The sequence below is a fragment of the Benincasa hispida genome, chromosome 5 (assembly GCF_009727055.1).
Source record: "Benincasa hispida cultivar B227 chromosome 5, ASM972705v1, whole genome shotgun sequence".
In the NCBI taxonomy this organism is placed as follows: Eukaryota; Viridiplantae; Streptophyta; class Magnoliopsida; order Cucurbitales; family Cucurbitaceae; genus Benincasa; species Benincasa hispida.
This window is the reverse complement of record NC_052353.1, coordinates 62,698,287-62,770,375: the sequence shown is the minus strand read 5'-3', so window position 1 is coordinate 62,770,375 and position 72,089 is coordinate 62,698,287. Positions and strand designations below refer to the sequence as shown.

The 72,089-nt window shown below is 33.7% G+C and overlaps 2 protein-coding genes across 4 annotated transcripts; one reads left to right on the top strand and one right to left on the bottom strand.

Annotated features, from left to right (window-relative positions):
* Positions 1-48,150: 48,150 nt before the first annotated feature.
* On the top strand, positions 48,151-48,903 carry LOC120077934 (transcription factor PAR1-like). Its single transcript, XM_039032054.1, has one exon. The coding sequence runs from the start codon at positions 48,223-48,225 to the stop codon at positions 48,598-48,600; it is 378 nt and encodes a 125-aa protein (XP_038887982.1). The 5' UTR covers positions 48,151-48,222; the 3' UTR covers positions 48,601-48,903.
* A 777-nt stretch (positions 48,904-49,680) lies between these two features.
* LOC120077933 (mitogen-activated protein kinase 20) lies at positions 49,681-54,087 on the bottom strand. Of its 3 annotated transcripts, XM_039032052.1 has the most exons (11): positions 53,458-54,086; positions 52,594-53,002; positions 52,184-52,311; positions 52,023-52,082; positions 51,674-51,823; positions 51,411-51,566; positions 51,007-51,218; positions 50,804-50,905; positions 50,563-50,702; positions 50,222-50,476; positions 49,681-50,141 (listed from the first exon to the last, which is right to left on the bottom strand). In XM_039032052.1, the coding sequence occupies exons 1-11, from the start codon at positions 53,479-53,481 to the stop codon at positions 50,125-50,127; spliced, it is 1,653 nt and encodes a 550-aa protein (XP_038887980.1). In that variant the 5' UTR covers positions 53,482-54,086; the 3' UTR covers positions 49,681-50,124. The 3 variants fall into 3 exon arrangements, with proteins under 3 accessions (XP_038887980.1, XP_038887979.1, XP_038887981.1); XM_039032051.1 differs by having other exon boundaries at positions 49,681-50,476; XM_039032053.1 differs by lacking the exon at positions 49,681-50,141 and having other exon boundaries at positions 50,302-50,471; positions 53,458-54,087.
* Between the last annotated feature and the right edge of the window lie 18,002 nt (positions 54,088-72,089).

The following is a 72,089-nucleotide window of genomic DNA, read 5'->3' as shown; positions in this document are numbered from 1 at the left end:
AGGCCATAGACACATAAAAAGTAGGCCCAAATCTAGGAGCAAAGAGACATATTGAAGTGAAACAGCAGTTGGCTTTCATTAAGACATTTACACAAATAGTTGAGAGGCGTAATATAAGAACAAAAATTACTGTGAGTTTAAGAGAGGAAAGAGAAGAAAAGCATATTGATCTGAACGAACGACGAATGGCGAACTTCTAATCGAACAACGAACAGTGGCACACGGATCAGCGTGTCTACTCATCGTCTAGCACTCATGCCCATCGCGTAGCACCATTGTGTAGTCTATCGCTTAGCACCGCGCATCTACTAAACGATCGTCCAGCACTCACCTACACAATCGTTCAGCGCCCACGCATTTGCTATATGATCGTTCAGTGCCCGTGCATCTGCTATACGATCGCCCAGCACCCGTCTACACGATCGATGATCATTCAGCGCCTGCCTACACGATCGATGATCATTCAGCGCCCGCCTACACGATCGCCCAGTGCAAGCGCATATCTACACAATCGTCTAGCACTGAGAGGGAAGTTGAGAGGCGTAACATAAGAACAAAAATTTCTGTGAGTTTAAGAGAGGAAAAAGAAGAAGAGCATACTGATCTGGACGAATGACGAACGACGAACGGCGGCATATGGATCCAGGCGACTTCAGATCTGGGCGACTGAGTGCAGCAGCGCGGGTTGCACGACAAACAGACCTGCACGGGTTGTATGGCGACGCAGGTTACGCTACCCATTGGCAAGGGTTTGGAAGAGAAAAGTGTGAAAATGAGAGGAAAAAGAAAATAGGGGGAGAGTGAAGAGGGAAAAATTAAATGGGTCTTTAATGTCGGTTTAAAATCGACACTAAAAATCCCCTTTTAAAAAAAAATAATAATAATAAAACCGACATTATACATCAGATTTCATTTTTTTTTCAACCAACATAAAGGCCAAAATTCTTGTAGTGTTTTAAAAAGTTTGAAGGCAAAGACATTTTCTGCTTTAAAACATCAGAAAAACAGATTGCATCCTCTTCAAATTTCTGAAAGATGAAGTATTTAACAAGTTTAAACATGCAAGCATTCAAACACTTAGCTAATTGACACTTCAATCAGCACTAAGTGAGTGGCTAAGGTGTTGAAATGTGGAAAAATCCATTAAAACGTCAAAATGTTGGATTTTTTCGCTCAAAATTCCAATTTCTCCAATTTTTATTATATTTAATTTAAAATTAAATTAAACATAATTTAAATTCAATTTTCCAAAAGTTGAATTTCTTAAAAATTGAAATTAATTTTAATTTAATTAATTAAACAAATTTAATTAATTAAATAAAAAAATTTAATATCAAATATTAAATTAATAAAACACTCAATTCAAATATGAATCCCTATTCATGTAATCAATTTAAAATCAATATTTTAATATTTTAAACTCTCCAGTTACGTTTAGTTTTGATAAATGTGAACGTTCAATTATATTGAATATAATTATTCAAACCCTAAATTGAATTTAACATTTCAAATTCAAATCCTAAGTCCAAATTTGAACACTTCAAATTTGCTCAATTTTTTAATCCAAGGTGTAATGTTTTATGAGCTAGTATATGGACCTTATGCATCTACAGATCATGATCTCCAACAATTTGAGATTTAATTGGCTTCTCTTTAAACCAAATTAATCAATATTCGTTAACCATCGAGACATACCACTATAGCTCGATGGTTGCACTCTCCTCACTATAGATATATTTATGTTCACTTGATTTAACCATAATAAGTAAGTCAATCCTTCACAGGTCACTCGTATTTACAGTGAGGTCAAAATTATTGTTTTACCCCTGTAAATACATCTTCTCCTTAAGCTCCTACTGATCCTCTACTGAACAATTAGTTTATAGTCCAACTAATAAACCATGTCCCTCTCGACCATGAGAGGGCGGGTCCCTTTTGTTCAAGACCAGAAATCAGTACTTAAGGGAACAACCTATCTGTCAACCCTGAAACGAGTAGGAGTGAGTTTCATCTTGCAGAAATATGTCCCTACCTATCTATCCAGTCTTATCACTAAAATGGGTGGCTTGTTAAGCAGTGCTGTTAAACTACCCTTACTTATGCGGATTAAAGGATAATCCTAAATCAACTGGAGTTCATAGTTATCTCAGATTTAAGATCGAGTTACCCTTGGTCATCGAATTGAAATAGTCAGTTTTAACAGTAAACGGTCGTTATAAAGAAAAAGTGACTATTTCGTGGTCCCATCTTATGTAAAATTATTTTGCATAGGATGCCCCTACTCACATGTCTCCACATGAACGATTTCGGGATCACGTCGTTTGTATCAGTATACAAAGTAGGTCGCATCCATAATGTCCCCAGGATGAGGTACCTAATCTCATCCACATACTTATATATCTTTTTGGCTATATACTATAACTTGATCCTTTTTTATGTCTTAACGTAAAGTTACAGTATTCATACTATAGCCATGGGTTCGTTTATTGGATTTTTATTACATAATATAATTTTAATAACACTTTTATTGAATAAATGCTTCAATAATACTTTTATTGAATAAATGCTTCAATAATACTTCAATAATACTTTTATTGGTTTGTTTCCATGATTATGAACTACAAGTTTTAGGATATTCCCAACAATCTCCCACTTGGAGTAAAACTCTAGTTGGTTACTAATATATACAACTATATATAATGTTAAGACAAGAGAAAATACAATAAACTAGGCCATCTATATACCCTTGAAATTCTCCCACTTGCCCTAGATTTATGAAGCTCGTAGTTCTAATCAGACCAGGTGACCCTCGAACACTTTAGTCGTGAGACCCTTCGTAAATGGATCAGGAAGATTATCTTCAGAGGCTATTTTCGTGACTATCACGTCTCCTCTATATACTATCTCCATTATTAGATGGTACTTTCTCTTGATGTGTTCCCCGCATTTGTGGCTCCTTGGTTCCTTTGAGTTAGCAACTACTCTACTATTATCATAATACAGAGTGATTGGCATATGCATATTTGAAACCACTTCCAAATCCATCAGAAACTTTCTAAGTCATACTGCTTCTTTAGTTGCTTCACATGTAGCTACAGATCCTACCTCCATCGTGGAATCAGTAATACAACTCTATTTGATGCTTCTTCACACTATTGCTCCTCCGTTAAGAGTAAATATTGATCCTGAAGTAGATTTCCTAGAATCTACATCAATCTGAAAATCAGAATCAATGTATCCTGCAAGGATCAAATCCTTAGGACCATCCACGAGCATATAGTCCATCTCTTCAAAGATACTTAAGGATGTTCTTAACAGTAGTCCAAAGGTTATGTCCAGGGTTGGACTGAAATTGCTGACAATTCCAACTGCAAAGCATATGTCGGGACGTGTACATAACATAGCGTACATCAAGCTCCCACTGCTGATGCATAAGGAATTCTTTTCATTTCCTCAACTTCTTGAGGTGTCTTAGGACACTGTTTCTTATGTTAGGGTTAATGCCTTAAACTCTCGTTGGGTCCTGTAATTTGTAAACACTTGTAAGAACAAACGCTTGTGATGTAATAATATGAGATATTTTCTTCTCTGTTGTCTATGAAACATGAGATGTTTTATTTGTATTTACCACAAACCAATAAACTAAAATCTCTGGTTATCGTTGTCACTTAAGCATGTATGTGGAGACATACAAGTGGATCATGCCTTAAGTGATAATCTAAATGGACTGTAGTATGTGAATATTGTTGGTTCGAAAAAGAGGAGAGGAAAATATGCTTGTCTTATGTTATACGTTGATCTCTATACATCGACGATTATGCATTGCACTAGAAAATATGAAATATGCGTTAAGCTCGTATGCAATGATCATGCATTCCTATCACAAGTTTTCTTGCTTTCTCGCCAAACGAGAACGCAAGTTTCTCAAGATGATCCGAGGTCGAACACAGAGACTTGTAACTAAATATTGTTTGTGAAGTAATGCGTTTGAGGCGATAAATAAAAATAAAAGGATAGAAGTTAAAGAATTATGCACTACTCCTACTCCTAACTAAACAGATTGAGCAATGGAAGTTTAACTAAGAGAATTTGTAGAGATGCAGCAACTCTTAACGCATAATAAGATGACTTCATTATTTTTGATCGCTCGAGTAATCCCAGCTCACCACATTAACGCATCGACACCATTCGGTGGGCAGTCGCATGCTTATATCACTATAATGCATGGTTGCGTTTAGCATAAGGTTGCTTCTATCTCTAGGAACAAAGCTTACTTTGCTTTAATGTGTTCCCCTACTTACCCTCTCAAATACTTATTTGTAGCTAATCAACTCATAGACAAGCATTGCGACAGCCTTACACCAAGCATAGAGGATTAACTCACAATACTCGTGCAATGCACACCTCTCAGTGGATTGCTACATGCGTCCGTTCTTTAGGCTACACGATTGAGTATGCGACTGTCTTCGATACTTAACTAAATGATGAATGTAGACGCTGATAAAGACAATGAAGATGATGAAGATGGTACTGAAAGAACTAAGATATGCATTGATTACAAAATGTATTAATGTCTTAAGCCAAAATGTAATACAATACAGAGATAAAAGGAGAAGTAAGAGGCTAGATGCAAGCAATCTCTTGCTTTTTCATCCGAAATGCGTCAAGGCTGCTGGTGGCACCATGGATGGATGGTGGAGAAGTCTCTCTTGAGCTCTATCTCCGACGAAACTCTGGTCGTCACTCGGAAGGGGTTGTGGAGGTGAAGAACCCTCGAACACTTTAGTCTTGCTCATGCTCTCATCTGTGATCACAAAGATCTGCCTTAAGGCAGAAACTCAGATGATTTGAAGTGAAGATCCAAGGCTCTATTTATAGAGCTCAAACGCCGACAGCATTGATGATTGCGTTCTGACTCACTACACAAACCGTTGAGGATAGTTCTAGATGTGGGCCAAGACGAATGTAGAGGATTTATGGAAACCATTGAATTCGGAATATCTTGTCACGGTATGAGAAATGTCAGCATAACCTTATCTTATTGATACTCCCAAGGTATGTATTCATGTTGCTTTCTCCTAAAGTGTCAACGCATTCCACCCACTTGGCAATCAATCTTTCAGCACGATTATCACTCTGCGGACACAACATTCCATACGGTGAACTAGTCTTTATGATACTCAATGCATGCGATTACTCTTACAGCAGTCTGGGATTGACGCATGCGGTTAATTCCTGCAATAGCTGCAAAAATGGATGCTTTGACGCATAATAACGCATGGTATAAAGTTAGTGAGGATTTCTAGTGCTAGTCGATGTAAGCTCATTTTTCCATATGAATTCTTGGTATTATTAACACATATTCTGCTTATTAACCCTCATAATTCTAAATAAAAGGCTACAATAGCTTGTATTTCTACAAGCTATCAGATATTGGAGGGAACCTTATCCTGGTGACACGACGGATGTGGCTCGCTTTGTAGATAGTTACAAGTGTTGTGACGTCCTACAGATGGTCTGATCCTAATCATTCATGTGGAGATGTGCGAGCGGGGGGTGTCCTATATAAAGAAGTTTGTATAAGATCGGACCACGAAGTTTTTAGTCTCATTATATAACGTCGTTCATGACAGAGACTTCATTTCACTAGAATGACCATAGGTAACATAACCTTAATCCTGAGTAAGTTGGGAACTCCTGCCCTTGAGGGCAGTCCTTTGATTTGCATGGGTGCGAGTGGCCAAATTGTTGACTCACACCTACCACTTTGAAGATTTATCTGATTGGGGAGTTGGGAACTCAGGTACACAAGATGAAATTCACTCCTTCCCAAAACAGGGGTAAGTAGATAGATTGCTCACTTAAGGACTGATTCCGAGACTTGAACGATGTGGCGCCACACACCTTCTCAAGGCCCGAGAGGTGTCCATTCATATTAGGACTATGATGTATTGTTCGTTAGAGGGATCAGTGGTACTTAAGAAGTTAGATGTAACTACAGGGGAAAACGGTAAATTGGCCCAGCTGTACTTACAAGGATCTATGAAGGGTTATCGTACTGTTGACTTGTTATATTCGATGGACACAGAAATATATCTGTAGAGAGAATAGTGCAGCTATCGATCTTTAGTGGAGTGTCTGGTAGTTAACGAATGGTGGATCTCGTGACTAAAGAGTTTAGTCAGTTATTCACGTACCGTTAGAGCTACAAGTTACAAGTCCATAAGGTCCCATGGTAGCTCAATGGATTCAAATTGAGAATCAATTTTTGGGTCAGTTTGAAGTGTTCAAATTGACAAGAGGGAGTTTGAGTATATATGATATGATTAAACTGGTTCAATTATATATGATATAGTTGACATAATGTATGAGATACATTAATTGGAGTTTGATATAAATATGGTTTATATCAAGTAAAGGAAAAAAGAACTATAGTTTAAATGTTACATATCATGTGATATTAAAACTATAGGTTATAAATATAATATGATAAGTTAGTTATTATATGTATTTATAATTAAAACAATTATGAGATAATTGTAGGTGGTTTTCTCTTTAACCATACGTGAAAATGGGAGGTTGTATTCAGTTTTCATAACTGAAGGATAAAATGAAAAATGTTTTCCTTTTGGGGAAGAATCACTGAATCGCTTCATTTGAGTACACAGTCTATCGTTTAGCTCACGAGAGACTACACGATAGCTTCAAGTGTTTGTCTAAACGATCGTGTACACGTGTCATTCTTTAAATGATCGGGTAGCTTTTTACTAAACGATCGCGTGTCAAGCGAGCTTCACTAAACGATTGTGTAAATGATCACACTTGATTTCTTAAACGATCGTGTACCTGCTGACTTTTACTAAACGATCAAGCGCCATTGTCTATCAAGTCTATAAGATAGATAGTATCCCTCTACCACTTACTTGGTCGTTGAGTGCAATGATTGTTTCCTCCAAACCTCTACCAAATCCAATAGAGCCCACACCTCTTAGATTCTCACTCCGAGAATACAAGGTTACTGAGTGGTGGTGTCCGAGAGGTTACTTGTTCATGGAGAAGGTTATTCGTTATTGACCACATGATCCACTAGACGATTGGGTTGGTGTTCTAATCGATAGCGAGAGGTTGTTGTTCCAGACTCCACGAGAGCAAAAGAAAGTTAGAAGAAATGTTCTTCAAAGGTATGTCTCTCGTTCCCTTTATTTTTATTTATGAATTCATGTCGTAATTTGTTAAAAGATGCATAATTGGCTTGTGTGTTTGTGAATGCTTGTAATTCACTCATAATGAATTTGGAACGATCTTGCTTCTGCTTATAGAGGTTCTCTTTGATAAGAGTTCCTTCAGTTGGTATCAGAGCCAGGTTCCGATCTTGGAACTTGTGGGTTATGGGCCTATCACGCTTCTGTTGTGCTGAGACCATAGATTGTCCAAACATTCCATACAGGGACTCCATGATCTCACGCGTTGAGACCATAAGCCCATACTTCTTGGCCAAAACATCGTTAAGACTGGCCAAGATGTAAGCTCGGGTCTTATCGTTCGCCCGTGTCCATCTCTTACAAGCTTCCCGAACATTTCGAGTGGCATTATGAGGTGGAATAGGAGGACACTCCTCCGTCAGGACGAACCTCAGGTCATCGATGAATAATATTGTAGTAATCGTGTGTTTTCGACTAGCGTAATTCTCGCCAGTTAAGTTATCGGCGCTTAATAGAGCTAATGTGGTTATAGCCATTTCTACATTGTTGAAAACATAACAAATTTAATGAATCTATGCATTACCACTTTTTAACACCAATTTTAGTTTTAGACAAATAGTTTCCATGACCCTAAGTGAAAAGACAACTACTTCGGAATGTTGCCCCTGCGAGGCAAGAAAAACATCACCGATGGGATGATTAAATGCCCCTTCACTGGGATGAGACACTCTTAACCATTAGGCAAAAACAACTCTTGTAACTAACACTAACAGTGACCATTTTTTGATCCAGAATTGTTACCTTTAACAATTCCACATAAGTGTAACCTCTCATTTTCGATTCTAGAGTCTCGCTCTAATGCGCCCACCGTTGGGAAAAAGAAGATTAAGACAAGAGACTAAAGTGACCTTATCCTATACAAGAGATCTGATAAAGAGTCAGCAAAACTACCATATTATAGGGGGACACTTCCAGGGTACCTCAAGGCGATGCACAGAAACGTTATCCAACCTAATGAGAGAGACCGTGGAATATGTTGTCACACATTCCGCTCCCACTTACTATAGACATTCTCTCCATTCACCTTGGTATTGACCAACCCAAACATCATCCTTTAAGGGACACTCCCAGGGTGCCACGATGCCGAGGATAGATCTCACGATGTGAACATAAAGGGAGAAACGTGAAAAGGTTTAAATGAAGTATCATATATCCCAAGTACCTCCCACTGAATGTTCTACCTAGGGGTTCATTAACTTAGTCCATCCAGCTACTGATTTTATCTAAGTCAATTTAATTTGTTAAAAAACAATTCATCTTTGAAATTAAACAAGTTCAAGTCAAGTCCTATTAAATTCTTTAACAGACTATCCTCAAATTTGCATGCATGCATCAAATCTATCTAATTCACTTTTCCAAGTAGGTTCCTAGGTAGGGGTGTTCCGTTTCCGTTAGCTTAAGTACCCCAGCTTAGACAGAACTCGCCTTAGACAAAAGGTCCCTTATAGATAGATTTGCTACATATTTAATCTTTTATTAGTCAATTTAATCCCATGAAACAGATTAAAAGATTAAACCTTAGGTTGCTAATCTCATTAGAACCGTGATCTTAGGTCTATCTTCACCAAGTGTAAAAACTCTTTTAAAAACATTATTTAAGCCTAATTTCGCATGCATGTCTTTCTTATTGATTTTAGTTCTAATTCCCTTATAACACTTATAAAAGAAAAAAACCAAAACCATTCTCATTGTTATGCATAACTAGGTATTTATGACTATTATAAATTTTAATCTATGTGTCATGCTTTATGCAATGTCCATTCATTACTATATATAACTCTTATATACTTGGTAATGAATTAAGAATATATGCTTTCATACACCCTTATACTATAATATAAAGATGATGCATGAATATGCTTAATGCATGCATAAATACCCCCAAAATGACCAAAGTAATTGTGCATAACTCATCATTGAACGAACCATGTCTAACAAGGTTTGATTTCTCCTTTCTGCTACACCATTTTATTGTGGTGTACTTGGTCCTGTGAGTTGGGATTGAATTTCATGTTCTAATAAATAGTTCTGGAATTTTAAATCTATATACTCACCACCCCAATCTGATCGAAGTATTTTTATCCTTTTACCTAATAGGTTTTCAACCTCAGTCTTATATTTGTTGAACTTTTCACGTGTCTTATACTTTTGATGCATTAGGTAAATATAGTCATATCTGGAACAATCATCAATGAAACTAACATAATATTCAGATCCTCTCCGAGCTTTGACATTCATCAGACCACAAAGGTCTGAATGTATAACTTCTGGAGGTTCTTTGGCTCTAAGACCTTTTTCTAAAAAAGACCTTTTAGTCATTTTTCCCTCAAGACATGATTCACATGGATGTAAAGATCTATCTTCTAACTGATTTGGATGACCATGTTTAACTAATCTTTCAATCCTGTTGAGATTTTTGTGATCAAGTTTTAAGTGCTAAAGATAGGTGTTAGGAGAAATCTTTCTTTTCTTATTTTGAGTTTCTATTGTTTTAAACATCTCTATATTTAAAATGGCTTTTGCCTCTGTTGGTTTTAACACATACAAGTTATTTTCAAGTTTAGTTATACACATTTGAACACCTTTTGAATTAATGAAAACTTCATTTATATCAAAAGTGACTTTATACATATGTCCCAGCAAATAAGATACAGAGATTAAGTTCCTTTTCATTTTAGGTACATAATATACATTTTCAAGTAAAATGTAAGAATCTCCAAAAAAAATAACTTGATATCTCCCAATACTTCTGCTGAAATGACTTCACTTGTTCTCACCTTGAAAGTCATTTCATTTTCTGATGGCTGCTTCCAAGAACTAGTTTCCTGTAAGAAAGTGCAAATATGATTAGCGACGTCTGAATCCAATATCCAGGTTAAGTGAGAACTTTCCACTAAACATGTTTCTATGACAAGTAAATCACATTTACCTTGATCTGCCTTCTCATCTTTCTTCTCCGCAAGATACTTAGGGTACAGCATTTCCAATGTCCGTCAATGTTGCAATGGAAACATTTTCCTTTTGCAACTTTCGTCTTGTTTTTAGTACCAGGAGACTGTTCCTTCCCTTTTTCCTTTTTTCTTCATCTGGATACTCTTATCCTTCGAAGATTCAGACTTCTTTTTAGAGGGTTTTGTACTAGATTAAGCACCCTTGTAAAATTTTCTTTGGGAAACAACATTTGCTTCCACTTCTTTATTTTTCATTAAAGATTGGTAAGTCTGGGTTCATTGAGAAGAGTCGTCAAGTTGTAATCAATCTTATTCATTACAGCATTCATACGAAAAGTTAGAAAACTCTTTGGAAGAGATTCCATTATCATATTAACTTGGCTCTTCTCATCTATGACAGCCCTATTTGCCTCTGTTATATTGAAATGGGCCATCATATCCAGAACATGTTCTCTAACAGAAGTTCTTTCCTTCATACGCGAATTATAAATGTATTTAATAGCATCATGTCATGTCGATAAGGACAGTTATCCAAACATCCCTTGCAACGACTCTATGATCTCTCTTGTAGTGACCATAATTTCATGCTTTTTGGTAAGCATGTCAGATATGCTTGCCAAAATATAAGCTATGGCTTTTTCATTTGCCCAGGCCCATCTGTCATAAATATCCCAAACATTTCGGGTTATGTTAGGATTGGGAAGAGGAGGACTTCCTCCATTAAAACAAATCTCAAATCATCAACTACTTGTATTGTGTTTATGTTTGACTTCCAATTTGAATAACCCACTCCATTGAATTTATCAGAGGCTAAGAATCGTATAATCGAGTTTGATATGTTGAAACATAAACAAATTCTAGAAGTAAATTGCATCTAAATCAAATTTTAGTAAAAGTAATAAAATACTTGTAATTCTTTATTTATTTGAAAAAATATTTTAGTGAGTTAGAATAGATGCTACCGAGGGGCAGCCAAATACTCCTTCACTAGAGCAAGACAATCTTGACAAAATACTATTGGGTTATATGTCCTAAAACTCATGGTTTGTAAACAATAAACTTATTCTAAAAATTTAATAAGTTTTTATTGAATATTTGAATTGCTTATTTCATTTTAGAAATAAATCCAATAAACTAAAAGATCCATGACTATTATATGAGTACTTGAACTTTATGTGGAGACATAAAAGTAGATCAGGTTCGAGTAAATAGTCAAAATGATCTATAGTATATGAATAAGATTGGGTGCCTTGTTCTAGTAATATTATCAGATGCGGCCCACTCTGTAATTGTTACAAGAAGTTGTAAAGTGCTACAAATGAAGTGATCAGAATTCGTACATGTGATGAGATAAGGAGTAGGGGAATCCTGTGCAATGAGTTTGCACAAGATTGGACCATGAAATAAGTCACTCTTACTTTATAACGTTGTTTACTATTTGAGACTAACTATTTCAAAACGATGACCTAGGTAACTTGACCTTAATCCTGAGCTAACTATGAACTCTTGTTTATTCGAGATTATCCTTAGATTTACATAGGTGAGGGTTGGCTCAACAGCACCGACTTAATAAGCCTCTCATTTCAGGGATAAGACCGGGTAGATAGTGTAAATGTGACAAATGTATTGTATATAAAGATGGATGTGGAGTGTGGATGTTGTGTTATGCATTACTACTTCTAAATATATATGTGTTATCAACTATATGCTTGTAGTATTCTATAGAATAATGCGTTGTCACAAGTTTCCTTGCGCTGAAACCAAGTATAATTCCAACCCAAGTTTCTCAGAGTAATCCGAGGTCGAACACAGGGATTGTTTTCGTTAATGTGTTACTTTCGTGATATATGCGACCGGTTTTACAATTAATAAAATATTTTGTGTGTACATGAATTTAAATTGCGATAAACATAAATTGCATTGATAAAATAAAAGTGCGATAAAAGTAAAGTCCTAAACTATTATGATACAAGATACAAGTTTCATGATACATGATACTGAGTTCAAGACTAACTGTGAAGTTATACAAAGGATCGTGGTATGCGATGGCAAGTCTTTATGTATGAATCAGAATTAGAAAGAATAATTAGTAAAAACATCGCAAGTTCGTTAACTGTGTTAAAGATGTAATTAAGGTTCCGTTTTCCCTTAGCGTACATCTCTCGGTGATCGGCTGCATTCCCATATCTCTATGGTGAAACAGGGATGAACATGATGAACGCAAGGTTGCTTCCATCTCAGGAAGTACTTCTTGCTTTAGTTAATGCATTCTTCCAACCCTCTCTCGATAGACAGAATGGCATCTTCACTTCTGCTCTCACAGGTGAAGATGTCGTCTAGCATGCTTTAGCTAAACAAAATTATTTCCTTAACACAGATCAATTTACTTGCTTAATTCTTATTAATTACCCAGGGAATTAAGAAAACATCATGGAGAAAGTGAATCATGGATGAACAGAAATAGACAGAGAGATGATAGTGGAAATGATCATAACAATTAATACTAAGATTAAGCATCTGATACATGATGTGAATGATAGAGTAAAGAAGATGAGTACAAGTTATGAAAACGAGATAGAAATAAATACAGAAGAGTGTCAACGTTTTGACACAGATCTGGATGGAGGTTTTGCTTGCCGGCATGTGGAATGGATGAAGAGAAGAGCTTCCCTCTCAGGCTTGCTCGTCTAGTAGAAGTGACTTTCGTAGAGAGCTTCGACGGTGGGGATTGAAAGGATTCTTTGCCCAAAGACTTACCTCTCGGCCTTGTCTCTTGATTCTTCTCGGATCTACTCCGATTAATTGCCCAATCAGTCTCTCTCTTAGATCAGTATTCAAGTCTCCCTTATTGAGTATATACAAGTATCAATTCTCTCTTATCCAGTATATCTTTCAATGGAATTGCAGAAGCTATTTATAGGCGAAGCTTCGACTCTTTGCAGCGTGGTCCCCACTTTATTGTTAAGGCAGTTCCTGAAATGGTGGAGTGAATATTCCTTCTGTTACGCAATCAATCCCGTTAGTAATGCACAACGGTCAGCTGTACATGCGTCAGAATCCTCCGCAATTATGTTGCTCTTTACATCTTCAATCATTTGCCCGCATGCTGTGTTGTTTTTTATTACCGTATGCGGTTGAAGTTGCATTGATCGCAAAACTCTTGATCGATTGTCGCATGCATCATCATTGCGTTGATCATCTCTTCATTATTGAGTGACGGGTGCAATGCAACGTAGATGCATTGTTCCGTTTATCTTTGAGCCAGAACGCATATGGTGACTTGATTTCCTGCAAAACAGAACTGAAACATTATTTTCTACCATCGCAATGGTGTCAGTGGGTGTATTGAAGACAATTTATAATTCTCACATTCCTTAGCCAATTTCTATAGTATAGATACAACTTTTCTTTCTTTTGGCCTCAATATCTAAATAAAACAGTATAAATAACTTGTATTTCTACAAGTTATCAGATAGATGGGGACATAGGGTGCAAGATGGAATTCACTCCTACCCATTTTCAGGGATAATAGAGAGGTTGTTTCCTTAAATGTTGATCCCGAGTCTTGAACAAGAGGTCCCACCCTCTCATTGGCACGAGAGGGACTTGATTTGATGATCAGATCACAAACCAATTGTTCATTAGAGGATCAGTGAACTTAAGGAACAAAATGTAATCTCGGGGGTAAAACAACCTTTTGACCCAGTCGTTATTACGAACAACCTATGAAGGGTTAACTTATTAATCATGATTATATCGAATGGACACAATATATCACAGTGAGGGGAGTGCAACTACGGGCTTTAGTGGAGTGACCCAATAGTTAACGAATGGGGGTCAATTCGGTGTAAAGAGTTTAGCCAATTAATCTCGGAACGTTGCAGCCCATGATATGTAGGTCCACTAAGTCCCCCTACAGCTCACAAATGGATTAAACTTAGAGTAGTGTGATAAGTTGATTTGAAACGTTCAAATTAGAATTAAACGAAATTGGAGAATCGATTTGACTTAAATATTGAATTCATGAATAAAGATTCATGGTAATATATAGACGAATTAATTTAATATTTGATATTAAATTAATAAAATTATAAAATTNATTAAGTTTCTTACTAGCTCACAAATGGATTAGCGTTAAAGTAGTGTGATAAGTTGATTTGAAACGGTCAAATTAGAATTAAGGGAATTAGTAATTATATGTGATATAATTACACGTTTAATTTTGGAATTAAACGAAATTGGAGAATCAATTAATATTTAAATATGATTTAAATATTAAACTCATGAATAGGGATTCATGGTAATGGAATTGGTGATAAATTAATTTAATATTTGATATTAAATTAATAAAATTAATTGATTTATTAATTTTATTAGAAAATTAATTTTTGAATTAACTTTGTAAAATATATAAATTATAAAATTGTTTAATTGATTTATTAATTTTATTAAAAAATTAATTTTTGAATTAACTTTGTAAAATATATAAATTTTCAATTTTTTTAATTAAAACGATCTTTTTATTTTGGAAATCAAAAATAAAAGAAGAAAATTGGAAATGGAAAAAGTGGGGTTTTGCCACTTTAGGTGTAAGCATCTTAGTCACTAAACTACCAAGTTTTCAGCTCAAATTCACAAGCATGAGCTATGATTCATGCAATGTTGTTAGTTACATGAATGTCATGCAATATAAAGATGAAATTTTGAGTGGAATGGGCAAAGCAATCATTGCTGAATGTTGAGAATTTGTGTTTGAAGAAGTGTTCTTCACACTGTGTAAAACCAATAGCCTCCTCTTAAATTCCCTTCGATTCAAGCTTGTTTTGAGTTCCACAACTCAATCTAAGGCTCGAACACAATAGTAGGGAAGACCTTGTGGTGATTCACAACCAAAGAAGAATGAGATTGCAGCTGAAGATCGTAATTCAAGAGATACTTCAAAGGTTAGTGTTTTTAGTTTTTGAATATACTGAATTTAAATCCAAAATTAATGAATTAGAATGTTTATGTTCCTATTTAGCTTCCACTGCTTGCTTTCTGAATCTAGCAATTGGTATAAGAGCACCATTTAAGCATTCAATTCGGTTTAACTTTGGCTTGGTGGGTATTTTTTCATAAGTTGTATGAAAATGATGAACTGATATGGTTTTTTTGAGTTTTTCCATTGTTTTCTCTTCAATTATGTTGTAATTCTTGTAATTGGCTCTTGTTTGATGGGTCTTAATGTGTGTTTAAGTGTCTATAATTCGTTTGGAGCCATTAGAGTTGCAATTAGGTTGTAATTGAAGAAAGAAGTGAAGAAGGTCGAGCAGCAGGAAATGGATTTTCAGCCACTGCCCAATGATTGAGTTTGTAACCGACCAATTTTAACTATTAAAATAAGTCCTTATTAAACCTAAGTGAGCATGCATTTTATCTTTGTTATGGATTTTCAATGTCTAATTCATTTTATAACTCTTATAAAAATATAGACATTATAACCAATTATACTAATCTTATGAAACCCTACTCATGCTACTATATACATTCTAACCAATTTATAACATATATCAATGCAAGAAACATGTTTTTCTATGGAGGGATTTTAAATCTACATGGCATACAATATGCACATACATGTTTACATTAAATATAACATACATCATATGCATAAAATATTTAGACACCATTGATATGTATCAACTTCGACATTCTAAGCAAGTAATAAACTATTTTATTACAAAAATAATACAAAAACAGTTTCAAAGTTTCCTCTAGACCGCTTCTACCGACCTGAACCACCCGAACCAGCACTTCAAAGCTCTAAAAAGGTCTGAACCGGACCAATCTGGGTGAATCGAACACCTGGCTGCCAAAACCAGTCGAATCGGCTTACTCTCGTGAACCGAACTTATTGCACACACGTTTCTAGGCTAAGATGAGCAGCATTGCAATGCCTCGAGTTTTGAGGATGAACAGTTCACGACGCTGCAAAGGCAGTGGCTAAATCTGCAATTTTTGCTTCTGGTCTTGCTTGCTTGAATCTTCAATTATAACCTATTTTCAACTCTATGACTCCAACAAAATTACAGACCCTTAAACATACATTAAGGTCCATCAACCAAGAGCTAATTACAAATTTAATAATGGAAACAAAGAGAATTCTAATTCCAAAGTTAATTTAAAAACTGTATCAGTCACCAAACATGCATTGCTAGAAATTCACCAATCAAATTTAAATTAATGTTAATTAAGTACTTAAATCATGCTCTGATACAAATTTATAGGATAAACATACATAAAACGAAAGAAAACAGAATCATTAAGCACTCTAATTATACTTAATTTTATGCACGACTGAACTTAAATTTCTTTAAGTTGCCTACGTACCCTTTATAATGACAGGGAACAAGTCGTAATGTAATTCGTACAAAGTTTTTTTTTTTTTTTTTTTTTGGAGGGGGCCGTTCACATTTAAGCTCATGCAGGCCAGGAGCATCATGCAGTCTAGGCTCTTGTGATGAGGAGATTCTTCATTTAAACTTCAGAAGCTCTTATTTCATCATGGTTTTGATCATCCTCTTCATTTGTAGGATTCGTCAATATGATGAGTTTTAGCTTCACTATCAAGGAACCTTCTGTACTTATGTCAACAGAAAATTTCCTCTTCATGCGTGAAGGGACACGAGTGTGAATCTTTTCATCATTGTTTTCTTCATGGAATGAAGTTGGCTTCAAGATTTTCATCCTTCCTTTACGTTGATCGCTTGTTGTCTTGAGACGATCAAAAGCAGATGCCGAAGGTTGATCTTTCTTTGATGTGGATATACTTTGCCTTTTGAAAGCTGAAGTTCGAGCAGAAGTAGTCGTTGGACATTGGTCTTCTTCTCTTACCGTGGCCATCCTCAATCTTTGAAAGACTGAAGATCGAGCACTTGAAGGCTTAATATGATCGAAGATAGAAGTTCTTTGCTTCATTTATTCTGAGTCGTTGACTTCTTCAGCAGTCATATGATTGTTGTCGACTTCCACTATGTCGACAGTGTGACAAGCAAAAACTTCTGATACTTTCTCTGGATGATTATTGAGAAAGCTTCTTGGGAGAGATTCTGTCGAAGTTACCAGCCATCGGAATTGAGGGAAGTCCTTGTCTTCTTTCTTAGCAGGCATAGGCTTTCATGTCATCTTTTTGCCTTTCTTTTTATGAGTCTTGTTTCTTCTTCTATAGCTTCGATAGGAACGCGACTCTTTTTTGGTGTAGTTTGGTTGTCTTCTTTTTCGACAAATCACAACTATCCATCCTTCATTGTCATCTTCAACAAGCTCATCTTTCTTTTTGGAATTTGTTGTTTGAATCTCTTGCTGGAACAAAACAACTATAGGCTCGAAGGCTCCGAACTGGATCAGGCTTTGTCTTTAAGCATGGGACATAGACACTGTTGGAACACTTGAAGTCACCGCTACTGTAGCATGATTTGTCTGAGCTACTTCATCCAAATCTAGCTCAATCTTCTTTTCACATTCCAAATTCAGAATTTGTTCCTTCAACACGAAGCACCTTTCAACTAGGTGACTAATGACCCGATGATACTTGTAGTAGTTAGGATCATCTATTTTTCCTTCTTGTTCCGGCCGCTTGTATTCCAGCAGCTGAATAAGTTGCTTCTCTAATAGTTGCTCCAACATATCTACCACATCAGAGTTAGGGAATGGATAAACCTTCTCTTGTCTTTCTTTAAGAGTTGGACGATGCTTCTCGCCCTCATTGTGCCTTCTTTCAAATTTTGTTTGTTTACCTTTGGAGGAAAATTTCAGCGGGGTCATATGAACGACCATAGATTCTTTTATGGCACTATCCACGATCTTTTCAGTGCCCTCGGCTTCATTCATGTATTTTCTCCCTTCATGGACTAGGAAATCTTTAGTTCCCCTATTGGCAATGCTCAACTCTATATCATGAGTGCATGTTGTCAGCTCCTCAAACGTACGAGGTTTTATCCCTTGTAGGATGTAGAAAATCTCTCAGTGCATGCCTTGAGTGCACATCTCCACTGCAGATAATTTAATGAGTCTATCTTTGCAATCCAGACTTAAAGCTCTCCATCGATTGATGTAATTGATGTTGTCTCCCCCTTCCACTGTTTGGTGTTTGTCAGCTCCATTATGCTAATAGTGCACCTTATACTGTAGAAGCGGTTCAGGAACTCCCTTTCTAGTTGTTCCCAACTGTCAATCATTTCTGGCTCCAAATCAGTATATCAATCGAAAGCATTTCCTTTCAAGGTACAGACGAACTGATTGACTAGCTGGTCTCCTCTGGTTCCTACATTTTTGTAGATTTAAATAAAGTGTGCAACATGTTTTTTTGGATTGCCCTTTCCATCAAACTGCTGGAACTTTGAAGATTGATACCCAGCTGGCATTCTCAAGTTGTCGATTCTCTTGGTGCATGGCTTGGAGTACATAAAGGAAGTTTGCAACGGTCCTCTGTACTAAGCTCTTATGAAGTTTGTGATAATATCCTGGAGCTGTTGAACTGACAGGGAGGCAACAGAGATGGATTGTGGTGGCTGACTTTTCAGTGAGACAGTCTTTCCTTTGTCATTGGCTTTTGTAGCTGGAGATTGACTTGATTCAGCAGTATCTCAAGCCTGTATTTGATTTCTTAAAGCAGCGATTTCCTGATCTCACTCCTCTACAGCCTTCATTAGGAGATTTATCTTTACCTCCATCTCTGTCATGGTCGACTCAGTCGTTACATCAATCATCATGACAGACACTACATCAAAATGTAATTCTTTCTTGAAAAAATCAGTAGCAGAAGTATAGTTTTCAAACAAGGGATTTTCTCTGATGACGATCCTGCCTTTAGAAAGTTCCATCATCTCGTCCTAGATTTCCTCCGTGATGACAGAGCTTATGTAAGTGTTGCTTGCGATGGTAGCTTTGTATGAAACTTTCTTTGGTGCCATTTGTAGATTTCTTGACTCGGATGACGAGAGAGAGATGAAAGGTAGAGTGGTCCCACTAGGCATGCCAATTTGTTCGCACGAGATTTCAAGAGAAATTTATTTCGTTGAACCTAAACTTTGTATTTGTATTAATTTTTTGGAAAGCTAGTATAATCTCTAATACATAGTAATTTGATACTTACAAAATAAACTATAATATTTAAGTTGGTTGATCTTCCTTAACGATCGGCCTTTGAACTTGTTGATCTTCTTAGGTGATCGGCCTTTGGACTTGTTGATCTTCTTGGATGATCGGCCTTTGGACTTGTTGATCTTCTTGGAGGATTAGTGTTCGCACAAGTTTTTCGGAGAAACCTATTTTGTGGAGTTGAACATGAGTTAGTGTTGATGTTAAGGTTGATTTGATGTGATGTGGTTCGATCTCTAATACTTGATCCTCTAATTCTCTCTCAATTGGGTAAATGTACTTGACTTAAAGAAGAAAAGCACCGAACGTTCTTGAAGTAGAAGTCTTGGAAGAGTGTTTGTGTCTTCAAAGATCTTCTGTCTTCTAGGAGTGTAGCTTTAGGAGTCGTGGGAGTCTTCTGCTTGTTGATGAATTTTTTCTGGACTCTCTGAATGTAGAATTGCTTGTATCTTCAAAGGACTTCAGTCTTCAAGCGTGGTCAGAATACTTGTATCTTCAAAGGACTTCAGTCTTTAGGATGCTTGCATCTTCAAAGGACTTCANAGGACTTCAGTCTTTAGGATGCTTGCATCTTCAAAGGACTTCAGTCTTCAAGCGTGGTCAGAATACTTGTATCTTCAAAGGACTTCAGTCTTTAGAATGCTTGCATCTTCAAAGGACTTCAGTCTTCAGAATACTTGTATCTTCAAAGGACTTCAGTCTCCAGGCGTGATCAGCTTCAAGAGTCAATGAGTCTTCTAATTATAGAGAATTCCCTATAAGATCTCTGGTGTATAGAATTCTTGACCCCTCCAAATGAGGAGAGCTTCTTTATTTATAGAGTTCACAGGTGGGCTTGAGCTTGGCTCTTGGGTTTGAGGAGATTGAATCTTCAGATTGTAGATTGTGAAGATACGGTCAGTTTATTGAAATCTTCTAATCTTCAAAGCTTCAAATAGTTTAGATCATCATTTCTTCAGAATTTGAGAACTGCATTCTTCGAAGCTTGAGAAACTTCGGTTTTCAGCACTTGAGAGCTTGAGTCTTGGATCTTGGGAGCTATCTTCAGAGCTTTAATATGTCTTCTGATCTTCAGAGCTTTAGTGTCTTCTGATCTTTAGAGCTTTAATATGTCTTCTGATTTTCAAAGCTTTAATATGTCTTTTGATCTTCAGAGCTTTAATATGTCTTTTGATCTTCAGAGCTTTGATATGTTTTCTGGTCTTTAGAGCTTTAGTGTCTTCTGATCTTCAAAGCTTTAAAGGAGTCATGTTCTTCAGATCCTTAGAGCTTCAGACTTCAAATCTTCAGAGAGTTTTTACCTTCCATTCCTCCAACCTCCTCCCAAATGAAGAGATAATGCCTCTATTTATAGAGGTTTCTCATGGGCCTTACATGGGTTTGGGTCTAATTACTTTACTGGCCTAAATTGGGTTTAGGCTAAAGTTGGGCAGGGGCTCATTTTTTGTTAGGCCGAAATACTAACTTAAGCACTAGGCTTAAGCTCAATCTTTAATTTAGTCCAAAATTTTACCATGGGTTTGAATTGCGTTGGGCCCGAGCGACTTTAATTACTTGGCCCAATCCGATTTATAATTTTTCCAATAGGCTTGGACTTTCATTGATAATGTGGCAACTCATGATTCGCCGAAATTTATCATTCAACAGTGTTAAAATGTGGGAAAATCCATTAAAACATCAAAATGTTGGATTTTTTTCGCTCAAAATTTCAATTTCTCTAATTTTTATTATATTTAATTTAAAATTAAATAAACATAATTTAAATTCAATTTTCCAAAAATTTAATTTCTTAAAAATTGAAATTAATTTTAATTTAATTAATTGAACAAATTTAATTAATATACCCAATTCAAACATGAATCATTATTCATGTAATTAATATTAAAATCAATATTTAAATATTTTAAACTCTCCAATTACATTTAATTTCAATTAATTTAAATATTTAATTATATTGAATATAATTATCCAAATCCTAAATTGAATTTAAACATTTCAAATTCAAACCCTAATTTCAAATTAGAACACTTCAAATTCGCTCAATTTTCTAATCCAAGGTATAATGTTTACGAGCTAGTATAGGGACCTTATGGTCCTATAGATCATGAATTCCAACGATTTGAAATTTAATTGGCTAAACTCTTTAAACTGAATTAATCAATATTCGTAAACCAATGAGACATACCACTATAGCTCGATGGTTGCACTCTCCTCACTGTGGATATATTTCTGTCCACTTAATTTAACCATAATCAGTAAGTTGATCTTTCACACGTCATTCGTATTTACAGCTAGGTCAAAATAATTGTTTTACCCCTTTAAATACATCTTGCTCCTTAAGCTCCCACTTATCATCCTCTGTTGAACAATTGGTTTATAGTCCAATTAATAAACCATGTCCATCTGGGTCATTATTCAAGACCAGAAATTAGTACATAAGGGAATAACCTATCTGCTAATCCTAAAACAGGTAGGAGTAAATTCCATCTTGCAGGACTATGTCCCCAGCTATCTATTTGGTCTTATCCCCAAAATGGGAGGCTTGTTAAGCAGTGTTGTTGAACTACTTTCGCCTATGCAAATCAAGAGATAATTTCGACTAAACAGGAGTTCATAGATAGGTCAGGATTTAGATCGAGTTACCCTAGGTCATTAATTGAAATAGTTCGTTTTAAAAGTAAACGGTCATTATAAAAAAAAAATTACTATTTCGTGGTCTGATCTTATGCAAAACTATTTTTCATAGGATGCCCCTGTTGGGATTAGTGTCCTAATTCTCCTGGAGTCTCGTAGTTTGTAAACATTGTACACATTGTTATGAATAAAATAAGGGTTATTTTATTTTCCATTTACTCATATCCAATAAACAAAGATCCATGGTTATTGTATGTTAACTTAAGCATGTATATGAGATATACAAGTGGATCATGTCTTAAGTAATAACCTAAAAGGTATGTAGTATAAGGATATATGAGGGATACCTTATCCTTGTGACACTATGGATACGGCCCACTTTGTAGAGGTTTACAAGTGTTGTGAACTACTACAGATGGTTGATCCTGACCATTCATATGGAGACATGTGAGTAAGGGTGTCCTATACAAAGAGTTTATATAAGACCAGACCACGAGATGAATAGTCTCTTTATATAACGTCGTTGATACTTGAAACTTACATCTCACGTAAATGACCATAGGTGACATGACCTTAATCCTGAGTGTTTTGGGAACTTTTGACTTTGAGGGTTGTCCTTTGATTAGTATGGGTAAGAGTGGCTAGATTGCCAACTCAATAAGCCTACCTATTTAGGGATCTGTTTGATTGGGGAGCTGAGAACTCAGTTACACAGGATGGAATTCACACCTTCCCCAAAGTAGGGGTAAGTAGTTAGATTGCTCCCTTAAGGGTTGATTTCAGGTCTTGAACATAGTGGCCACGGCCTCTCTTTGGAGGAGATGACTCAGTCATAGTAGGACTATGACTTATGTTCATTAAAGGAATTAGTGGTACTTAAGGAGTTAGATGTAACTAGAGGGGCATGGTAAAATGGCCTAACTGTACTTACAAGCGATCTATGAAGGGTTCCCGCATTGTTGATTGGTTGATATGGACACAGAAATATTTCTGTAATAAGGAGAGTGCAGTTGTCGGTCTTTAGTGGAGTGCCCAGCAGTTAACGGATGATGGATCCCGTGACTAAGGAGTTTAGTCAGTTATTCACGTATCGTTGGAGCTTCAAGATACAGGTCCATAAGATCCCCTTGGTAGCTCAATGGATTCAAGTTGAGAATCAGTTCTTGGGGTTTATTTGAAATATTCAAATTGACAAGAAGAAATTCGATTATATTTTACATAATTGGTGTGATGTATGAGATACATCAAGTGGAGGATTAATATAAATATGATTTACATTAAGTACCATATAGTAGAAAAAGAACTATAGTTTATATGTTTCATGAGATGAAATATTAAAACTATCGGTTATAAATATAATATGGTAAGTTGGTTATCATATTTATTTATAATAATATTAATTATTTGATAAATATCTCTTTTTCTCTAATAATCAATTGAGTGTGAGGTTATTGGTGGTTTTATGATAACCGTGAGATGAAAGGAAAAATATTTTCCTAATTTTAGAAGAGTTAATTGATTCAGAAAAAAAAAACTCACGGAAAAGTTATCAAGTGAAAGTGTTTCACTAAGCGATAGCTAATAGAGAGACTAAAAGAGTGAGGCATTATTTATACGATAGGTTGCCATCTTTTACACGATTGAGCACATCGTTTATACAATAAACAGCTCTTATCTCCCACTTGCTCAATCATCTACACGATTTTTGTCCTTCAGTCTCTTCCTCTAATCAAGTTCATACAGAGCCCAAAACTCCTCGATTCTCACACCGAGAATACCATTGTAACCATTGTGGTGGTGTCCTTACTCAACTCGATTGATTTCGAGGTTCTAGCTGTTCATTTTGTTCGTGTTGTACCGAGCGTTGTGTTCGAGCGTTTGTGTATTGTTATCTTGGATGCTTGGAGACTGATCAAGGGAGTTTGAAGAATGAGTCTTCAAAGGTAAGCATACTCTATCCCTTGATTATCTTGTTAGCATGCTGAAATTTCTAGTTGTTGCATGACTTGTTAGTTTTCGTTGTTGTACTGTAATTGATTGTGTTCAATTTCGAATAGAATTTGGAACGATCCTTCCCCTGCTTATGGAAATCCAACGATTTGGGAATCACGTCATTTGTATCAATATACAAAGTAGGTCGCATCCATAGTGTCCCCAAGACGAGGTACCCAGTCTCAACCATATACTTATAGACCTTTTTGGTTATATACTATAAATTGATCCACATTTGTCTCTACATAAAGTTATAGTATTCATGCCTGTCTCTTATACACATCTAGATGTGTATAAGAGACAGTCCATAGTGTCCCCAAGACGAGGTACCCAATCTCATCCATATACTTATAGACCTTTTTGGTTATATACTATAACTTGATCCTCTTTTATGTCTCTACATAAAGTTACAGTATTCATACTATAGCCATGGATTCGTTTATTGGATTTTTATTACAATGCAATTTCAATAACATTTTTATTGAATAAATGTTTCAACAATACTTTTATTGATAAATAGAATATGTTTCCATGATTACGAACTGCGAGTTTTAGAACATTCTCATCTCCATCCACGATGGTAATTGCACTCGATGAGAGGCTTTTCCAACCTTTTCAATGATTTCCACCAGTCCTTCATAGCTCCTCATGATCCGACATTCTCTTTAGTCTTATAATCAAAACTGTTCTAGGCGTAATCTTACCCGAACTTTGTCCCCAGATAGGAACTCTCGGCATCTGGGCTTCCTTTTCCTCTTCTTTGGAGGCTGAGACTTCTGTAAGTTGCCTGACTCGAAAATGCGACAATTTTCCAAGACACACAAAATTACTTTAGGAGCTTTCCCTTCCATGGTTTCAACTGACTCGTGGGTAAGGTCCCTCTCCAACTAGAGGGCTGAGATCATCTTTATCCCATTCGGCTGTTTGATCTCGGTAGGCACAATGGTGGGTGTAAACCCTATGATCACTAAGCTTTGGGCAAGCGATATTAGTATTACCTTGTGCTCGAGCAAGAATTCCATCCCCAACACCACGTCAAAGTCGTCCATTTTAACGATCATGAAATCGGCAAGGTCAATCCAATCCCCCAACTTTACGACTGCTCTTTTTACCGTTCCTATAATAGGCAAGGCCGCAGAGTTCACTACTTTCATTTTCCCTACACCTCCTTCCCAACGGAGAATCGACCGTCTGGCTCTGTTTCGGACATAAAGTTATGGGTGGCTCCAAAGTTGACCATGGTACTCTTAGTCAATCTATGGCTGACTCAAGCATCTACATATGTCAATTTTCCTTTATGAGGTTCCTTTGTTTCTCCCATATTCCTCTAAAGGGAATCTAAGAATCTTAGGGGCCCAACTCATGGGGTTTCGTCTTCCTCTACTTCCATATTCTCTTCCTCTATATAAACAACTTTACCTTTCAAGTTTGAGGCTAATGAGGCTTGAAAGACGTTAAAGGCTACTCATTTCGGACATTCGCTTGCTTGTGCTGCCCCTTGCATATATAACAGGATAGTGGCGATAAAAATTCTATTAATTTGGCACTCGTCACGTATTTCCAGTCTTATATTGAAATGTTTACCATTCCCACTAGTGTCCCTGTCTCCCCCACTATTTCTCGGTGGCTTGAGAAATTGCTCTTACTCCCTCTACTTGGGGATCTCAAGTGTTGCCTCATCTCTTTCAATTCATCAATTAAGTCAAACAATCGTTCGACTACTACATACGCGGTTGGTAGATCCTATAGTCTCTATTCATTTAGTTTTGTTTTCACCCACAATTTCAAACCTTCAACAAAATATTTTTTTATTAAAAAAAAAAAAAAAACTTTATCTTTTTTGGACATACCTCGTATGTCCAACATCAACTCAAAAAATTGTTTCACATAGTCCTTAATAGTGTCAGTACATTTCGATTCTCGTAGCTTACGTCTTGCCAAAATTTCAACATTTTTTTGGAAGAACTGAGAACGTAATCATCACACCCTTCCCCAGATTACCTTCTTAATGCGAGAAAGGATGTGAAGACAACAATTGCCAAGCATCTATGACAACTACTGCCCAACATACTCTTGAAAAACCTGTATCCTTAGCACCCATTACACCTGATTAGCAGTTTATAATCCTCTAGAACTTAACACACAGTCTTAGCAACAGCTTTAAATATATAATTTACTGCTAATTAGAAATATCAACATCAACATACATAACAATTTTCATAAACCAAACTCATATGCAACATATGTTCAACGCAACTCTACCCGTTCCCCCTGACATGGACATAAAACTAAATAACAGAACATGATGAGCCATCAAAATTTTTGCTCTCTGTGTGTTTGAGTAGTGACTGACTGGCAGAACTACTAGGTCTTGGGACGTTGACCGCTATTTGAGGAGGACAACATTTTAAAAAGTGAGCTGGAAAGCCCAGTGAGTGACTATCTGAAATAAGACATACTTTAAATCATAAATAACGTGAACTTTCTTATCAAGGAAATAATTATAAAATCATAATCAGGGTTTTGAAAATGAAGTTGAAATTGTATAGCACATCATGTAAAAACCCTGAAATAAAATTCATTAACATCATCTTGAAAAACTCCGCTACTCCATTGCCCAAACATGTGGGAGCCCTTTTGCTCAATCCTAATAATCCTAGTTGAGAGAAAGCTCTTTTTCTCAATCTCATCAACGTCAATAACATAGTCATATGTGCACGTAGAGCTGAAGTTGAGTCATGATCACCTTACCATACCTTCAGTGTCAATGATCCCTAACATCACCAAAATTTGAGTACCATACCATATCTTTGGTACCAACATTGGAGTAAGGTTTGTAAGAAGCATCAACATTTAAACAAATAAAAACATATACATAATACTTATTTAAAATAATCATACTTCATGGTTTCATATCAACGCATAGTGTCTTGTAAAACATGGAGTATACTTGCGTTATTTCCTTGATAAATTTCATCAAGCGGTAAAACATGACATAGGCTTACTAAAAAACACATGTTGAACTCATAAATAACTTCATCATTTTGGATCATGCGATCAACATTCATTTTCAGGCATGCGTTGAAGAAAATCATGGTATAAAAACCTCATAAAAAATGTTTATGCGTTAAAACCATTCACAAAACTAACATTGGAAAAACATTTATTAAAACTTCTCACTCAGTGTCTTAAGCTGCTTATTCAAGGGGTTATATGCCTCTTCTATTTGTGTTTGCCCCAAAAAGGAAAGGTCATTTGATCAGTATACTTAGCTCCCTTTTGAGCTTAACATATAACATAACTTTACCGCATATTAATAGTCATCGCATCACAACTAAGTTTGATACATCGAACTATCTTCACTACATCGGTTATCCTTAGCCATCTTACCATATAACTTAGTTGAAAATTGAACATCCTTCTTCAAGGTACTGGGGTAAGCGTTGAAACGCCTTCTTAGTCTATGCGACTTACGTCCATTATACAACGTACTCAAAGTGCCTTCCTTGTGGATTGACTATGTTGTATGTGTCAATGCATAACATTACTAGACCAGTTGCTTGCTTGTTTTTCATATGCAGTTGCTTGCTTATTCGTCCACAACATCATTTTCAGATTCAATCTTCCAGATTTCTTAACTTAATTCCAACATTCATATAAACTAAACTCCTTTTTTTGAAATTGCTAAAACACATCTTAACTTTTACTTACCTTAGAATTTGAGCATTATTTCTTCTGAAATCAATTAGAAATTCCTCAAATTTTCCTTTAGCTGGCCAAAAATTCTTCAACATTCAAAATCCTTAGATGACAACAACACTTCTCACTTAGGCATTAGAAAACATTTGGTAAAACAGTCTCCTTCATTGCTAAACCTATTTATACTTGAGCATGCATGAAGAGTTTGCTTAATTCACTTCTACCTGACATGCTTATCCTTTCATTGACATTTACAAGGCTGTCATCTAGCTTACTTACTCGTTAATGAAGTTGAATTCCTTAGCTTAAACTTTGTCGAGGCCACCCAAGCCTTCTCCTTCCAACGCATGCTCTTCTACCGCATCATTTATCAGTTTAGCCTCAACATTCATATACAAAGTTGGTTGCATAAATCTTTCATACCACTTTGTTGTACTTATCCATAACGCCCCTTTTCTTAGACCTCTGTCTACATAGTTCAACCGTACTGACTGGCCATGTGGCACCTCATAATTCCAACACATGGAACCTTCTCTACCTTCTCTAAGTGTTAACTTGTTTCTACTTCACCCAAGAACTCAGCGTTCCACACTTAACATATTTTCTTGCCCTTTTTTCCGATTTACCGTTAACAATAGACTTCTCCAACTCTCTATGCATCAACCATGTTTACAACCTAAACACATATAGTCTGAACACTTAGAAAATTTTCCTTCTCTTACATTTTAGACGCATTATTCATTATACACATTTAACTTACTCTTTTCAATGATGTTAATACACATCTTTAACTCATAATTAAGGACTTAAACTTAATTAACTAGTAAAACAAATTCAGGGGTTTACAGTAATTCCTATTTCAGTCTCTCCCACGTGTCGATCATGCATCGACCCTCTTGGATATCCATTAAACGGGACTTCCACCATAACTTGGCCTTCTTCATAGATGCATCATCAACAAAGTGATCTTTGACTCTTCAATAGCTGTGTTTGTAGCTCTGAAATACTGCTTAATATCAAAGATGAAATTTTCTAGCACTTTTGTGACACAAATTTTCTAGCACTCACTGTAAGAAATCACACCTTTTCCGACGTTCAAAATCATTGGAAAATGGTGGAAAATGCCTCCTGGTGACGTACTGGTCGTCGGGAGTGTGGTTGGAATAAATTCGTCGGGAGTAGAACTCTCGACGCTACAAAAGGACCTTCTAGAGTTGTTCAACAACTCCTGATGCCTAATATACGTCATCGAGAGTTCTCCTAACTCCTGACGATCTTTCTTTGCATAGGAAGTTAGGGGCCCTTTCCTCACGTTGAAAGTTCCTTTAACTCCCCATGGCCCTTCCTAGTCTTGGGAGTTCCTCTATAACTCTGACGGTCCCTTATGGCATCGGAAATTCTTGTAACTCTTGACATCTTACCAGCCGTCGAGAGTTCAATTTCAACTATTGAATATTGACTTTTAAAATTATTTAATTTGTAATTTTTATTTTTTTTAATTTAATCTGAATAACCTGTAAAACGTCATTAACCAACTCAAACATATTCACATAACAAATAAAACAAATAAATGAAGTTCATACTATTCTTTATTACTTAAAATAAATAAAAGTTACAAGATAGTTTATAAAAGAAATATGTCTTCAGAAAAACATGAAAGAAACAAGATGAAAACAATGTCAAGAAATATGTCTTAAAAAATACACAAAATAAAGATGGGACAACGTTTAGAACACAACATCTCCAAAAATCATCCAATCTCATCTCCGAATAGCATCCTACAACAAAACAAAAACATTCAAAAGTCATAAACTTCCATAAACAAATAAAAAAAACTCCAAGTTCAACTCCAAAACGAGTATTACGAAACTCAACCACCCACCTCCCCCCTCCCCCCTCTTCCCCCCAACAACAACATATTCAAACTTCATAAACATCCATAAACACATCAAAACTTCAAGTTCAACGAAAAAAACGAGTATAACCAAACTCTACCCACCCCCACGATATTTCTTACACTCGTAAACATCCAAAAACATAGAAAAACCTACAAGTTCAACTCCAAAATGAGTATAACCAAACTCTACCCATGCCCATAACATTCAAACTTCATAAACATCAAATGAACACACAAAAACTCCAACTTTCCCCCACAAAACAATCTAAACCAAACTCAACCCTCTCCTCTCTCCATCCCTCCCTCCCCCCCCCCCCGTCCCTTCGCCCACATATTCAAACTTTATAAACATCCATAAACACACAAAAACTCTAAGTTCAACGGAAAAATGATTATAACCAAACTCTACCCACCCCCATGACATTTTCGACACTCGTAAACATCCAAAAACACACAAAAACCTATAAGTTCAACTCCAAAACGAGTATAACTAAACTCTACCCACTCCCACAACATTCAAACTTCATAAACATCAACGAACACATAAAAAACTCCAGCTTTCCCCCCAAAACAATCTAAACCCTCCCTCCCCAACATATTCAAACTTCATAAACACACAAAAACTCCAAGTTCAATGGCAAAACAAGTATAACCAAACTCTACCCACCTCCCACGACATTCTCGACGCCCACAAACATCCAAAAACCTACAAGTTCAACTCCAAAACGAGTATAACTAAACTCTACCCAACTCCACAATATTCAAACTTCATAAACATCAACGAACACACAAAAAACTCCAACTTTCCCCCCAACATCAACGAACACACAATAATTACAAAAAAGACATCAAAATCTAGTTGTTGGCTACCATAACTGTAGGATAGCCAACAATTCTTTATCATAAAGCTACTAGTAAGACATAACTACTTTCCTACCATAACTGCAGGATAGCAACATATTAGACAACTAAATAATGAAGTAATCATACCTAATTTTATGGCCCTCCTCTATGTGATCGTATCATGTCTTCAATCATTTTTTTCATTTCTTCCATTTGTCTTGCATGATATCCCTCATTTGTTTTTAACGTCTTCAAGTTCCTTAATCCTCGATTGAGATTGTTCAAATTTGGCTTTCACTTCCTTCACCTCCCTACTTTCCATTCCTTGAGTAGATGATGAACTTAATGAGCTACTACCCCTTATTGACTTAAGCTTAGGGCCCCAACCTAAGCCTTTTAAAAATTCGAGTTGTCTACCCAAAACCGTCTCACATATTTCATCGCCTGTTAGTGGTTGAGAACCTTCTGGAGTGGTTTCGATTGTAATTCTAACATTTGATTGTGCACATATTAATTAAGTGTGTAAGTACGAGTGACTAAACTTAGGAATGAAAAACAAGACAAAGAAAAACAAAAGTGGTTACATATGCATCTTCAGTTGCTTGATTCACGAACTTGCCACTTTTAGAGTGTGTTTATAACAACCCCACTTTCTAGGACTACTAAAAAGGGGATTGCTACATACATAAATATTCTCATTGAAGAAAATAAAGTAAATTAAAGAAAATAATCATAATCTTAAACTGCATTAAGTATATAAAAAAAATGTTCTAACATATCTCAAAATCTTAAATTGTTCAACCCGAACATTCTTTTTAACAAGAAACAATTTATAAAAAAAATGAATAAATTAATTAATTAATTAATTAATTAAATTATGATAAATCCATGAATGGATAAAAACAAAACATGTGAAAATATAAACAGTCAAATGCGGAAGCGAATTCTGGTTCCTTTGGCACTGTCACGGATTCCTCTTGTCAATCGCCCGAGTGTCCTTGCCCTTACCTGAAAAAAAAATAAGGATAAAGGTTGAGTATAAAATCCTCAGTAAGTGATCCCATTACCGGGATCAGACTATGCATCCACAAGCAAAGAAAAAAATAGCCCGTAGCTCATACAGTTACATCGATTTTTTATGATGAAAGGAAAACCAAAAGACGTACTATTTTGCCTTGAAATTCATGTCTAACGGCCCATAGGCACACCGTCAAACATGATAATAACATGAACGTGAACCCGTCAACCCACGCATGTCTAGCGGCCTGTAGGCACACCATCAAACATAATAATAACATGAACGTTAACCTGTCGGTTCACGCATGTCTAGCAGCCCGTAGGCACACCGTCAAAACATGAAACATGAAAATAAAAGTAACATGAACGTAAATCTGTCGGCTCACGCATGTCTAGCGGCCCGTAGGCACACCATCAAACATAATAATAACACGCGTCAAGGCAAGACAATAAACCGCTATATTGGTCTATTCATGCATCACATACATAATATCAGTACTGATTATAATTTTAACATGCTCATAATACTTGTAACCACCATGCAACTAGCAAAACATAATATCAAACAAAATCATGCTCCAGAGTCAACCAAGTAACTTGATAGGTCTAATCTAGATCGCCTGGCACGAAGGCACCAATAATAGTATCACTTACCTCAATTTGGTCACAAAAGTCCACGCAAATAATTCCTTAAAACCTTTGGAAAACTTGAATAAACCCAAAGTTGTGGCTTGATCCAAGACAAATTTCAAAACTTGATTCAAGTAGCCAACAATTAAAAAAAAAAAAAAAAAAAAAAAAAAAAAAACTTAATTACAAAATAAAAATCAGGATGTTACAGTGTTTCCCTAAATAGGTCAACACGTCCTATTTCTCGACCTTCCATTTTCTGCAGCTCTGATTGAATTTGCAGGAACGACTTCGATCCGCCTACATGGTCGAACGGTAATTTCTCTCTATTCTTCATGTTCGTCTCTGAAATTTCCTACATTCGAAAAAAAAAATAAAAATATATTCTATAATAGTAAATGAAGTAAATGATGCATACCCTAAATTATTCTAAACTGAAACTCTTCACTCTCGAAGCAGTCACACAAAAATTACCGATCTTCTGGTCTATTCTTAAGTCAGCTAGCAAGTTAACACGTGTTTCATGCGGTTTGCTAATTTCTTGTAATGTCTATGCAAATCTGCTCTTAATTCTTTAAAGGAGTTTTGCATTTTATGTTCTATAAAATGATTAAGTGGTTGACTGGATAAATCAAGCACGAAATGAGGCTACAAAAGAATTAAAGAATAATTAACATATATGATGTTCATGACAATCTAAAAGAATAAACTTATAAAGTTACCAACAATTGACTCTTAGCCACTTCTATAAATTCGTTTGGAACATCAGCAAAAGTATGACATCGTACTGAAAATGCAGATCGTATTGAATGTTGAGAAATCGGCTTCGTCTCCCCCTCATTTATCATGATTGGAATTCTCCCATGTTTTTTGACGTATTTTTCCAATTTGATGTTCCAGGAATACTCGTGTTTCCTCCGAGTGGATGGAAAGCTACTATCTGAGGAATAAAAAATGTAAAATAGTTTAGGATGTATTTCAGTCTACCGAAGATGTATATGAATACTAACCTGAAGTTTCACCCACGGAAGATCCCGTGTTGCCTAGATATATCTCTTGCTCCTTAAATTCTTCATTAGCCTTCTGTTGCTCATTAGGGGTTGACATCGTATCTATACAAACACAAAAAAGACAAAAAAAAAAGTATAAAATTAATATGAAATACGTGTAAAAAGAGAAAGAGAACTGAGTAGATACATGATTACTCATCCTCATCATCAAAATCAAATTATTCATCAACACTTGAGCTGTTATTGGGAGATAATTGTTCTTCATCATCGCCATGACGAATAATTGGTCGATCCAAAACTGTAGGATCAACGTCAGCTCTACATAAAGTAACCTTTTCAATGGTTTCATCCACTCGAACTCTACCTACGAATTCTAGTAAATCTAATTGTTCGATTTCAACATCATCTACTTCTAGTACATCTCATATTCGCTTATTTTGGACTACTTGAACAACTTTCCAATTGCTACCATATTTTATGTCATCAAGGTAAAAGATTGTTGTGCTTAGATAACAAAGATGAAAGGTTCATTAACATACCAAAAGCACAATGTATTGATCGATTTGTATCTTAGTTTCGCGTCACGAACCCCACAGAAGGGCTTAGGCTTGGGTACTTTTACCCTGTTGAATTGAACTGCACCCTAAGTTTAGGCTTGGTTTCTCACCGCTCTCATAGTGAGGTTAACTCTTGCATTCATATCAACAATCTCTACTTGAATGACATCAAGAGTGGCTCGAAAGTCTTCGGATAACTCAGTCACCATCTGAATTATCGCTTTCTACGAGTTATGCAGTTTTTCGACATGCTCTTCCATGGGGGCAACAGAGTCAGTCGAGCCATCCCCATGCTCGAAAATACCAGTCCTCATAGTTTTTACTTCCAGGGTTTCAACCCTTGTTAACAATTCCTTGACGGGCATTCTGTCCAAGTAGCTAGCCACCACGTCGATTTCATCAGCCTTGTCAAAAACTTCTTGTAACTGAGTTTCTAGGAACCGAACCTGATTGGGGACTTCTATTAGCTAGAGCATTTGCTCTAACCAACTGATCAATATGGGACTTGCCCAATTGTTTCGTAGAAGACATGATCACAGCTTCAGCATTTCACGAGCCGACTTGGCTCTTATACCAATTGTCACAACTACACTCTCGTAAGAGTCTCAAGGCGATTGTGCAACACTTGTTCTCGTCCTCGAACAAGTTAGCCGATCCAAATTCAAATAGCTGATGGCACAAAGGGCGTTTCTTACAACCTCTATCCCCATTCTTGAAAAAATATTTTAGAAAACGGGTTTAGAGAAAAAGGTTTTTTCAAACCTTTGAAAGTATGATTGAGCAATGAAGATTAGTTGTACAACAAGAAAGCAATAAAATGGTCAACAACGCTTTATAGCATACAACTCTCGGATGTGAAGATAGGGCAATTAGTCATACCCCCACATAGTGTATTCGAACAAAAAGACATCTACCATCCTTGCAAAAGGAAATGGGCGAGCGGTCATACACTAAGAAAAGTACATAGAAAGTAAACTGACTAGCAAAATGAAATACATAGGATGAAAGCATGGTAAAAAGAGATGAAGGCAGACGTGCGGCCATGGGCAACACGCTCTAGACAAGCATGATCTGACACTAAACGAGCGCTCTACCTTATGAGCTACATCCCCACATTTTGATTTTGTAAGTTGGTTACCAAAATAATAAGGAAAAATAAATAGGTATAGTTTTAACACAACTTAGGCCTTGTTTAGTAATCATTTCATTTTTTGTTTTTGGTTTTTGAAAATTAAGCCTATTGCTTTCCCACTTCTTATCATGATTTGCATCTTTATTAAGTACAATGGTTGAATTCTTAGCCAGATTCTAAAAACAAAAACAAGTTTTCAAACGTTACTATTTTAATTTTCAAAATTTGGCTTGATTTTTTAAACTATTGATAAAAAGTATATAATAAAGGAAAAAATTTGAAGGTAAAAGTAGTGTCTTTAAGCTTAATTTAAAAAATAAAAAAACCTCAAAAACTAAATCGTTACCAAGTGGGACTTCAATAATTTATTTAAAATTGACAAAGTAAGTTTAGATCAACGGTAACTAGCATATCTTCCTCTCTAGGGGTTGAAACTGACTTTGACAATATATATANATTTTGCTATCTGTTCTTTTTAAATTCAACGCATGATTGAGGGATTTGAATCTATGATCTCAGAGTTGATAACAAAGATCTTATATCAGTTGAGCTATGCTCATGTTGGTAATATCATACCATCTTTCAATGACTGCATGAGCAAAGTATACTTGTGTTATAAATTTTAGAATTATTTATACAATTTGATTTATATATGTGGCTATGTTTTTTAGTTATTCCCTTGCACCCAATAAACATTAAAAGCTTTATGCAGATATAACCCAAATAAATATGTCTAATTATACAATTGTCTGAACTTTCTTATTTTTATAGGAATAGCTTAATAGGTTATTATTTTACTCACATGCTTGCCCTAGTTTACCTTTTCAACTCTTCTTACCAATATATGTATAATAATATCAACACCACAAAAGTATATAAGGAAAGTTTCTTGTGGTTTTGAACTTCCAAAATCGGGTTTTTTTTTTTTCCAAAACTTACACAAACAAAAAAAGTTTCTATAAAGTTCGAAAATTGTTACCCTCATAAATGAAAATAACAATCAACTTCAAATGAGAAAATAAGGTATATTTGATATATACATCACTATATATTTGAATTTTCTCGAAATAAATCAAGGTATACTTGATAAGTGCATGAACGAGACAGTTTGTACAATGTATTGTCAGTTATATTGAACAAGATATGGGATATATATTTACATTTTTTAGTATATTTGACATACACTTGAAATTTTAATGGAGAGGGATCAATTCTCAGCTAGGAATATGAAAGAAAATAAATGAAATTTAATAAAATGAAGGAAACATTAATTTTTAATATTTCCGGCATTAAATGAATATCAACTGAAATTAAGAAATAATAAAAAGAAAATTCAAAATTTGAAAATGATTTTATTTGGAAAAGAATTATATATTTTGAAATTTTATTGATGAGAAATAATGTAATTGATAATATTGTTTAAAAAGAAAATTTTTATATAATTAATACTAAATTCGAAAATAATATATTTTTACTTTAAAATATTTCTAAAAACAAAATTTTAATATAATTAATACTAAATCTGAAAATGATTTTTAAAAAAAATTACAAAATTAAAAGATGAGAGAGAATCTCTGAGTTAAAAATGTCCCCAAATCAAAATGTAAGGTAATTCCTTAAACATTTCAAAGATTAATGTTGGGCTTTAAATGGGCTAGAAACTTGAGAAAGAAACCCAAAATGGAGCCCAATTGGATCCTGCTATCAGCAGGAAAAAGGATCAAACCATTCTAAATCAACTTAAAAGATTGATTTTACATTGTTTTAACACAATTTTTTATTGTATCAAAATTAGTTTTGAATTATTTAAAACAGTTTCAAAAGTGATTATAAAATAATAAAAATTCTTATTATCATGTTTAAAATAATTTTCAAATAGAAGGTAATTTTGAACCAATTAAAATCATTATTACTATTTTTTTTTTTTTTTTTGAATAATAGGTAGAGTGAGAAAATCTGTAACATTCCGAGTTTTAGTAATGGGTTTTAGTTTCTGAAAAAAAAATAGAAATTAGAGTGGAATTGAGATAGTTGGATATTATAATTAATTTGATAAGGGGCTTCAAAATTTTGGATTTAAATTGATAAAAGATTTGAAATTTTTGGAATGAATATCAGAATTCTTTTATTTAAATTAAGCCTTACCTACGGACCATGAAAAGACCCTCCCCCCACCCATCTCTCAAGTCGTCTCTTTTTCCTTTGTGATACACAATCTGACCAACCCCACCGAAATAGCTAGCCACCACTCACGAATGATAGCTCGCAACATCAGGCCTCTACACCATCCAACGTTCACCGCTCTTCGCTAGATTCGCCGTTTTAGGCAAGAATTCTAAAAGCTTAAATAAAAATATTTGATTTAAATTTGAGGAAAGTGACTATACCACTGAAACTGTCTTGTTTGCCTTGCAAAATTTTATTTAGTGATTTTTTACTTTGCTAATTAAATTGATACTTTGAGTTATGATCAGTGTGACATTATATATATTTATCACAAAATTTATAAGCAATTCGTAAGTTCCATGTTATCACTTTGTATGGAATTATGTGGGACCTTATGCATATGTGCATGTTACATGGCATAGTAAAATCAAAATTTTAATTCTCCTTTCCTTTAACATAGTTATTGACGGCATGAAATTGATGCAAGTCTAAGAATTCTAAGTTACATGAAATTGATGTTCTTAGACAGATTTTAGTGTGTATGAAATTAATGCACACCCACTCCAACAATTTTAAGTTACATGAGATTGATGTACTTAGATAGATCTTAGTGTGTATGGAATTGATGCATACTCATGTTCAGGTTCAATGTACATGAAATTGATTTACATTGAGCTGATGTGTATGAAATTAATGCACATCTAGGAGAAAAGAAATGGAGTGAATATCGGAAAAGCAAAGTTTTAGGTCCCACCAACTTTAGAACATTCAGTTCATGCCTGCATGTGATTGCATAGCCTGACCCCAATAGTGAAGTTACTTACTGAGTATTTTATATACTCATCTTTTCATATAATATTTCTTTCAGGTAAAGGAAAGAACGTATCAGGTGAATGACGAGGGAGTCTATTGACGGTGTCATGGGACTATAGGCAATACTTCTACTCAGTGTCAAGTTTTTAAGAAGTTTCAAATTTTTATTTGAGAACAATCAAGTTTAGTAGTTTTAGATTTAAATGTTTAATTCTATTTATTTATTTATCTATTTATCTATTCATTTCTTTTATCCCGAACTAAATCTTATTTTATAAATCTTTAGATTGTGTCTTGGAATATTTATTTGTTTAGATTTTTTTGAGTCTAAATGGTCAACTAGTATTGGTTTTAAAGTCGAGTCGTCACATGAACTTTTGACATTAAGGTCGACAATACAATCTTTATGCCTATTGAGTTATGCTCATTTCAACATTGTTCAGTTGAAAATCACTCTAAAACATGTTTTAAAAGGATGTTGGAGAGTGAACATGAAATGATTAAAATTACTTTTATCATTTTCAAAATCATTCTGAAACATATTTTTAATAATTAGAAACTAATTTTGATGAAATATAAATTGTATTAAAAAGTGAAAATTAAACATTAAATTAATTTTAAACGATTAAAGATATACTTTGAAGCGATTAAGAACATGACAAAAATAATTTTAATAATTTCATAATCACTCTCAAACTTACACAAAAAATTTCTCAAAATCAATTTTGATGGTATAAAAATAATATTAAAAATGTATAATCAAAGTTCAAACATTAAATTGATTAGGAATAAGTAGTTGCATATTTTGGATTTAGAAGATCATTTTAAATTATTTTAAACATGACATTTATTAGATAAGTTAGTATATCTAAATTGAGATTAGTCAAATAGTAATTGGCATAGTCTTTCACCCTAAAAGTTGAAGATTCCATCTCCAATGTAGCATAGATGGAAATGAATAAATAATAATAATAATAATAATAACAATAATGAGTTTTTTATTTTAATTTTTTTAAAAAAAAAAAACAGTATAATCCAATAGCCATTTTTCAACCGTACCATTTCCCTTTAATTTTCGTACATTGCGAAACAAGAATCACAAAATATGAGGGCGGGGAAAAGTACTTGTGTTTTTATTTTGATATTTAGTTTTGGTTTGATTTTGTGTTGGGGTTTGGTTTCCGGATGGAAGGCACATAGAGAGACAAGTGCAGAATCGAGAGAATGGTGGAAAGTGAAAAATGGGGAGTTGGGTTTGGCAGTCAGCGACGACATGTCGACCAAGAAGACGGTGAACAGAGCGACAATTCCTGAAGACGAAGCGAATGGGATTATTAATTGGGTGCGGGTGGGAACATAAATGCATTGCATGTGTACCACTGCCCATCATCATTCAATTTTTCTCCTTACTTCTTTGCCCCTTCAAACACGCATACTTTTCTCTCCCACTTCCATAAACAAAACCCACTCTTGGCCCCATTTACATGCAAATGCCATCCGGGATTAAAACTCGTTTAAATGTTCACAAATTCATAATCCCCACATTGTAAAACTAGCAAGACTCTTTCTAATGGTAGCGATATCGGTCTATTGATCCCACGTAATTTTTAAACACTATTGAATTGATCGCTCTCTCTATTCGTTAATCAGTTTGCATTTTTTATTATAGATTGAGAATTGGGTCTCACATGTCAGTGAAACACATAATTTTCAAACAAATTGGATTGATCACCCTTTGCTCATTAATCAGTTTCTACTTTTTTATTACAAATTCGAAAGTGTGACCCACTTGTTAGTACAAATGCAAAACGTATAATTTTGAAACATAATTGGATTTATCACATTTTGTTCGTCAATCAATTTGTATTTTTATTATAGATTTGAAAGTAGACCCCACATGTCAATACGAGTACGGAACATATATGAACAAACAACAAACACAATCAACTTAAATTCACTTTTCAGATTATCTTAGGGTAAACATGGCATTAGTCCTTTGAATCTTGAATAATAAGTTAGTTTTTTTACCCTTAAATTCAAAATATACGTGGATGTAAAATGCTATTATGATCTATTGTTGCATAGCAATAAAAGCTTGCTCATGCTGCTTCGCTTTAGATGGGAGGACTAGTGGACACGAAGAGAGAGCAAGCGAAGTTTGTCATTCGTAATGGAAAGAAAGAGACCACTACTTTATTTCTTTGTTGGACCTCTAGCACGACCTTAGTGTTTCTCTAACTAGGACCACGAACCAATTCAAATTTGGATCTTGATGTCAATGCATTTTAACTGTAGGCATCTTGCCTAGTAGACTCTTGATTTATAATTAGATTTTAGTTCTTATGATTTAATAAAATCCTCTAAGTATGAACTATTTATGAGTATTTTTATCAAACCATAATAACTATTTATGACATTTTATCAAACTCTAAAATTAAATTTAGGTTTTGTATGGAATTGTTGTAGCTTTTAAAATAATTATTTGTAGTTATGCTTCTAGAAAAATGGATAGGAGTAAAGGAGTGTTTGGTAAATTTTAATTTTAAACTAGAAAAAAACTAGTTAGAGTGTTTGGTAAATTAATACTAAATTAGTGTAATTTAGTTATATAATTATTTGAAAATATATATGATTTGAACTGCAACCATTTTTGTTTAATCAAAAAAATTAATGAAATAATTTTTTTTTTTTTTTAAAGATAATTGTTATAAGAATTCGAACCAATTAAAATTTGGAATAAATGTGAGAAAATAAATTAATGAAATGAAAATTTGAGATGAATAAGAGAAGATAACAAATTTGTAGGAAAACTAAAATCTAAGAGCTCCATAGAACAATTTTAAAAGTGATTCTATATAGATTAATAAGTTGTTCTACCAAACAACCTAGACGATTATGATGGTCCTAAAATAGCTTTTAAGGATTTCAAAAGTAATCGCAAGCCATTAAAATTATAGGGATTAAATCTAACTTTCGTCTAGATTAAATTTATAATTGAGTAGCTTGTAAATAAAAATATCTAAATTAATAATTATTTATAATCCATCCAGGATTACAGGGATGGCTTTTTCTAATCTTAGATCAGCGGCAACAGACACCGTTGCTTTGGCTAAAATCCGTCTGGGTCTGATGATGTCTTTTTCTTTCTGCTCAATCATTCATACAACCCCCGGGAAAAAGGTTCTTCAATTTTTATTTTTATTTTTTGAGGGTCTTTGATGACTTCTAAAAAGTTTAGAATATTGTATATTTGAAAATCATTAGAGATGTGTCGGTTTTAATTCCTTAAAAAATGGATAAAAGCTGTAAAAACATATGAATTTTTACACGTGGTTGACATTCGTGATTTGGACCAAATTTCAAAATAATATAGAATTATTTTAAATTAAGCACGGTTGTTTATAGACTTTTTGTGATTGAGCTCCCGAAAAATGTTATCATACAAATTTCAAAGTTAAATGTATTTGATTTTGAGCAATCCTATATTAGGTTATCTTTTGAAAATTTTCCTTAGTACGTGTGAATGAGAACAAAAAACATGCTGAAATGACTCATGTTAATTTGTTTGGATGGTTTTTACTGTTAAAAATAGAAATGGTTTAAGACAAGTAAGAATGACATTATTAGGACGTAGGAGATGTAGAAGAATGTTGGAGTCATTAGTTGTCGAATTCAAATTATGAATCGTTGTCCAAATTCGGGGCATTGAACGCTACAAATTTCTTTACAACCTAAGTTGCCACAGATGTCCAACTACAGTTTATCGGGTAGAGAAATGTTTTTTCTTAAATATTTTTTAGTGTCATTTGTATAGTTAGAGTAGACTACAAAAAGATATATATAATCCCAAGTATTGTCGGTTCATTTCTAAACTTTTCAATGTTAGGTTTAGCATAATTCTAAACTCTCATCAACTAGTAAAGCTCTTTGAATTTTAATTTTACATTTACTAAACTCCTTGATTTTAAAAAGTGTCTAATTGATAAAAAATTTATTAGACATTTTTTAGAATTCAACTGATTATATTCGATTTAGGTACTTATTAAAGGTGCTTATTAAACACATCATTAAAAAGGGCTAACAACTTGGGTATTTTAGGCAGCGAATGGGGCATTCTTAATTTATAATCAAAAGGGCTTTATTAATGGTTTTGAGGACCTGCGACAAGAAAAAAGGGGGAAACATGTTGCACTAAAATGAAAGAGTAAAAGTTGAATCCAAAGTTTTGGCAGTCAAAAGTTTTAAATAATTATTCCACTTCTTTAAACAAATAAAGCAAATCTTGTCGCCCTTGATGATAACGAGCAAATAAATCCAAGTTATTATTCGTTTTCTTTATTATATATATATATATATAATATATATATATATATTAATTTATTAAGGTCTTTTCCATGACTACTACATTTTTAATCTTCTCTTTTTTTAATTTATTTGTGATTTCACAATTTTACTATAATTTTGTTACCTCTTTTAAAGAAACATTCACAAAAACACATTTTAATCACTAAGGAGGATGAAACTTTTTACCTTGGAAAAGAAAATTATAACCTTACACTTTAGAGGTTGAATTGTTTAACACTCCAAAATCCAAACCAATAATTGTATCATTTAGATTTGTTTTTAAAATCATATAATGAATAGATTTTAGGTTGCAATATTTCTCTGAATGCATGGACTAAAATAATATTGGAGAGAAATGGTAGTATCAAATGGATAACTTTTATTAATATACGTGGTTTTTTTGTATTTTCTTCTTGTTCTATTTTTCTATACCATTTAAGAAGAATTATATGATAATATTTGTGCTTACTTATTGCTAATAGTTGATTTTCAAAGGAATCAAGTGAAAATATTTAATGAACCAGTTGACTCACTTATATAAGTCTAGGGTATTCAATTATTAATTTAAATTTTAATTGATTCAACTTAACAGTTTTATAGATATATAAATTTAATTGTTTTTCAGTAATCTGTCCTTTTGTTTTGAAAAATAATAATACTTTTTTAATTTTATTATTATTTTTTTTTTTACTACAATTGGATGTATGGAGAATCAAAACCTAAAACCACAAATCTCTTGGTTTCTAACACAAATTAAATGACAATTGAAATATATGCGGTTTGATTTTGTTTAGATTTTTTAGTGGAGAGATTTTCAAAAAATAAAAAATAAGTAAAATTATTTATCCAAAATAACAAAATTTAATTGTTTTAGACTTCTATTAGTTTCTAGCATTAATAGACGCTGTTAGAAGTTTGAGTGTTTATCAGGGTTTTTTTTTTTGTTATTCCTGTAATAATTTGACATTTTTTCACCCGTAAATATTTCTTATATGGGGATTTGATATTTGTTTTCACTTTCCAAACAACTTTAAAAATCATCAATTTTTATTTTTAAAAAAATACATTTTCATATTTACTTAAATAAATAAATCGTAATTAATAAGCTTTAAAAAACAAAAACAAACAAACAAGTTATCTTAAAGTAGTATATATATATATATATATATATATATATATAATATATATTAAGATTACACCAAAAAAAAAACTATATATAAAAGTCCAAAAGTAGTTATTTCCCTTATAATTCTCTTCTTCCCTCTCACCTTTTTTTTTCCCATAAAAAACAATCATTACTAAGGGGTATATGGCTCATTTTGAAAACGAAATAATTAATTGAAAGGTAAATTTTCAAAGGGACAGAAACAACAAAAAGGATGGGTTGATGAAAAATTTATCAAGATCACAAATAATTTCACATCAAAAATTAAATATTGGATAAATTGTAAAAATCACTCCTAAAATATGGTAATAATTGCAATTATATCTTAAAAAATTCAACCCTCAAATTTATACGGATATTAAAATTGGACCAACAAACTTACATAAAAATAGAAATTGTAACAATTGTATAAGTTTAATGATTCAATTTTTATCATTTAGGTATCCAATTTCGATAAATATTATAAGATTGGAAATCCAATTTTAACACTTATACAAATTACAGGTCACAATTTTTATAATGAATAGTTTGAAGATGTAATCATAACTACTCGTTATACTTTAGAGGTAATTGTTGTTACATATTGCTCATAAATATAATAAGGGAAGTTGTATCATCGTTTGACTTAAAAGGTAAAAAGAAAAAAAAAAAAAAAAAAATTGGAGATCTTTGGGGGTGTGTGTGTATATGATGAAAAAAATAAATAAAATGGGTACAAATAATGAGTACGGATGGTGGGTGGATGGGTAAAATAATAAAAAAGAAATATATGGAGAAGGTTATAAAAATAGAGAAAGAAGGCTAGAAAATGGGGGGGAAAGGAAGAAAAAAAAAAAAAGGAAAGTGGGACATGAGGTGACTCTGATCACATGGAGCCCCATATGCCCAACACAACCAAATCTCTCTCCCAATCCCAATGACCAAATACTCCTTTTTTTGGTTTCCTTCTTGGAAGCATCACCACCACCATATCATAACCATCTTAATTCTTTCATTATTCTAACTCTATATCCTTTATTTCTTGCTTTAAATATCACTCTTTTCATATACTTTTGTTAAAATTTCCTCATTTTATTCTCTTTATTTCTAATTAATCTTCAATTTAATTCACATTTTTAGTTTATTGTTGATTTTTTTAAAAAAAAATTATGTAATAAATTTTGAAAATACTTTTACATATTCTATTTTTTTAATAATTAATTTTGAGAGACTAAATTTAAAATTGATTGAAAGTATATGGACGAATATTAGATAATTGAAAATATAGGAGCTAAAATTGAACAAAGTTTAGAGTATAAAAGATCAATATAGTATTTTAATCTTATTTCTTTATTTACTTATATTGAAAATTTATTCATAAACTTATCCACAAAATTTTAAGAATTGTCTCACTTTAATTTCTATGCTTAAGCTCTACAAAATGAATAATGAATTTCTAATGGTTTTCCACTCATATAGTTTTAAAAGTTTCAAATTATTATTTTATTCTAAATTTTGTTTGTTTTTTTTTATATAGTTTTATAAGTTTCAAATTACACCTTAATTTGGGCTATTTTTAGTTTGATTAGAGTTTTTACAACATTCCTAATTCGTAGGTGGTATTAAGTCGATTTTTAAAAAAATATAATTCAGAGTAGATGGATTCAAATCATAAATCTCGTGGTTATCCGTACACATGTATATTAATTAAGTTATGCTCAATTTAGGTATTATTAATTATAAATTAGAAATTTTAATTTTAATATATTAAAGTTTTAAGTGAGTAAAACATAATAAATAGATTAAAAAAAATCACAAAACTTTACGGTGAAATTGAAACTACAATCAACCTTTAAAAAAAAGAGAGAGAGAGAGAGAGAGATTGTATTTATTTATTTATTTATTTGGAGTAATGTTGTATCAATTTGGGATCAATAATTAATTAAAGATTTGAAAATTTGAATCTTGGGGGCTCAAGGTGGTGGGGCTACTGATTAACGCCACGTGGCGACCATGCCAAGGCTAGTGATATAGATCATAGGATGAAGAGAGTGGGGAGGCACATGGGCGGTGTTGGCTTCAAGAAAATCATGTGATCACATGTGCTTTCTCTTTCTCTCTCTTCTTTCCCCTTCTTTTGGTGGGCCCACTTTCTTTCTCTCTCTAACATCTAATTATCTCCACGCTCCTCACTTCTTCCTCACTGCGCGTTGCTCTTTCTTTTACATTTATCACGACATTCTCGCTACTTTGATTAAATCATAAATTTAGCTTTTATAATGTCCAGAAAATTAAAATTTAGTCGCATGATAAAATATCATAAATAGTTTATACGATCCGGAGAATTTTCATAAATAATCTATCTTTGAAGATTATTTATGAAAGTTTTATCAACTATCGAAACTAAATTTTAATTATAAATCATATGAACTCAATTCTAATTTTTCCGAACTATAAAAATCAAACTTTCAATTTAACAAGTTTATAACATATTTGTAGGCTGAGAATTCGAACATCGAACATCGAACATCAAATATCAATTAAAAAAATTTAATTTTATCTTTATAACCTTCCAAATGATTATATCTTGATCTCTAGACTTTAAATATGTTTATTTTGAACATTTAATCTTTTAGTACCTATACTTTTGAAATGTTTATTTTAATCCACAAAACTATAATATTCGAATCAAATTCTTATTATAGTACTAAATATTTGATAATATAATTTTGAGTAGGGATAATGTGTTAACATAAAAAATACATCAAAACCACATTCATTTGGAAATACTTATGCCCGTTTCGTTCACGGGAATAATAGGTGAGAATGGGAAATGAGATTTTATCACCATGTTTGTTATAAGTCATATTCTCACCCGAGGTTTTTAATAACCACCTAAATAGGTGGATTTTCCTCATTTCCAATTGTTTTTTTTTTCTCTCTTATTTTTTATCTTTTCATTTTATTTGTTTTACTTCATTTTGTATATTGTTTAATTTATTTAGTTTTTATAAATACATTTAAATTAAATTTATAATTGACATATATAATTGATTTTATTATTATTATTAATACTAATATAATAATTTATTCGGTTATTATGAATTAATAGGAAAAACTACAATCTTTTAAAATGTATATGAATTACCATAATAATACTTTCTTATATTTCTTTTTGTTGGTAATATATATTGGCATCATAAATTATTTATTAGAATTACTAATTAGTCTTTAGAAAAAATTAATTAATTAACTAATAATAAAATAAGTTAGTTTTTTCAATTAAACAATCTTGTACACTTGTACTTCTAGTTTTAATCTATAATTATAATTATTTTTCAAATTAAAACCATTATTTGATGATTTAAAATCAATTAGTTTATATCAATTTCTTTTGTATATATATAAGGCTTATAATTGATATTAAACAATTAGTTANAACTACAAATAATAATAATAATAATAATAATAATAATAATAATAATAATAATAATAATAATAAAAATAAAAAATGAATACTAACATTTTTAATAAAAAAAAATTGATAATATAAATGTGTTGTATAAAAAATCTAATTGATAATAAATATATTAAACTGGAAGATGAGTGAGTAAATTTAATTATTTTAATGGCTTAAAATTAATTTAATAATTTAATATAATAAAAGTAAATTAAAAAAAAATTAATTATTGAAATTAATTTTGACTAATTTTATATTTTATAATGACATAAAATATAATAGAATCCACATCCTATTTCTATTCACATAAATAAAAAAAATACAATAATTTTTTATTTTCAAAAGATTTCTAGACATCCTATTTTTGGATATCTTATTTTCGGATATGTTTTATTGTTAGACATTTATAAAATCTTAAACCAAACGATTCCTTAAATATTAAGAGAAACTATATATTTAAAAGAAAAAAATTGTTATTGACTAAATAATATACGAAGGACCAACATGCTAACAATCTAAAAGAAATAGGAACAAAAATATATTTTTTTTAAGGGACTTTTTAAATGTAAAGGAATATTTAAAAATATTTACATTTTATAGCAAAAAATTCAAAATTTTTTTTTGGAATTTTTCTATTTATAAAAAAAATTCCAATGTTTTAACATTTAACAGTTATAAGCTTTTTGAAAATTTAGAGCCTATTTATCATATAGTTTTTGGCTTATAAAGGAAAGACCCATGGTAATTTTAAATAAGAAGAATAAATGAGAAATAATAAATATGTAACAAAGAGTTGAAATAGTATTTATTATACTTGAAGTACATTTGGAATACAGTTATAAGTATTTAACTAAAAAAATAAATCATTTAAAAAGATTGGAGAATTTGACAATCACTCAAAATAGTTTTTGAAGAGTATTTTCAATCATTTTTGTTAAGAATGTTTAAATAAAAATGAGCTTCGGTCTCTATTCTTATCTTTGATCTATTTTATTTTATATTTTTAACTTTGTTTGTTTTTATCAATATTATTTTGAAAACATCATTTTAAAAATATAGAGACTGAAAATGAAAAAAAAAAAAGTAAAAGTATATAAACTAAAATAGAGTTGAGCAAAAAGTGTAAGAAGCAGTAGAAATCTAATCTACAATAAACTATGTGATTGGGTGTATATATGTAATTTTTGGTGAGAAGGGTGTTAATAAAATTAGGAATAGTTTTGAATTATGATTCATAGACAGGGTAAAGATTTGGTTGCGAATGATTTGAAATAAGAAAATGGGATTCGGGTTCCGGGAAATATGCATCCCCCATCAGGTGGAAGAAAGCTCAGTCGCGTACGGCGGCGTTTGAAGGCCAAACATAAAATCCAAAAACCAGAGGACTTGAGAGAAGCCCAAAAATGGTGGGCCACAGCTTCGTTGGCATTGACATTTTCAGAGCTCAACAATAATTTAACTCCCTCCTCCTTCCCCTTATTCGTACCCATTCACACGCCTGCCTTCTCTCTCTCTCTCTCTCTACTTTCGGCCATGGACAAATCTCAAATTCAAACTCTCAAACCAACAACTACGTCTCGCCAAAAAACCCTAATCCTCAACGCATTGCACAAATCCTCTCACCTTCGCCGTCGGAGCCGGAGAAGAGTACCGACCACCCGCATTGCCGAGAAGATTCACCGAAACGACGCTGTTTACGCCTCCGAAGAAGCCGATGAGAAGGAAGCCGTCGAACGCAAGATTCGTGCCTTGCAGAGCATCGTTCCGGGAGGGGAATCGCTTGGAGTCGACAAGCTGTTTGAACAGACGGCGGAGTATATAATGAATTTGCAGCATCAAGTGAAGGCCATGAGAGCACTCTCGAGCTTTTTCGAGAGCTTGGAGAAGGAGAAATCCGAGTGCGGAGGTTGAAGAAGATGAGTTACTTCTGATTTTGATTTTTTTTTTTTTTCATTCGGTTTATTATTTTTTTTTTCTCTTTTTCATGTGAGAAAAGATCGATCGAGCGTTTGAATTCTCAGTCGCCCCATCTTTTTCTCTGTTAGTTGGGAGCAGGATTTCGAATCCTTTTTCCTGTTTATGATCATCACCATCATCTTCTTCATCTTCTTCATCTTCTATACTACTTGCTGGTAAATCTGTGTAGCTTTTTAATGGATAGCAAATCAAAATCGACATGGATAGTAATAACAGATTGGGGTGAGAGTTCAACAATGTGTTTATGCTGCAGTATCATTAATTGCATAGCAGTTCGTCGTCTTCGAGAAATTTAATATTATATGGATTTTTTTTTTTTGTAGAAAATCCAACATTGACATTGGAAAGATTTGAACAAAGCCTTGATTCAGTTTTTACTTTCTAAATTTTGTATTTAAAAGTGGATTTGAAAATAATTCAAAATCTAGATTAAGTCATGATTTACGCCTAAACTTTTGGATAAATCATTGTTTTAAAAATAATTTACTCTTTTAGGTAAACTATCTATTGGCAAATCATTTTCTTCAGTATATTAATTATCAATTTTTTTTGTAACATACATTGAAAATAACAGCAATCAATCCTTGGTGCAGTTTATAGTTTATATATATTGTATAAATTGCGTTATCCAGCTAAGCTAATTGACTCAGGATTCGCTATTTTTTTTAAAAAAAGTTTGTTTCCTATTTTGGGTAATTATATTACTGCTTTCGATTACATTTTTGGACGATTGTAATATTTTATCATGCCAAAAATTAATCTCAAATTTCGATGAGATTTTTCTTCATAAAGGAATAAAAACAAAACATTAATGCCAATCAAAACTGTATTAACAATGCTTAAACCAATCTGTTGATGTATAAAACCAACCAGTTCTTGTAAGAAAATTTTACATGGGTTTATTCTTAATTTTGAAGTGATTGTGGGCCCGTATTTTACTGTTTTAAGCCATCATTCAATAAGCTCAGCTTCCTCTTCAATGGCCAATATGGTGATAGTGAGTTTCAATGTCTGAAACACACAGCTCAGTTATGTAACAAAAGCCAGTCAGTTGAAAAAGCTTACAAAGAGAACCAATAAATGAACCATCATATTTCTTCTACTATAGTGCAAATAATGGCCAAGGTTGAAAACTGAAGCAATCAGAAGCATGGATCCCGCCAATTAACTATTTTGAGACAAATGAGTTATTTGGATGGAATGGGCATCACCATATCGACAAAAAGTTTTTTTTTTCTTATTCTTCTTTTTTTACTATTCGGGCAAATTCAAATCGCCAAACATCTGTCTTTTAGTCCATCCAAACAAACTCATCTAAAAAGCTTTGTCAAAAATCCAAGGACTAGATTCCTGGATAGTTCGATCAAATTGCTTCTCTAACACATTCTTGTCATGCCATACTCGACCGTGCCAGTGTTTCGATGGGCGGTGGTAGTTGCAGTAGCAACAGCTCCAGCATCATATTGAGCGCTTACCTGCAAACGTGCAGCACGGTCATTGTTTCCCATCTTGGGCATGCCTACACGCGCCATAAAGAAAGGATTTGAGAAAGCACCAGTAGCAGCTGTATCTCCTGCTATTTTGGCAGCCATTCCACATGGAGGGGATTGTTTACATTGCATGGACGTGTCTTGCTCAGCCCCCGTTGCTGATCTTTCATTTTGGCCGCAAGATTGCTGGTAATAATATGTTGGATGGATAGCATGAGAAGGAAGGGCACTTCTAATTAACATTCTTGGGTCGTAGGCATCTTTAACGATACTTCCACTGTCATATGGCATGACTGGGCCTGAAATTCTTCCAGGCTTGGCTAAACAGAGAAGCTAAGTTAGAAGGCAGAGATCGGGCTGTTAGAAAGTAGGCAAAACAAATGATAGGATGGTACTCGGAAAAGACCTTGAGCAGCAGAAATCCTCTGTGCTGCTGGATCTCTGTAATGCTGACTGCTGAACGAACCTGTTGGCGCATATCGGTCGTTAAAGGGAACAATATTTGATGTTGCTTTAGGAGGAATGGTATTTGACTGTACTGAAGACCTGGTAGCACCAACAGATTGAAAATATAATTATCATAATTGGAGATTCACTCTATGACAGATTACTTTTGAAGCCATTGAGCAATTAAATGTGTTGTTTACCTAGGAAGAGATGCATGTTTTCTCTCTAGAGGATAAACTGGTCCACTTTTCCCTCCATTATCTTCAAGATGAGCAAATTGCTTTTTGAACTGATCTAGTACACTGCAAGCAAAAACATGGACCAGAAGATCAGTGTCAGGAGCATCCACTTACCAAATCAAATTCATCATTTGGATAATGAAAAAGAAAAGGCAATTAAGGACCTTGGATAAAGAAAATTCGATCTCTCAGTTCCATTTAAGTAGTCTTTCAGCAGTTGAGGATGGTATTCGAGTATCTCGAGGAATATCAGCTCACGAATGTCATCCTTTGTGACCTTTCTCCTCTCAAATTCAAACTCCACCTTTGAGATTGGCTGGCAAGAAGGTTCCCTCTCAACTTTTGCCAGCCCCTTAAAGTAAGGATCTGTCAATGCCTGAGGACAAATGGGTTTCAACATGTTGGCACATGTGATTAATTTTAAATTTTAAAGTGCATTGGAAGAACGAAAATTTATAGATTTGCTCTATATCATACTATGATTGAGTTCTTAAACCAAAAACTAGATAAATAAATGTAAATAGACACAACAAAGGTAATATAGCTAATCAAGCATATAGCAGCAGACCTCTTCAGCAGTAGGTCGATCCTTTGGATCAAAGGCAAGCAATCGTTGTAGTAATTGCAGGGCTAAAGGATCAGCATTAGGGAACTTCTGTGAAAAGGGTATGGGCTGCTTCTTCCTCATACTAGTTAAGTACCTCCTGGCCTTTTCATTTCTTACCTAAGGCAACACATTTCAAAGTTGATGGTAAAGAAAATTTTATCTCAAAATATTCAAAAGATCAAACTTCTCCACAACTATACTACACATAACAAAATGTCACTTACCCGAGAAATGGTATCTAAGGAAGGCGTTCCAAGGAGATCTGTCATCAAATCAAGCTGATGAACAATATTTTTACCGGGAAATAGTGGTTTTCCGGTCAGTACTTCAGCAAATATGCAGCCAATACTCCAAATGTCAATGGCAGGAGTATACTATATCCAGAAAAAAATAGAAATTAGAGAGAGAAAAAAATCAGTCACAAATTGGGAACTTCTGAGAAAAGTGATCAATTACTCATATCTCTACAACAGGGTTATAACTAAAGTTCTATTTATTTCATATGAAGCTAGCGAAGTTAAGATTGTAAGAATGTTCTGTAGAGTATGTTCGAGAAATGTCATCAAAACTAACCTTAGAGAAGAAAGAACCACATAGCTCTGGAGCCCTATACCATCTAGTAGCAACATAGTCCTGCAAGTACAATCTCATACAATGAGCTTTCCTCTCGCTACATATACATTCAGAATTTTTATTGTATCAAACATGAATATAATGTATATTGACTGGCCTACCGTCCAAAATATTGTTGTTGGGGTGTCGCTGAAAGCAACTCTAGCCAATCCAAAATCACAGATTTTGAGTTTGCAATTGGCATTTGCCAATATATTCTTTGGTTTTAAATCCCGATGGTAGACATTTGCTGCAGCAATGTAGATCAAAATCAGGTAGTTCATACATTATATTCAACTTGTACCATACTTACTCCAGACAGTATACCTCCACCAAAAACATTACAAAAAGAATATGGCAAAAGAGAAAAGGTAACTATCAGTAGCATAAATTTATAATATGAGAAACACAAAACACTCCATCCAGCCAAAAGGAGAGTGGGCCAGAAAGTAACCAGGATTACAAAAGCAATCCAGCTCCCCAAAAATTCTATACTCAGGTAAAGTACTGGTGCAATGCAATATCCAAGCACCTGTGTGAATATATTTCAGTGCACGAAGTAACTGGTAGAGGAAAAATTGATAGTGCTCTTTTGTTAAATCATCATTGGCCTTGATGACTTGATGCAAATCTGATTCCATCAACTCAAACACAACAAAAATATCTTTGAACCCCCTACGAGAAGGTGGTAACATAATGTGTTTAATTTCCACAATATCGGGATGACGTAGAAGCCTGAGCAACTTTATCTCACGAAGAATCCGGGCAGCATCAGATACATGTTCAAAAATATCATGTATCTTCTTTATTGCCACTTTTTCATTAGTGAGAGTGTCAACAGCTGAACAAACCACACCATAACTCCCCTTTCCAATAACTTCCCGGACTTTGAATCTATTGGCATCACCGTATTCAGAGAAAAAGTCCAATTCTGCAGAATTCTGTCACACAAAAACCCATCTACATTAAGATACATGTCACTGCGGCTACATACAAGAAAAAGAACAACCCAACAGCCAAGAGACTTAAAAAAAATTGATTTGAATTTGGGATTCAGTACAATCCAGATTAAGAATGAAGAAATGACATCTAAATGAATTAAATAGTCATCAAAGTGAATTTTGCACAAGAGTACTTTATGGCAATAGAAAAGACATCTACAGCTGCAAATTGATCAAAGCCCAATATATCAACTCTAATAATCCGCAATTTTCTATTCGTATTAACGTCTAAATTGTCATAAACTTCCACCACTATGCCCATATTGAAGGTATTTGACATAAATTTTGTATCAGACAAGAACACTCTCATATAACTTTTAGGGGAAGAAAACAAAAATCTAAGGTATTAGAGAAGGTTCTGAATAAGATAATAACAACGAGAGATAAAACTTCACCTTCTTACGATGATCAGTCTGCATTTCCTTAAACTCTCAAACCCAGCTTGGAGAACAGTGAAGACGAAATAATCTGAAATCCAGTTGAGCACAAAATAGAAAACTTCAATTCTTAATTGACTAAAAGAAGACTCAACCACATTTGCCCCATCTACCCCTGCTCCGGATCACAAACCCACAATCCCTCCTTATGCTCCTTCCCGAATCCTCCACGGAACATAATAAAATTACACAAATCAAATCCCTCATACACTTGCCCACCTGCAATCCCAAAACCTGAACCAAAAACTCAATCACCAAACCAGAACAACCGACACCACCAGCTACCATAAAGTAACCAGAATCAGATCGAGGATAGAGACTTTTTGCATTCCTACTCGATGAATGCCCTGAACCCAATTGCTCAACGATGAATAAGCGGATAAAAAAGACGGGAAGAACAGAATCGGAGATCTACAGGCGGGTTATAGGAGAAGAGGAAGAAGGAAAAGGAGAGTTGGGGAGAAAGAAGGAAGGAGCGGCGACGGCTTGAGAGTGGATATATAAACAAAGATAATTTGAAGTGAAAGAGCAGAAATCTAGGAGACCCTCTTGCTTCTTTTTGCTTTTCCAATCCTTTTTTCTTTCCATGGGCATCTTTTTTTTCCCTTTAGGTTAAAATATTATTTTATTATTGGTTAGAAGTGATAATTGGTTCGATTTTCGGTCCATCAATAACCAAGCTAAATTATTCCATTTTAAGAGAAAGAGATTCATATGGGTTTTATTATCGAATTGGTCCTTAGTTCTTGGCATTTTTTCATTTTCTTTTAATTTTTATTTATATTCCCACCTTGTTTTGAAGCGGACCTTTTTGCTAACTATAAATTAAAATTTGTTTTTTTTTTTTTAATAAATTGAAACTTGATATTTTTTTTCTTGTGCAACTTATAAAAAAAAAACACACACACACTCCATAATAATTAATCTTTTATTTGAACATCAAATATATGTGCACCATAATAATTAGTTCGGTTCGGTTTTGATTGGTTTTTGTGCGAACCAATACCAATATTTTTTTGTTTTCTCCAAATACAAACCAATATATCCAATTTTATATTTTTTTTATTTTTATCCGAATCTGCACGGTTTGGATTATAGAATCTAGAAACAGTTTTGGAAAATAAATTCAAACGGTCCATCAAAAGAATATTTGTTGAAATTAGTGAATTCAAAAAATATTGTGAATTGTCTACCAAATAAGTCCTTAATTTCTAATTGTTTTTTCCCAAAAATTTTAGCCTATACGAACTTTCCCTTCATAAATTATAAGTTTATATTCACACAATCTTTTATTTCATGACAATTATTCTTGTTTTTAATCTATTTTGATAAACAAAATGGTACTAGATTTAAATTTATTGAAAATATAAATTTTGAATTTAAGATTTGTTAAAATTACATCTATTAATTGGACAGATTAAAAGGATGACCTTTTGAAGTAATCAAAATGAACTTTTGGAGATAATAAACTAAAATATGAAAGTTAACAATGGGGCAAAATAAATCAAAGTTAGGCAAACTAAATAGTATTATTATTATTATTATTTTAATTTCTGATTTCTTTATTATTATTATTATTATTATTTCTTTCGGCAGCGTAGATTCATACTTTCGTAGAGCCCAAAACGTGTGGATAGGACGGTGGTAATACCCAGTAGGACTGTATTTTTGGGAACAGAGAGATCAGAGAAATCGGCAAACATAAGCAATCTTTACTAAACAGAATCCGAAATGGTGATACTCAGAAACATTTATTACTTCAACTTACCTTATTAAATAATACATTTCTACTTTTATTTATTAATTTATTAGGATTAAACTTGAAACAATAATTCAACTTTTGGTAGGTTAACCCTCTACTTAAATAGTTGAATTTAGAGCGTTTATTTTGTGCTAATTTGAATATAGCTTTATCAGATTGGTATATGCTTTGTTCAAATTTACGAGGTTTTGACAAGGAGGTTAGAGTAAAAAATGTAGTAGAGAGATTTGAACTTTCGACTTTAAGAGATAGTACATACATATTATCGTTGAACTACGATTACTCTAATGACTATAGTTGTAATTTATTTTTTACAAATGTATGAACTTTATAATTTCGTGTGTTTATATAGACCATCATATAATTGAATATTTACACTTTAATTTAATTTTAGCTTATGCTATAATTGTAGTTTCATGTTCATTTAAAATTTAGGAAAATTTTCAATTTACACCTCTAAATTTTTTAAATTGTATCAATTTAAACTATGAATTAATAATTGTATCGATTTAAATTTTAAACTTTCATACGTGTATCAATTAACACCCTCATTCAAACTTAGTTCGAGAAGTATCGTGTGAAACATAGAGCTGTTTCAATTAAACTTCTAAATTGTTATAAATGAATCGATTTTGACCCTTTATAAGATTACATTTTACATGTATATAGGCTTTTTCAAGTGTTGGATTAATAAAATGGACGATTAAAATTGATATTTTGATAAATTTCAAAAGAAATTTTAATGAAGAGTTTAAATTAATTCACTAATAAAATTTTAAGGGTTAAACTGGTAAAATTATAATTCTCATACAGTGTTTATCCAAACAGAATATAGTAGATGATGTCAATTAATAGACTTACAAAATTTATTGTTTGAATTAAGACCATTATTAATTCAGGGTTTAAATTGATATAATCTCAAAATCAAGGGGTGAAAATTAAGATTTTTTTGTAAAATTTAACCAGTTACTTTTTGGATGTTTGAAAGGAAAGGTTGATTATCATCTTTTATGCCTTAATAGTTGTTTACCAAACTTGAATGTTGTTATTGAAATACCACATTTCATATCTAACACTGTGAATGTGTACATAATCAACAAACCCTTGAATGAGATTTTTTTTTTTTTTTTTTTTAACGATAAGATGAGAGATCGAACATATAACTTTTTTAACTTAAGGTCACTTTTGGCAATGTAATGTTTTTGTAATATAAATTTGGAAGATTACATTATGTTTGATTACCACGTTTTTTTTTATAATTAAATTAAGCCATAAACACTACTCCCACCAAAAGTTTGTATGTTTTGTTATCCACTTTCTACAAGTGAAATTGTTATCCAACGAAACTTACATTGTTGGAACGGCTACCCTCTGATGGACAAAAGATGACAGCAACAAACGGTCACAAACGAAAGTCGTCAAAAAATAGAACCTGCAAAAAAGAAACTCGTTACAGGCCAAGTCGCGGATCTTGCTCTATTTAACAGGTTTCGCGACTCTGTCCAAATGTGCAAGCAGTTTTACAAAATTGTCACACCGTCCTTAGGATAAAAAAGCCTAGAAGAAATAAATCTATCTCAATCGGAGTTGCTTTTAGATCAATATAAGTTGCTCGAAAATTGTAAAACTCGAGAAAATAGTAGAGATAACATCTGTAAGGAGAAGAGAAGAAGAAAATTGTTGTTGAGTAAAAATGTGAAGGAACTCTGCTCAATTTATAGGCTTTAGAGGCCAACGGTTGTGCAAAACTGATGGGGAGAGGAAAGAGAAGAAGAAAATTATTATTGTGTGAAAATGTGAAGAAACTTCAATTTATAAGCCTTGGAGGCCAATAGTTGCATAGAACTGATGGGAGAGGAACACACGCAACCACAGAACGTGTGCGAAGGTCATTATACTGATGTGAATGGTCATATTCAATTATACTGTTCATTATACTGATGTGAACGTGGCGATGAAGGCCAACAGTTGCACAGAACTGATGTGATTGGTCATTATATTGTTGATTTGTTATATCCAATGGATACAAAAATATATCTGTAATGCAAAGAGTGTAGCTGTCGGTCTTTGGTGGAGTGCCCGGCAGTTAATGGATGATGAATAATTTAATTAAAGAGTTTAATTAATTATTCACGTACGATTGGAGCTTAGTTATTTTAGCCTGACTATAATATTTGCATTTATCAAATTCATGCATGGATAGCTTAGGAATCATTTCTAACCTACTAAGGTTACTAATTATCCGTTTATGTACATGACAGAATCTAGCATGCTAAATATTAAATGAACACAATATATAAACAGAAGATTTCATCTTATCAATTTCAAGGTTAAGTTTAAACATGTTATCGGTTGCATAGCCTTTTCCCATGAAAACATTATTCTTCGTAAGAGTATATAAGTCTACCCCTATTGTCTGAGTTAAGCCACCTTGTTGAGAAGATAGCCCAATACCAGATTCTTCCTTATCTCTGGAGTGTGGACTTCCTTCAGCATGAGAGTCTTTATGGAGGTAAACTCTAGGTTCACTTTGCCAGTTCCAGCAACTTTCGTTGAGTGATGATTCCTCAACAGTATGTTTTTATCTTTAGTTATAATAAATAATAAATAATCAATAATAAATATTTTTTAATAAATAATAAATAATTTTTTAATAAAAATATTTTCCATGTGTGCTCGATCGAACGACGGCAACATGGACATGTGGGATGTTCACCAAACCCACCTTTGCCTATCTCACCAACCTATAATTGAAAAATATGATTTAGATTAAGTTTTAAAATCAATATCAAACACACCTAAAATAAAAAAAAAAAAATCATAAATTGACATGTCTACATAAATTAAACATCTCAATTAATTAATATACCAATAATCTAACATTACGAAAGTTTTTCTTCTTGTTTAACTTCTAGTTTTTTTTGTTATCGTAGTGAGATTAAAAAAAAAATCTAAAAATCAAACTTGATGTTCTATTGCTCCTTTATAATTCACACATAACATTGTAACTATTACTCGTTTAAAATTTGAAAAATTCTATTAATAATCAAACTTGATTAACACTCGAGTTATGTTCGGATTAGCTATTTATAATGTGATTTAAATCATCTAAAGTTTAGTTAGTGGAGCCGGGGAGGTATTGATTTAGAAGACTAATCGACATGGCATGTGAGCAACTTGGCAATCAACAATGTGGATGATACGGTGGGACACTTTACAAAAAGCTTTTCTCACTTTTCCCACTCAATAATTAGCTTTCATCTTTTTCAAAAATATTAAATACATATTAAATAATACGTCTATCTACTTTTAATTACTAATCCATCATTGAACGGAAAAGACAGAATAAGAATTTATGAGATTTGAAAAGGTAAAAAATGTGATCATCCGTTTAAATATACTTCCAGTGTTAGATGTTCATGTTTCATCTTAATAGTTTAAATCATACTTATACATGGGATATATCACTTTAACCTGAATAATTGTAACATGATAAAGTATGTGATTTTTTGTTCAAATATATCTCTAATCATATTTAAGGGGGTTAGGTTCAAGAATAATGTGATTTTTAAAAGTAACAACAAAAATGGAGTACATGGGAATGAAATTTCGAAAGTAGGGTTAAAGGAAAGATATTGACAAAAATAGGGTAGTTTTTTGTGGGCGAAAAAAATCATGTGCCCTATACATGATTATGATTTTATCCAATCAGCATACCGTAGACGCTAGATGGTTGCCTGTCAGCCATGTGGACTTGGTCAAAGGACCAAACTAATAGACCTCATCCATAATTTTAGTATTTTTTTTTTAAATTTTTAAATTTTGAATGTTTTCTTTAAAATTTTCTTCCTTACTTGTTTTGTTCTTGATCTTTTATATCATACTCATTCACTAGATTTAGTGTCTCATGATAAAATGTAATTTTATTAGTTCTTTAATTTCAAGATAGAAGTTCACATGAAGCTAAAAGTTTGAATTACAAGTCACTCAATTTTCCACATGGTGATCGTCTTCGTATGCCTCTAGATTAGCTTCGCCTTGTTGCCATTGTCTACGACGAATACGTCTTCGATTAGTATCAACACCATTGAGTCGTCTTGTCTACTGAATAATACTTTCTACATTGACCAAGGTTTGATTACACATTGAACCTAACTCTGGTAAATTGTGTTGTACCGAATACTGTTGTATATCTTATACAAAATTATTCTATATAATATAAAAACTAATACTAAATAATGTTCATATCATATATTTGAAAAGTGTAAGACAATATAACTCTTACCATGTAGTAATAGTAAGCACCATCAAGTGTGATAAATCGTCTTGTGATTGAATCATACAAGGAAAAATGGTCATCTAATACAGTCAGTCTATTTGTTATTTCTCCTCGTGCACAACAATCATGACGTGTATGCCAGTACGATATCTATCCTACATGAATTCGGCGTTAGTCTTGTTCGTGCTTACCTCTCAAATCAATCTAGCATAGTGTACTCAGGAGTGTATAGCACAACAATGATACCATTTGTCACAGACCGAACTGTCTCAACACATTATCTAGTTTATGCCACTCTACTATATAGAAGTATATAAGAAGGCTAACATAAACCAAATGTCTTGACCATCACGACCGTAATCAGGTAGTAATGACCAAATATCTTGTGTGCATAACGTTTAATTAATCTGAAAAAAAGAGAATAATAAGACACCCAAAAAGTATGAAATATTCATTTATGTATTCATTCGTTGCCCGATTATGCATTAATTGGACAAATATTTTTCAGTATATTAACAACATATTTACAAATTGTTCAGAGGTAGCTAATACAACACTCCATCTAAAAAAGAAGAAATTAATTTATTTTATTACACAAAATGATGACTGAATAAATATATAAACAAAATAATGCCTAACAAATTCAATTACATAATAATATCCATTACATAACATGTCAATTACATAAAAAGGTGCATTACATAGAAAATTCAATTACATTACAAAATCCATTACATAAAAAAGTCCATTACATAATAAAGTCATCAATGGCCCAAAGAGAAGCACCTAATGTACGTTGTGGACAAGTATACTTGTTATGTCCTTCTCCCTTACAAATTATATATCGAACTTTTTTGGCCAGCCTCTCTCCAATCCATTTCATTACAAATTTGCGTACATTTTTAGGTGACCCTATTCTCTTAGTAAGTCCACATTTGGACAAACTACTGTAAATGATAATTATGGCCAATAAAATGGGTATTGTATTAGATGAAAGTGACTTCATATCATCGCTTGAAATAGGACAATTTGTAGCATTTATCTATAAGAGGTAGGTATATCAAATGCATGTAATTACAAAATAGAAGATAGAATCTTGAATGACTATCATTTACTACAAGAACAAGCCCCTTCTTTCAAGCTCACAACTTGTGTATGTTGGCCTTTATAGGGAGAAATCATACTTATGTCATTTTGTACTTCAAAAGTTTGGGTTTCCCTGTCAATACATGTTATTGTATGTGCACATGCTCGTTTTTCCCACCTTGTAAGCTTTCTCATGGCATATTATATATATATATGTCCCCATGATTGAGTACTTCACTTATCTCTTGTCTTTGACGTTCAAAATATAGTATTATGCGATAGAATATTAGCCTAACCAAATAAGTAATCGGTAACAGTCTAGCACCTTTGAAAATCTCATTCATACATTCAGCTGCATTGCTTTTCATGCACTCGTAGTGGTACCCATCATTATATGATTGTGTCCATTTTTTCAAGTCAATATTAGAAAAATATTCAAGGCATTCTAGGTTTATTTGCTTAACTCCTTCGTGCATCTAATGAACTTGCGCCTTTGGTGTTGATTTCCTTCCTTACACACAAAATCTTGCTTCGATTTATATAGATACGACGACCAATAATTTTCTCTTATACTTTCTATAGAGATGAGTTTCATCAATCTGAATTAATGGCTTACAATATTTGAACCTTTCTCTTGCAGGACAAAAGAACCAAAAAATTTGACAAAGAATAGTCGTGCCTGGCATATCAGACGGAAGAAAATACCAATATGATCGTGTTCTAGAATTTTAATGTACAATAGCACTCAACTAATACGGAAGATGTGAATATGATTTCTCCCAGTCACCAAACACAACAATCAATACTTTTCTCTTTGCTTGCTACACACGTTTATAATTAACATTTACCCATATTATTTTTTAATTGCTTATTAGAGTAAAGCCACAAGAACCTGATCAGCTCTAACCATATTTTGGATTTCAATAATCATAAAATTCGAATTAAGCTGTGAATGATCCCATGTCAATTCTGAGTACAAACATGAGCGCTCCCCTTCAAGTCTAGTAATTTCAAACATCCCATGAGTTTTATGCTAACAAGCCCACAACCTCCATCACAATCATTCTTCCATTGTTTGCATCTCACATACCAAATATCTTTGTTCGATTCTACTACGAAAGTTTCATAGTGTTCTGTCAAGCAATAATTTTGTCACACCCCCTCCCAAACTATCTTTTTAACTTGAAAAGAGATGTGAAAACAACATATGCCAACTCTCTTATGACACCTATGCCCAACTAAGACCTATAACCTGTTTCCTCGCTCTTGGATCACCTAATAGACATGCATATATAGGTATAGTTCATGCATTCCTACTTAAACTTCTAAGGTAAACATAGAACTTTTCATAACAAGTGGCTAAAACATAACCAACCTATATACACATTTGTTAGGTTTTATGTCCTAAAATCCGTGGTTTGTAAACAATTAAACTTATTATGAAAATTCAATAAGTTGTTATTGAATATATGAATTGCTTATTTAGTTTTAGAAATAAATCTAATAAACTAAAAGTTCCATGACTATTACATGAGTACTTGAAATTTATGTTGAGGCATAAAAGTGGACCAAGTTCAAGTAAATAGTCAAAATGATCTATAGTGTATGAATAAGGTTGGGTGCCTTATTCTGGTAACACTATCGGATGCGGCCCACTCTGTAGTTGTTACAAGGAGTTGTAAAGTGCTATAGACGATGTGATCCTAATTCGTACATGTTATGACATGAGGAGTGAGAGCATCTTGTGCAATGGGTTTGTACAAGATCGAACCACGAAATAAGTTACTCTTTCTTTATAACGCTGTTTATTGTTTAAGATTGACTATTTTAAAGCGATGACCTAGGTAACTTGACCTTAATCCTGAACTAACTATGAACTCCTGTTTATTCAAGATTATCCTTAGATTTGCATAGATGAGAGTTGGCTCAACAGCTCCAGCTCAATAAACCTCAATTTCAGGGTAAGACTGGATAGATAGCTGGGGATATAGAGTGCAAGATGGAATTCACTCCTACTCGCTTTCAAGGATAGTAGAGAGGTTGTTCCCTTAAATGCTGACTCCGGATCTTGAACAACGAGTCTCACCCTCTCATTGGCTCGAGAAGGACTCAATTTGTTGATCGGATCACAAATCAATTGTTCATTTGAGGATCAACGGAGAACATGAGGTAATCTCGAGGGTAAAACAATCATTTGACCCAACCACTATTATGAAAAAACTATGAAGGGTAAACTTACTAATTATGATTATATCGAGTGGACATAATATATCTACAGGGATTGCAATTTTAGGCTTTAGTGGAGTGACCCAATAGTTAACGAATGAGGGTGGTGTAAAGAGTTTAGTCAATTAATCTTAGATCGTTAGAGCCCATGATCTGTAGGTCCATGAGGTCCCCTACTAATTCACAAATGGATTAGCCTTAGAGTAGCACGATAAGTTAATTTGAAACATACGAATTAGAATTAAGGGAATTAGTAATTATATATGATATAATTACAGAATTAAATAAAATTGGATAATCAATTCATATTTAAATATGATTTAAATATTAAATTCATGAATAGGGATTCATGATTGTGGAATTTGTGTTAAATTAATTTAATATTTGATATTGAATAACTAGAATTAGTTAAATTATTTATTAATTATTAATTATTAATTTTATTAGAAAATTAATTAATGAATTAATTTGTAAAATTAATAAAGATTTCATTTTTGAAAACAAAATTGATTTTAGAAATCAATTAGAAATCAAAATTGAAAAAAAGATGGAAAATGAAAAAAATCCAAAAGTGAGATTTTCCACTTTCAACCAACTTGCTCACACATTCTCCACTATTGTTTTGAGTCAATCTTCACAGCATAAGCTGCAATATCAGGCAGCAATGTTGTTTGCATGATAATCATGCAATAAATACTGAAGATTGAAGTGGAATTCTTGTTGGATTGTATCATCACGCAGCAAAGTTACAAGATCATTAAACACGCTAATTCATTAATTTTGGTAGAAACTAAAGCATGCTTTTGTAGAAATAATGGGTTTCAAGTCATACCGTTTGTAGAACCTTTAAAATCTCGATTTCTACCGTGTATAATCTCTTCGAATCTTGTGTGAGACTACCCAGATTTTTCCTCTATTCTCTGGTGCTCTCAGATTGAGTTGTGGGACTCAAAATAAGCTTGAATTAAGGGAATTAGGAGAACTCACAACAACAATCCACTTTGAAGCAACACCTCTCAAACCGAATTTTTCAGAAAAATTTTATCGATTGCATTGCCTCAAATTTACTCCAATCTCTTTAATATATTGCAGATCATCAATGCAGCGACGAATATAGCTGCATGAATGCAGGCTCATCTGCTTGGAGGTATTGATGCTTGAAGATGGTGGATTGAATGAAGTACTTGAAAATGATAAATGGAAAATCCAATTTATTTTTTAAAATTGATTTCAATAAATCAATTATTTTCTAAAATTGAAATATTATTAATTTTATTAAATTAATTTCATTAATTAATTTATCTAATAAAATTAATAAATAAGTAGTTTTTAAACAATTTAAATAATTCTAATTAATTTAATATCAAATATTAAATTAATTTTACACAATTTCACCTTCATATATTTAAATCATATTTAAATACTAATTCTGCAATTTCGTTTAATTCTAATTTGAATGTTTTAAATTAACTTATCATGCTATTCTAGAGCTAATCCATTTTCAAGCTAGTAGGGGGACCTCGCAAAGCTACAGATCATGGGCTCCAACGATCCGAGATTTTGGCTAAACTCATTAGACCGAATTAACCCCCATTCGTTAACTAATAAGTCACTCCACTAAAGCCCATAGTTGAACTCCCCTCATTGCAGATATATTATGTCCACTCGATATAACCACGATTAATAAGTTAATCCTTCAAAGGTTGTTCGTAATAACTGCTAGGTCAAATCTCTATTTTACCCCTGAAATTACCTCTTGTTCCTTAAGTCCCACTGATCCTCTAATAAACAATTGATTTGTGATCCAATCAGCAAAATCGAGTCTCTCTTGAACCAATAAGAGGGTGGGGCCTCTTGTTCAAGACCCAAAATCAGCACTTAAAAGGGAACGACCTCTCTATTAACCCTAATTAGGTAGGGGTGAATTCCATCTTGCAAGGCTATGTCCTCAGCCATTTATCCGATTTTATCTCCAAAATGGGAGGTTTATTGAGTCGTGCTGTTGAACTACTCTCACCGTTTGCAGATCAAAGGATAATCCCGAATAAATAAGAGTTCATAATTAGCTAAGGATTAAGGTTCAAGTTACCTAGGTTATCGTTTTGAAATAGTCAGTCTTAAACGGTAAACAACATTATAAAATAAGAGTGACTGATTTTGTGGTTCGATCTTGTACAAACCCTTTTGCACAAGGACACTCCCACTACTCATGTCATAACATGAACAAATTAGGATCACTTCGTTTTTAGCACTTTACAATTCTTTGTAACAACTATAGAGCAGGCCGCATCCAATAGTGTTAGCAAAATAAGGCACCCAACCTTATTCATATACTATTAATCATTTTGACTATATATTCGAACCTAATCCAATTTTATGTCTCCACATAAAGTTCAAGTACTCATGTAATAGTCAAGGGACTTTTAGGTTTATTGGATTTCTAATAAGCAAAACATCTATTCAATAACAACTTATTGAATTTTTAAAATAAGTTCTATTGTTTACAAACCACGAGTTTTAGGACATAAAACCCAACAATTCGAGCATGTAAAGGGTTGCATTTGGCTGAAAAACTGTTGTGAAGAAGTGTTCTTCACACTGTCTTAAAACCAGAGATTTTCTTCTCCAAATTCCCTTAATCCAAGCTTATTTTGAGTCCCACAACTCAATCTAAGGCACCAAGAGGATAATAGGGAAGACCTTGAGGTGGTTCACAGTAGATTTGGAGGAGATTTGCAGCTAGAATCGAGTTTCAAGTGGTTCTTTAAAGGTATGTCATGAAACCCTCTTATTAGTTTATGAGCATGCTTAATTTAAAGCCAAAATTAATGAATTAGAATGCTTAATGATCCGTTTTTCTTCCGCTGCGTGTTTTCTAACTCTAACAAAATTTACAACCAAAGTTTACAACATAGGGTCCAGAACATAATTACAAGCTTAGGGTTCTACCCTCTTTCAACTACATGTGCATGAGTTTCCAAAATTATTAAAGACATAGCCAAGACCTACGTAACTTCATGGCCTATTAGGGATCTTGGCAGATTGGCGGCTCTAAGCTAGGTTTTGGGACTTCGACTGCTACCTATGGAGAAAAATATTTTAGGAAAAGTGAGTTGGGATGCCCGATGAGTGACTATTTTAAAACAAATGATCATCAATATAATCACATTGAAAATATATAAAATAACTGACAACTGGAAATGCTTTCATAGTTTTGGTTTTACTTAACTTGGAACTCATAGATATTTAAACATTAGAACATTTCATAAGTATATTGGAAAACCCTAAAAACATATCACATCTTTCACATATCATATAAAACATTCATGCTCAACTTTGTACCCTTAAACCTTAGTTGGGTAGAGCCCCTTTTGTTCACACTCCCAACGTCGATAATCTTAGCTGAGGTGGAATTACTACATCACCATCATCGTCGATAATAATCATACGCGCACGTAGAGATACCTTAAAGGCTAATAACACCTTAATACACGGGCCAAAGCCTTCATGTGTGCTAGAGTGGGCCCCAAAGACCTTCCCTGGATACCTTCCTCTCCTTCAGCATCAAGGTATAATGTATGGCCTGAATGCCTTCGTCTCCTTCAGTATTAGGGTCCCAAATACCTTCATCTCCTTCAGTATCTGGAGTTCATAAGTAGGGTACATAAATCATGCTTTAAATCATGGTATAACATTCCTTTGAAAACATGGTATCAAAGATAAATAACATTGTATAAAGCTTTCATGAATACTTATCTTGACTATACTTGTGACATCATATAAAACATAGCATACAACTTTTCTTTATAAGAAATTCATGTTCTAAAAGAAGACATTGGGGCTTATAGTTTTCCAAGAGGAATTCATGCTTTTCATATTTTAGAACTCATGCTAGATAAATCATTTATTCAACATAAATCATGCGTTGAAAGCACTTGAAATAAAAGATTCATAAGGCTTAGAATTAAAAAACAATTTAAGACTAGCATTTATAAAACCTGTCACTCATTGTCACTAGGCTAGCTCCTCAAAGGGTTATAGGCCCTTCCAATCTCTGTTTAGCCTGTTGCATAAATGAAGGAAATTGAACACGAGGATTTCCATAAGCAGCGGAAGGATCTTTCCAAATTTTAATCGTATATAAACTTTACAATTACAATCACAAACGGAAACATGCGGTTATGCATAAAATAGAAATTACAGCATGCTTTACTACACATCAAGGGAAGAATCAACAAACCTTTGCAGACTCATCTTCAAGTTCCTTGATCATGAACGCTCAATCACAGCAACACGACAACACACGAACGTTCGTTCAACACAACCGCTACACTGCACGATCACCGTGCACTCGAACTAAGCGATCGCTAAGGTCACGAACACCGTGAATGGCCTCCACAGAACCTCGACAGTGTCGAGTTGAGTATGACACCATTAAAAAAGTTACCTTGGTATTCTCGGTGTGAGAATCCAGAAGGTGGGCTCTGTGTGAACTTGGTTTGAGGCAGAAAACCGAAGGAACCACAATTGTGTAACTAATTGAGCAAGTGGGAGATGGAACAACCTATCGTATAGGTCGATGCCCAATCATTTAGGAAAAGCTATGCGATCGTCTAGCAAAAGCTAAGCGATCATTTAGCTCATCGTTTAGCTAAGTGTCTATCGTGTAAGAACATCTACGATCGTTTAGCTAACTTCAAGTTGTCGCTTAGTAAATCTGATTTACTTGACAACTTCCCGTGAGAATTTTTCAAGAGTGAAAATCTCAAAAACAAGATTTTTTTTTCTCTTTTTCCTTACTAAAATTAGGAAAACATTTTTTCTTTTACCTCACTGTTACCATGAAACCACCAATAACCTCTCACTCAATTGGTTATTAGATAAAAAGAGATAATTATCCAATAATTAATATTATTATAAATATAAATGACAACTAACTTACCATAATATATTTATAACCTATAGTTTTAATATTTCATCTCATGAAACATATAAACCATAACTCTTTTTCTATTCCATGGCACTTAATGTAAATCTCATTTACATTAACCCTCCACTCGATGTATCTCATGCACTATACCGATCATATCATATATAATTGAACTACCTTTTGTCAGTTTGAACATTTCAAATCAACACCAAGAACTGATCTTCAACTTGAATCCATTAAGCTACCAAGGGGACCTTATGGACTTGTAGCTCGAAGCTCCGATGGTACGTGAATAACTGACTAAACTCTTTAGTCACGGAATCCACCATCCATTAACTACCAGGCACTCCACTAAAGACCGACAGTTAAATTCTCCTTACCACAGATATATTATGTGTCCATCTTAACCAAGAACCAGTGTGACAACCTTTCATAGATCGCTCATAAGTACAACTCGACCAATAACCGTTATGCCCCTGTAGTTACATCTAACTCCTTAAGTACCATTGAATTCTCTAATGAACATAAACCATAGTCTTACTATGACTGAGTCCTCTCTTCCAAAGAGAAGCTGTGGCTACTATGTTCAAGCCTCGGAATCAACCAATCTATCTACTTACCCCTGCTTCGGGGAAAAAGTGAATTCCATCTTGTGTAAGTGAGTTCCCAGCTCCCAAATCAGACAAGTCCCCAAAAAGGTAGGCATGTTGAGTTGACAATCTGATTCATAAAACAATGTGTATAATTACAAACATTAAGACTCCGGGAGAATTAGGACACCAATCCCAACAATAAATAAATAACGTTTGGTCAATGACACTTACTCACCTTTGAGCTTAAATGCCTTTAACTAACTCAACCTTTTAGGTCATTTTTTCCTTTAACTTAAGTAGGCATTATATCCTTCTTAGATTCCTTATTTATGTATCGTAATTGATTAACATCCATAACATAGCTTAAGGAACTCAACAATGGCTTACCAACACCAAAATTTCAAAACTAGGCCGATGCCAAGCTTACGCAACTTAGGCACACCAACAGGCTGGATGAAACAGGCGCACACACACTGACACTGGGTATAGGGGCTGAGACACGCACACTTGGCCTCCAATCACACGCACAAGATAGTCGAATGTCCCCTCATGGGCGGTAGTCATGCACACAGTCGCTCGAGTGAGCAGCATGATCAGAAACAGGGCATACAGGTTGGGCATTAGGGGTGAACGGACTAGACAACGACCAACTATCTTGCTGAGCGAATGGCGCGGTTGCTCGCCTAGTAGGCTTGAGGCATGCGATGGGCGCGCACGTAAGAAACCCCGAACAATAGCCCTAGTTGATCGCTTGTTTCTACATGCCTCGATCAGTTGCTTGCTTATTCAACCTATGCAGCTGCCTACTTATTCAACCAAGTTCCCGTTTCAGCTTTTAGAACTTATAACTTAAAATCTATTCACCAAAACTCAAAACTCTCTTTTGTGAACGTCTTATACATCCTTTAAACTATCTCGTCTCACTATTTGAGCTTTCAATTTCTCTTAAAGAGCTCAGGAACTACCAATCTTCACAGCTTTCTCAAGATGGTAAAAAATTAGAACCTCTTCAATTTCATTAAGATTTCAGCATCAATCCGTGCAAATTTCTTCACAGCAGCCCTAGATCATCAAGTAGACTGACCAAGCCTTAATTTGGTTGGTGAAGCTCTTCCTTTGCATGAGAGAATTGATAAAACCGACTTCATCTTTCTAGCCTCTATTTATACTTACTCTTGTAAGGCTATTTGCCTAATTAAGTGACAACTTATGCCACTAACCTTTGTCTTAGGCTTCTAATTATGCCACTTAGCCCACTAATTAGGCTGAATAAATTGGTTTCCTTAGCATATCAACATCTAAAGTAGCTTACTTTCACACTCTTCACTTTCTCGGCCATAGGCTTACTTCACTGCCCAAACTTCCATCTTAACCATCGGCTACAACTTCCAACCTTCCTCCCTTGGCCATCGCCTAACTCTTCCTTGCCTAGGCCTTTCTTGCGATCTTTCTTGTACCTTGGTAAGCTCCCCATGGCTTGCCTACCAAAGTCATCGCCTAGAGTTTGCCAACACCAAGTTTTCATGCCTAGCCTCATTCTTCTCAAGACATTAAAATTTGACGAAGTGTTAAAATTTGTATTTAGACCCGATAGCTCCTTTTATTATACTTAGAATATTTTTGAACTAAAACTTATTTCATTCTTCATGAGGACGAACACTTCAAAAAAATTTCTTCTTCTATTACCTTACTTACTAACTTCAATTTTAACCAAATAAAAACTAACTCCACTAGCATTCTTTAAAACAATTTACAACCACAACCATAACAACATAACATCATGAATTTTCAAGCATGCTATTTAGGAAACCAAGTTCAAGGGTTTACAATTTTTTTACGACCAGTTATATATCTTCTTTAGTGTCAAATAACATTCCTTTTTATATTAAACTACAATTATCTACACATCTACTCCTTTCCTCCAATGTCGACCCTTGTTCACAGGTTGAATTAGTAATGTCCCAATTTATTTGGGTGAACATCTCTAACGTTACCAACTCAAGATCATATTTTGCACTTCTATCATTTCTAAATAATTCATCAAGTTCTACATTTATATCACCTTTCCCAACAGTTATAGGTTCAAGAATGACTAAATCTTCAGGACGTTGTTGGGGATGATACTTTAAACTCTCGTTGGGTTCTGTAGTTTGTAAACATTGTATTGAACAAATGCTTGTGATGTAATAATATATGATATTTTCTTCACTGTTGTCTATGAAACATTGGATGTTTTAATTGCTTTATCACAAACCAATAAATTAAGATCCTTAGTTATCATTGTAATTTAAGTATGTATGTGGAGACATACAGGTGGATCATGTCTTAAGTGATAACCAAAATGGTTTGTAGTATATGGATATAGGAGGGGAAACCTTATCCTGGTAACGCTACGGATGCAGCCCACTTTGTAGAATAGTTACAAGTGTTGTGACTTGCTACAGATGGTTTGATCTTGATCATTCATATGGAGACATGCGAGCGGGGGCGTCCTATACAAAGGAGTTTGTATAAGACTAGAACATAGAGTGTTATAGTCTCGTTATATAATGTCGTTCATTACTGATACTTCTCTTCATTAGAATGATCATATGTAACATGACCTCAATCCTGAGTGAATTGGGAACTCCTGCCTTTGAGGGTAGTCCTTTGATTTACATGGATCCGAGTGGCCAGATTGCCGACTCAAACCTACACTTTGGGAATTCGTCCGATTTGGGAGCTGGGAACTCAGCTACACAAGATGGAATTCACTCCTTCCCCGAAACATGGGTAAATAGATAGATTGCCCCCTTAAGGGCTGATTCCAGGGCTTGAACAATGTGGTGCCACACACTTTCTCATGGCTCGAGAGGTGTCCACCCATAGTAGGATTATGTTGTATTATTCATTGGAGGGATCAGTGGTACTTAAGGAGTTAGATGTAACTACAGGGGCAAAACGGTAAATTGGGTCAGCTGTACTTACGAGCATCTGTGAAGGATTATCATACTGTTGATTGGTTATATCCAATAGACACAGAAATATATCTATGGTGAGAAGAGTGCAGCTGTCGATCTTTAGTGAAATGTCTGCCAGTTAACGGATGGTGGATCTCGTGGCTAAAAAGTTTAGTCAACTATTCACGTACCGTAGGAGCTTCGAGCCACAGGCCCATAAAGTCTCTTGGTAATTCAATAGATTCAAGTTGAGAATCAGTTTTTGGGTCAATTTGAAATATTCGAATTGACAAGAGGGAGTTTGATTATATATAATATGATTAAACGAATTGATTATATATGATACAATTGACATGATGTATGAGATACATTAATTGGAGGAAAAAAATATAAATATGATTTATATCTAGTGGAGGAGAAAATGACTATGGTTTATATGTTGCATATGATGTGATATTAAACTATAGGTTGTAAATATAATATGATTATATTTATTTCTTATTAAACAATTATAAGATAATTGTTGGTGGTTTTTCTCCATAACCGAATGAGATAGTGAGAGGTTGGAATCAGTTTTCATAATTGAAGGATAAAATGAATAGTTTTCATTTTGCAAAGAGATTAGACAATCACTTCACGATTTAGTACACTGTCCACCATCTAGTAAACGAGAGCCTACACGATAGCTCAAGTTGTCGATCGCACGTCCGAGCGATTTTACTAAACGATCGTCCTCTTTTTACTACACGATTGTGTACATTTTGCTAAACGATCA

Coding starts and splice junctions, on each gene's coding strand:
- LOC120077934 (XM_039032054.1), top strand. CDS start 48,223: ATGGACAAATCTCAAATTCAAACTCTCAAACCAACAACTACGTCTCGC.
- LOC120077933 (XM_039032051.1), bottom strand. CDS start 53,481: ATGCAGACTGATCATCGTAAGAAG. Junction 51,567..51,673: donor CCTTAGATACCATTTCTCGG/GTAAGTGACATT, acceptor GTGTTGCCTTAG/GTAAGAAATGAAAAGGCCAG. Junction 50,906..51,006: donor TCGAATTTTCTTTATCCAAG/GTCCTTAATTGC, acceptor TTTTGCTTGCAG/TGTACTAGATCAGTTCAAAA.